Source organism: Adiantum capillus-veneris, chromosome 7 (genome assembly GCF_014529385.1).
Source record: "Adiantum capillus-veneris isolate H3 chromosome 7, ASM1452938v2, whole genome shotgun sequence".
Taxonomy (NCBI): domain Eukaryota; kingdom Viridiplantae; phylum Streptophyta; class Polypodiopsida; order Polypodiales; family Pteridaceae; genus Adiantum; species Adiantum capillus-veneris.
Genome location: NC_140937.1, coordinates 167049346 through 167121434, shown reverse-complemented (window position 1 = coordinate 167121434; position 72089 = coordinate 167049346). Strand labels below are relative to the sequence as shown.

The following is a 72089-nucleotide window of genomic DNA, read 5'->3' as shown; positions in this document are numbered from 1 at the left end:
TTTGACTATAGACGTCTCTCTAGACTACATTTGTGCCAAAAGCATTGCACAATCTTTGCCATAAATCTCTAGTTGTACATGCATCCAAACCAATGTGATAGATAGACTCACAAAGGTGTAACATGATCGTCAAAAGTGCAAGCTCATCCAAGTCCTCCCACTCATCGTTAGTCATAGACTCTGGCCTAGCATCCGTGCCCTATAGTGGCAACACTTGGCCCAACGTCAATGCATCATGCATACCTGCTTTCCAATGCTCAAAGTTTGAACCATCAAACTTTTTATGGAAAAGCACAAACCCTCAAAATGATGTACATGCCAAATCCATAGCAATAACCTGTGACAAGACCAAGCACAAATCAATCAATTGACAATAGCCAAAGCCTGGCTAACTCATACACCAAGTACTGTCAAAATGCAACATAATCTTGCATAAGTTGTCTAAGAGAAGTGTCAACAAATATCGCAATCAATGTAGCAAACAAGTGAGAAAAACTGCTCAAATGATGCCCAAACACAGGCTCTAATCCAAGAGCACTATGTGGTAATCGATAAAACTATCATCGACAATCTCTCTCCTGAAGAGATTACCACATGTATGTTAAATGACATAATTCGGTGAGCAAACACTCTCATAGTGCGATGCCAAAACACTATGGCAAAGCAACCACTGAGTGCCACATGCAATCAAAACACAATTGCAAACCATGCGTATAAAAAAATAAACTCACAAGAAAAATCCGGTAGAGTTTCGGTAGTATTTGGCTATCTAACCATAATAACCATACATGCCATAAACATGCTCAAAACTATGAGAAAATCATTTGCAAAATCCGCACTCAAGTATACATGAGCTGCCCCAAAGTCTCAACTCCCTAAACTTGGAAAAAAATCCTATAATCCGGAACACAAAGTACATCAACCGCACTCTACAAGCGAGGCATATACTAGCATAAACTTGGATGCAAACCAACCACAAATATGGCACAAATTGATGCTCAAAATAGCTGAAAATCAGCCCACATATGCCATTCAGGGCGAAGAATACCATCCATCGAAAAGTGCACATCATGTGCATCCACATGTAATGTAAACGAGCATCAAGCATGTACCAAATGTGTAGCAAATGAGCATCCAAATCAATTGAAAATTCAGCTCACAATCATGCCAGAAATGCTTGCAAAACTCTCTGCAAATCTATACAACACACTTTTCGAACACCACACTTTTCAAAATCTGCTCAATCGCATAAATCAATGCACATAACCTGTGATGAAGCCACTCTCGAAGCTGAGAGTCCACAAGAATGCATACATCCACAAAGTGTTCTCAATGTGTATGCATAAATGTGTTGAAAATATCAACCCACACACTCTTCACTGAGAGCAAAACATCAATGCGCAAAACAAGAGAATGAGAAAGCTCAATCCGAGCTCTCTGAATGTAGCAAATCACCACAATATACATACATAATCTTCAACTTTCTAAATACCTTGCAGCATGTCAGCCCATATCTTTCAAACCGTTTAGAATTTTTATAAACTTCCTTCTGCAAAGTCATTAGGGCCAAAAACGACTCAAAAAGGGTTGTTTGTTAATCTAAGGATTAAAAAATAGTCCAATAGTCATTTGACACGTATACAAAAGTATGGCACTCTTGTCTCATCTATTTTGGGTTTTGGTGGTCCTATTTTGACAGAGAACGGCTAAATGTTTTGATCATAAGGCTGAAACTGCTATATTTAGGTGCTTTCGGCGAGTACGCTCATTAAATTTGCGGCCCAAAGTAATGAAGTCTCATCTTTTATTCTATTTTATATTTCACAAAAGCATTGTCAAAAGATACGAAATCTATGTTAGAAGGCTCTCAAAACAAGGCCATTAATGACAAATCACCTACTGTTTTCAAACGTATACCTTTTTCACTCTCTCTCTATTTTGTGAGAGGTTTAAGTCTTTCCGTCTCTATATTTTCTTTCTTCTTCTCTAATCTCTGAGTTTCCATGGCGTCTTTTGCACGTCGTCTTTCACATAACATAACTTCTTGTGACTTTCATAATGTTAGAGAGGATGGTTATTGGAAGCCCATATCTTTTCGTGTGAATGATTGGGTAACAATCCTTCCTTCATGCAAAGGTGTACACAAAGTGAAAAGAACTAAACGTGATAAAGTAGAAAACCATTGGAAAGGTCGTGTTCTTGCTTTCAAAGTGACCAACAATGGCTAGCTAGCTAAGGTTTAGCATGTGTACATGGCCAAGGATATGGCGTTAGACTGGAAAGAACATCCCACACTGCATTCTTACTGTACGTTTAAAAAAAAACTTATATTTGATACAATGAATTTTTCATTCTCCCATTGTTTTTTCTCATTTTTTGATTCCATTCCAGATATATTTCCTTCAACAGTTGTGGAATGGCAGCCTGTGGAGAGTCTAAGTGGGACGTTCAAAGCAATGCATAAAGGAATTGCAGATGCTATGTATGCTAACAAGCCACCTTCCTTTTACAAAACAATGGATTTCTTTGTCTATTTTGCATAATACAAGGTTCCATCACTAGAAGGTGCATATAGAGAACTACATCAGTTACCCATTCCCATCATAAGTTCACTTGACTGGGAAGCTCCTGATGCATATACTATATCAAGCTTCAAATCCAAGATCAAAGAAGATATCCTTAAAGCTATGTCTCCGGGCAGGATATCAAGAAGGATTAAAGTTCAATTGTTCTTGCCTTTACATGTCTTCGTGGTATGTTTCAAAACAATGGACTTGCAAAGGACAAAGAAGATGTGGCTTAATAGAAGACTTTCTATGATTGAACTGGATAATGTACTTGGAGACGGATGGAGTACCAAAGAAACTTTCCATATTGGAGATAATATTAGTTGTGGAGTAAGCCCAAACTCTATGTCTATCTCATATCAACTATGTCATCAATCATTAGTTCTGGGCTACGACTATAGGAGATGGAGAATAAAATTAGGTAGCTGGGTTCCTCTCGACTGTGAGGAAAATTGTACAGAGTTTGAACTAAAGGTCACAGTCCATCCACACACCGAGTATAGAAGCCTTATAGTAACAACAAATTGGAGACTACATGATGTTAAAGAATCTCTTGAGTTTCTTGATGAAACATCTCCTGAGTATAGATTCAAAGTGGATGAAATTGTGGTGAGCACAAGGATGGAGAATTCAACCTCTTGCATCACATGCCTTCCCCCAAAAAGAATTATATTTGAGCCACTTGCAAGGACTTGAAAAAACAAGTTCAATATTGTAATCATTGCATTTTGCAAATATATTTATCTTTTCTCTACCTTATTGTGATCATTATTTATGTTGTTTTAAACTTACGTAACACCATGATACACATTTAAGAATCGATAGTTGGTATTACGTATTTGAAGTACAAAATTATGAATCACCAAAGGGTATATGTTCATATGGACAAAATGAACAAAAGTGTGCATAGCTTTTGTGGAGTAATCAATCATGAAACTCCACTTTTCTTTTTCCCTGAGAGGATTTTGCATCCTTAGAGACCCTTTTTCTTTTGTGTTCAGAAGGGGGTCAAAGTTCAGGAGTGTGTGGTGGTGCCTTGGGCTCCTCAAGGCTTGGCATGGGGGACTTGGCAAGGGTTGGTGCTTTGGGCTCCTAAGGAGTGGTGGGCTTGGGTGACTTGGGAACCTTCTTTGGCAACATGAATGGTAGCTTGAAAGGTGGTGACGCTTTTGAACCTTGAATTTCAATGGTGAGTGGAATGGATGGCCCTTTGTATCTGCTCTTCTTTTTTTTGCAGGGCTCTTCTTCTTGGTGGGCCTCTTCCCCTTGGCGGGGATCTTCTTCTTGGTGGGACTCTTCCCCTTGGCAAGACTCTTCTTGGCATGGATCTTCTTTGTAGGACTCTTCTTCTTGTGATCCCTTTTCTTTGTATGTATCTTCTTTGCAGGACTCTTCTTCTTGTGATCCATTTTCTTGCATCCAAACCCTTGGTGGCTCTACCTTTCTTTGGTGGCAAAGGAGATTCTGGATCATTTGGGTTTATTGATCTTTCTAAAACCATAAAATAGCCTTCTCTCTCACCCATGTTACCCAAGGCTCTAGATAGTCATGCAACTAAAACAAATAGAAAAAGGAATTAAAGGACTTGAGTACATACATACATAGTTAAGAAATCAAAATAAATCAATGGCACATGAGATACACACTTACAGTGAGTGTAGACTCAAGATATCTCCATGCATTGGCAAGCACCCTCCATCCACAAGATGTTGAGTTTGTTTGTAAAGGCACTTTATGATTGTGGTACTTGAAACCTTCTATATTGTAATCCTTATTTGTGGTACTCAGGTGACCAACAATAAGTTTGGCAGCACTACTTTTGTTTTATTCGTGCTCTTAATCCTATTGAAGTTTTTTTTTAAGTCTGAAGCTGATGATTTTCTTGTTTTAGAGATGTTATTTGCTTTTCAAGTTCTAAACTTCTTGTTGCATTTAAAGACAAAACAGTTTTGAGATATTGAATGTAATGTGTATGATCAATGTGTAAATGAGATAGCCTAGAACTATATCCCAGTAAACCATCATGAGGTGTGTGAAAAGATGGATACCTTTCAGTGCTAGGATCCGGTGGATACAAGCTTCCATCTCTCCATATATCAATGAGTTTCTTTCCCTCGTTGCGAAGTTGTTGTGCTTCATTTGCAGTTGTAACTGGTCTTTGATAAACACTCCGTGTAGTAGCATATTCCTCGCTTAGCTTAATGTTCAAGTGAAACTTGCGGTTATCACTAATGGAAGATGTATTACTCATTGTAAGTAATGAACACACAGAAAGTATTAATGGAAATAACGTAGTAGCATAACAAGGTGCATCAAAGAAGAAGAGATAAAGCTCGCAAAAGGTGAGAGAAAAAAGAGAGATTGAGTGATTCAAAAGTGGAAACAACTATTTGTCGCCAAGTGAAGTAAATGAGAACAAATTCCGAGGTGAGCCGCAAAGGAATATGAAGAAAACGATATCTTTTTGAATATTTAGAGATATGTATCTAGATACGCTTTAGATTACGTAGATATGCTTTAAATGACCAAAATGGACAAATTTGGAGCCGTTTTGACCATAAACGGCTCTGCTAATTAGTAAGTTAGCCAATTCCTTACACAACCCTTTTTGAGTTGTTTTTGGCCCTAATGTTGTAGACCACGCGAAAATGGTTGGGAATCACGAGAATAGACCTGAAATGTGTTGTTTTTACAGGTTAAAACACATCTGTAAAAATCTGTAGCTGTGTACCCTAGACGTGTAGGCAAGCTGAGTAACGTATCTCAAGATTGGTGAAGATTTTGAGAAAACTTTCTTCTGCAAAGAAAGTTGAAGAGGACAAAACATTGGTCAGGAGTCAATGGAATCAGCTTGAATGAAGACGTTTTGGTAGGCCAAAACAAATCTGCAAAAAGTTGCTGCAATTTTTGTTGCTTCTTCGCCTGCCTCCCCGCTGAGCTCTAATGGTGCTCCCAATCCCTGAGCTCTAATACCGGTTCAAGTGCATGAGTGAGAGCATGTGTGAGTGTGTGCAGCAATGGAGAAGAGAGGAGAAGAGGAGACCTTGTGTTTGCAGGGGCTAAAACTCACCCTCTACATGTGAGCCCCCTTATTCTATTATGTACATAATGAATAAGTCTAGTGGGTGGGCACCTGGCCTAACCGGCCACATGGGGCTTTACCCCAACACTTCTCTCAATTTTTCCACCACAATATATGTTGCACAATTTGCAAGGCCCCTTTATGGCCGAGTTCTAGGCGGACTTGTCTACCCAAAAGCGGCTACACATGGGTGCATGGGAGAGTCTTACTTGGACTTAGCTATCTAAGGGTGGCTACACATGGGAGTGTAGAGGCTCTCTTACATCTATATAAGGAGGCCTTCTCCATGAGTATTTTCAAAAATATACACTAGAGGTGTGCACACTTGACACACACACGCACATCCTTGTTGAAGGATTGTTAGCCCCTTGTATTTCGACTTGCTCTAGTTGTCTAAATCACCATCTAAGCTCTACCTTGAGAGTGCATGGGTGGATGATGCCATCACTTTGTAATAGTATTCTAACTCTAAATTTTCTGATTTTCCATTGATCTACTTTGCATCGTATCCCTCTCTCTAATGTCCTTGCTATTAGATCTTTATTGTATTTCACACTTCTTACAACAAGCTTTGTTTATCTTCAAGCAATACATCAAGAGATTTCCTATTAGAGAGATTGTCGGTTAACAATCCCAACAATTAATGTGGTGACCAGAGCATAGGCTCAAGAAGCTACAAAAAGCAAGCCGGTTGAGGACAAGCAAAATCTACCAATTCAGACTGATTTTGAAAGTTTGAAGATAAGGACTCAGAGAAAATCTTGGAAAGAGAAACCAAAAAAATGAAAGCAAAAAGGCTTAAGGAGAAGGCTGCCCTAGAGATAGAGCTACAACAAACAAAGGAGTAGCTCAAACACAAGAAAGACAACAAAGAGCAAGTAGAAGGAGCAATGTCTTCTAAAACATCATCGGGTGGGTCAGTCTTAGTGGACAAAGTGCTAGAACCACTACAAGCTCTATTACAAGTGTATTGGCAATACTGAAGACCAACTAGACATTGGAATAGAAATGTTTGACATATGTGCATCCTAAAGTCAAAACACAGAGATTGGAAATGTGCAAACAACTCATAAAGACTGCTCAACCTCTAATGAAGCTAAAAATACCAAACATTTTGCGAGTTGCAGACAAGGATTTTAAGACTATAATTAGCTTGCCATAAAGCCAAAGGATCAGCATAAGACAATCTTACCAATGAATGGGGAATCTTGGCTTATAGAGTGATGCCATTTGGTTGTACAACATTCCAAAGGTTGATGATTCATGCGTTTATAGAGTATCTAAGATAATTCTTAGAAATCTACATGGATGGCTTATGCGTACATTCTCTCTTGAGGAAAAAACATATAGAACATCTAAATAAGATCTTTGAGAAGTGTAGAACCTATCACATCTGCTTAAATCTAGAGGAATGTGTCGTCGTGGTAAGAGAAGGAAAATTTCTGGTTGTGTCCAAGAACAACATTTCCACTGATCTTGACAAAATTCAAGTGATTGTTTCTCTTCCAAGGCCAACAAAAGTTTGAGAGGTGCAAACCTTCATGGACCATTGTGTTTACTATTGAAGATTCATCTATGGATAAGCAAACATATCCAACCCTCTCTATGCTCTCATCACAAAATTTAAGTGGACCAACAAATGTGAAGAAGTGCTCCGGACATTGAAGCAGACATTAAGTTTTGCTCCAATTCTAAAAGCTCCTACATTAGGAAGAGAACAAGGTCTAGGAGGGCCTCTTTATTTGCAAATTTAAGGAAGTCAAACCTCTAGTATTAAGAAAACAATCAAAGGACAACTTTTGAATTCAAATAGGCAGAACGACTAGTTTATTTGCATTTAAATTTCCCCCCCAAAATGAAATTTAAAATCTAGCGGGCAAAACCATATCATGTAATACATCTACGAAAAGACCTTGCCCTACAGATTAATGTTATAAAAATCTAATATCTAACCAACCCAAATGATTTTCTCAAATTAAACTGATCATTTAATGTGGGAGAATAGACAAGAACGAGGGTTAGAATATAGACATGTGCTTTCGGGTCTATCTCGACACGAGGCCAATGGTAAAGGGGCCCAAATGAGAGATGACCTGTCAAAGATCAAGGCTAGACAATGGAGCTTAAAAGACCTTAGAATTATCTTCATTAAAGACCTCCAAAGGTTAGTGTTAAAAGTCCTTTGACCTTAGGTAAGCTAGGATTGAGCTTGAGGTGGGAACCCGGCCTAAGCTTGAGGTGTTTGTCATGCTTGATGACTAAGGTGCTTGAGGTGCTTGTCATTCTTGATGACTAAGGTGCTTGAGGTGCTTGTCATTCTTGATGACTAAGGTGCTTGAGGTGCTTGTCGTGCTTGCTGACTAAGATGCTTGAGGTACTTGTCGTGCTTGCTGACTAGGGAGCTTGAGGTGCTTGTGGGAACACTACCCAAGCTTTAGGTGCTTTGTCATGCTTGCTGACTAAGGTGCTTGAGGGTAAGGTGTTCAAAAAGTCAAATCCCATCCCTACAAGAGAGAGGCTGGTCCCTAAAGCTAGGGGGATGAGAGAGAACACACACACTCTCACAAGGCAAGATTGATACAAAGAAAACAAATAAGACACTTGTCAACCTCCTCCTCATGTTGCCCTAATGGTGTGACTAAAGCCTATTGGTTGGCCTCCCAAGGAGTCCAATGATAAATTAGTTAATTTAATTAATTCTTTTTTCATTTATCAAGTCCTCTTCCTCAAAGTGGAAAGGGGGACATGCGTCCCAAGACTACCCTTGTTGCTTGTAATGCATCCTGCATGTGATTGGCTAGGCTTTTGCAGGGGTCCAATGAGCTTCAAGCATGTGCTACAAGGGGGGGTCAACCAAAGCAAGAAGGGGGCTCACTTGGGGGGTATACTCTCCCACACACACTCTCATTGTGTGAATCGCCTACTAGTAGAGAAGTTGAGAGCCTACACCAACACTCTTGGCTATGGAATGCAAATCCAACCAAGAGCCATGCTTCAATGCTTAAGCTTTCCATCTTCTCCATCTTCATTACTATGCTATTATGTATGCTAGAAAGAAGAGTGATGATAAGTGAGGAACTACTTCTTTCTCCTATGGAATGTTTCTTATTCCTCTTCCCTACCCTCATTCCCCACTAGCTCTCTCCACCTTCGAAGGTGTTTGAGGCCTTGGGATTGGGGCGCTACCATCAATTAAGTTCACCCTCTATGCTCTCAAAGTAATCTCACAAAAATGTTTTTTCTAAGTTTCCTAATTCCGCTACTCTCAAAGTACATAGGCCATTTCCATTACAATTACAGATCTATAATCTTTGCTCAAATCTGAGATCATATGTAGGAGTTATGGAACATTGAAAATCATAAAGTTGTCCACCTCCTTTTTTGGGGGGGAAAGTACATCCTTTGATAACTCTTACACCTCTCTTACACACCTACTATTCTTGGACACATGGCGTGCATCTATTTGTCAAAATGTTAATCACCTCCGTAATCTCATGGAAATAAAGAGGCCCTCCTAGATCCCATCCTCTTCCTAATAATTGGACAGAGATCTTCCATGTCCATGTAGATGCATCAACATATGCTACCGGATGCATCTTAGCATATCCTGGAGACAACAACATAGATTTTCCCATATGTTACTCTAGTTGATAGCTTAATAGTGCAAAAAATAACTTTACACCCACAAAAGAGAAGTATTGGGAATGGTCTATGCGGTGAAACAGTTTAGACACTACCTTCCCACAAACAAATTTGTGCTCTTTGTGGATCATCAAGCACTATTATATTTGGTGAACAAACCTTGCCATATAAGACGTATTTTTCAATCGTTTATTATATTTCTTACATTTGAATTCATTGTAGTTGTCAAAAAGAAGATAACACACCAGTGGGCTGACCATTTATCTAGACTGACTCATTGAATGGAGTTGATGATGACCTACTTGACTCTTATCTATTTAATATCAAGATAGTACTAAGGTGCATAGAACATGTCAAACCATTGCTCTCCATTGGTTCACTTCACATTGAGAGGTAGCCATCAATCATTGGGTAGACACAAACACTTGAGCTAATATCTCGAACGCTATATAAGCAAGGGAATGATGGATTATTGAGGATATGTATAGATCCAACGGAAAATAATGTGCACTTAAGTCAAGCTCATGTCCAAACCATAGGAATTTACAATGAAAAAGCGCAGATATTTCAAAGATTGATGAGACTTGGTGTATACTAGCCAAAAATGTAGCAAAGTGTTCATGACTATCTTAGTTTATGTGACATTTGTGTTGCAACATTGTTTAGAGTGGGTGTTGCACGTAAGTGGAGTTCATATATTGTGGATTACCTACTAACCAAAGGTGTCTTACTAGAGGGGTCGAGTAAATTACGGATGCAATATATCAAGGCCAAAGTAAAAAATTACGTGTTGATTAAGGACCACCTCTAGAAGTAAGGAAAGCATAACCAGTTAAGAATCTATGCCACAAAAAGTGAATATATACCAATTCTTGAGCAAGCTCATGTTTGATAGGCTGACATGCATTTTTCTGGTGGATAAAACTATGAAATCAATCCTTTTTGTTGAAATTTGGTGGCCGAACTTGTTCATGGATGCCAAAATATTTGTGAGAATTGTGATGAATTGCAACGTACCAAAGAACCTATGCACCAAGATGAAATTCCATAACGACCTATGATGGGAGCAGGAGCTTTTGCCAAATGGGGCATTGACTTTGTGGAACCTATCTTACCTCTTATATATAAAACTCGGGCCCAATATATCATTGTGGCCATAGACTATCTAACCAAATTGACAAAAGCCAAAGAAACACAAAGAAACAATACGAGAATGAGAGTGAAATTCTTGCCATGAGAATGTTTTTACAAGATATGGGCTATCAATCGAAATAGTGAGCGACAAAGGAACTCACTTTATAAACTAAAATGATTGAATCCTTGTTGCAAGAGTTCATCATAATTCATTATAAATGAGCACCATATCACCCTCAATACAATGGACAAGTAGATGAAATGAAATGATTAAATTCTTGCTGGAAGAGTTCATGGTAATTCATCATAAATCAGCACCATATCACCCTCAAGACAATGGACAAGTACAGAGCACAAACAAAATTCTATGCATGGTGCTCACAAAGATTATTAATGAATCAACTAAGAGCATACTATGAATCAAACTTACATTCAACTCTTTGGACATATCTAGTTGCTTACAAAACAGCAATAGGAACAACATCTTTTAATATGGTGTTCGGACTTAATTCCATAGTGCCACTAGAATTCTTGACTCCTACACTTTGCATAGACAAGACTTAGAATGGGTAGGCCATGAACTGTTAGAAAGGATAAACAAGCTAGAAAAGTTAGATGAACAATGCTTGCGATGTGTCACTTCCATTTACACACAAAAACAGCTCATGAAAGAGTTCCATGATTAGCATGTGATCAACAAGAAGTTTACAAAGTATGACTACATCTTAGTTTACACCTTAAAACACCACTCCAAAAAGTTTAAGAAGCAAGGAAATATCTTATTTGACATATCATGCACTGGTGACATGAAACTTGCAACATTAGAGAAAGAAGAGATGCCCGATTGGATAGGTGGATGCACATTAAAGAAATATCATCTACCACTAACCACGAAAATGCTAGAGAAGATCCACCAGGCAGCTGAAAGAAGAAAACAAGATTGGGCTAATTGAGCTCGAGCTCAGGAGGAAGCAAAGTTGCGGATTCTAAAGCACAAGGCACCACAAAAAAACACCCAATTTCCACAACTTGCAACAGAACCTCCTCCTATTGCAGCAATCCAAGCAGCACAGACTTGGGTTGGAGGAATGGATGTATGCATCCAGATTGAGAGAACGAGCACTTGTAGATACAAGAGTTGGGGCCAATGCAATCAAATATTTGACATTACTCAAGCACATGAAATTTCCAATCTCAACAAACCAAATTGAGCTTAAAGCCACCAACCATGGAACCATGATTAGTTTAGGCCAATAAAATCTCTCCATCAACATATTGATGGCCATCATTGCTCACACCAATTTCATGTAATGGCAGACATTGATCTCAATGAAGACATTATATTAGGAGTTCCTTTGGATGTGCACCTATCAGGTATCTCTGGATTGGCAAGAAGATACCCAAAAGTTCAAGCTTAACAATATATCTTATGTCACTCCCCTTGCACATATAGACCAGCCGACGGGTCCATCTTTCAAAAATACCTAGAGCACGTGCATTCAAGAGGTATTTTTAAAACCCCTCTACACACACACACTTCATCATGAATTAAAAGACCCATCTTCCTTCATAAACCTATAAATTTTTTTAGATTTTCCAGTTTTTAACCCCTCTTGTACATGTAATTCTATAACTATTTGGTATATAGAAACCTTGTTTGGGTGAACTCACATGCTACACCCACATATTTTTAGGTGGACCCTCGGGAAGAAGCCACATCTAGGAAGTTTAGCCCTAAAATAATCAACCATAGATCATATATTAGCTATATTGGACGTATGTGTAAATGAGGTAACTCCTACAGGATTTGTGATGAGGATGGAAACGATGATATTTTCTTTCAAATGATTGAAATAATTTGAGAGAAACTGACTGACAACAAAGGAGAGAGTGTAGGGAATAAAATATCATGTAGGTGAGTGAGAGATGAAAGAGATCTCTCTGAGATGAAGCTTTGCAACAAAGAAGGCTACGACATAGTTCCCTACTTTATATTGTGTGTTTTGAAAGAAGCTAATGAGAACTTTGAGTTTGAGAGCAACGGAGAAATTGGGGCAACCAACTATATCAAGAATCATGCTGCAAAAGCACAAACCATGAGAGCAAAGCAGCAACATGAATATTTCATCATCGATGTACTTGAAGAATCATCAACAATTGTTTCAAAGTAACTGACCCCAAATAATGTACAGCTAAACGCACACACAAAAAGCAATGTTTTCACGTTCTACACAAAATGTTTAAGCAAGTTAAGATCTAACGAAGAACAAAGAAAATACAATAGACCAATTATTTCATGCATTGATCAAATTTAGCTTATGCAAGAAAACAAAACTCAAATTCATATTCATCTATAATATTTCCTTGCGCTACAAAGAATTTAATGTTTTATAGCATTTGGATAATGATGAAAATGCCACCAATCAAAGAGTTGAAAGAAAAATTGTCCACAAATGTTAGACCACCAATTCCTAGCTTTGGTGTGCTAGAAGGCATACTCAAGTTGAGTTGTCGTGTGTTTAAGGACACTCTCTACATAGTAGACTCCCATCACATCAAAGAGAGTTTAGTCCTAACAAAAAGCTAAGTGAACATCTTCTTTGGATAACAACAACAAAAACAGTGATAGTTTTGGAAGCATTTCAAGTCCATGTGACAAAGATACAACCAACCATGACTAAAAAATTTAAAGCTAAAAAGAAATTTGAAGAAGACTAACCTTACAAATCACCTTTACCTTTAAAAATTCTCCATCAAACCTCATACAAAGCCTTTACATTAAAAACCAAACCATCAACAATGCAATGGAAACACATGCAAAAGGTTTATCAACCAAAATTTTCATTGAACCAACATAACTACTCATCCCTAAACAAAAATTTCACAAAGAGCAAGTAGAGCTATCAGCACAAAACAAACACCTCCATCAGAAAAAGAACAACCAAAAAATAAAAATAAAATACCTTCAATGAAGCAAGTAATGCGACAAATATAGGTACCACATTCAAAAATCTACCAGACTACCTAGCAAATTTAAGTGAAGGTATGAATGATTCCAATCAATCTACTTGAAGCAAAAAGATTCTTTGAGGGTAACTCTCAAATATTCAAAGTAGTAGTTCAACATGGGACTACAAAGAATTCCGTGTAGCATAAGGCTCCATCCAAAGGCACCCACCAACCAAAACCAAGGGTGACACAACCTCTAGATGTACCTCTCATTCTTTACTACAAGAGCAAGGCGTTTACAACAATAATAGCCGCACATGGATATCAAAGCCTAAGGTCCATCAAGTCAATGGAACAAAAAGGCACTTGCAAAATACATTCACACAAGGATTTAAAAGAAAATGGATTCCCAAATTGTTGTTGGAAACTCAATTATACAAAATCAACCCTGATATATAGCCTCCTTTCAAAAGAGATAAATCAAAGGTGTAGCAAAGATCAAGGAGCTTAACAAGTTTCAAAAGTCTTCATTAACCCCTGCTGCAACCTTGAAACTTGTTTCTCAAAGCATCACCAATGTAGAGCAAAAGAATCAAGAGGAGATGAAATATGCCAACTTATTAAACAAAGCTAGAGACTTGGACATATCTACCCTGTGTCGCTTATGTTGGTATAGGTAAGCATAAGAATCAAAGCCTCTATCTCGACACGGGGCCAATGGTAAAGGGGTCCAAATGAGAGCTGATCTGTCAAAGAGAAAGGCTAGCCAATGGAGCTTAAAGGACCTTAGGGTTAGCTTCATTAAAGACCTCCAAAGGTTAGTGCTATAAGTCCTTTGACCTTAGATAAGCTAGGGCTGATCTTGAGGTGGGAACCCGGCCCCAGATTGAGGTGCTTGTCGTGCTTACTGACTAAGGTGCTTGAGAGCTAGAACCAAGGATCCTACAAGTCGGTGATCATTTTGGAGTGCAAAATACTTTACAAGTTGAGAAAGCGGTTTGAAAGCAAGCCAAAGCAAAGAGAAGCTGCAAGAATACTTCTAAGCTAAGAGATTTTTTTTTATAATTGTTGTGTAAAAAAATTTGATGAATTTGAGATTTGGTAGATGTCTTTAGAGAGACCAAAGAGTGGGAGGAGATCGGGCTAGCTTAGTGTCAACAGAAGAGAGTGTAAACCAAGCAAGGATAGACCCTCTAGCACCAATCATAGAAGAGGGCAGTGATATTGACACCTCTTCTGACGAGTCGTATCATTGAATGGCTAACCAACATCTTGGAGGTTTCCAACAGCAAGGGACTATGGAGGGTAGCACCTCCCAAAAACCCTTAAACATACCAAAATACACGGCAATATTCTTAAAGGGAACAAACACCCATGGAGCCCTAGTGTATGCTGATGTTCAAGGACATCAATGCATCTGTATTGAAGAATGACCATTGAGAGGATTGGCAGTAATCATGGTAAACGATGATAGTGATAGGTTCCGAGATGAGGAGGGAAACCACTACCTCATTGTCAAAGACCCAGAAATTACAATCGATATGGAGACCCAAGAATTCCCTCCTAAACTCACTCTTCCTGGAGCCTTCTACATTCATGACAAGAGAGTAGTGAGAGTGGCTACAATTCACAAAAATATTGGGATTTACAAGCACGAGGAGGGGAGAGTCCCCTCTTATTACCGTTGCATGGAACCCAATGTGAATGAATTAAGCAAAGAAAACGTCATGTACTTATTTTCATATGATTTTGCAACTGGAACTCGCATCATTTTTGTCGATAAGTGCGCACAAGAATACAAGCCAGTTCACCCAGAAGATGTAGGGAGAGTGATGACACCAGAATTATTGGCACATGATTTTGAAGAGAAGCAAAATCCCATAGAAACCCCTAGCAAATCTACAAATCCCTTCTCAAATGATGACAACATCGCATCTCAATCAAATAGATAGCCATTGTCCAACCCTCAGAACTCACAAGACTTGTCGCCATCATTTCAAGCATGGCTTGAGCAGTTTGTAGCACCAAACCTAAACACAAAAGGAGGTGGATATTAGGTCATGTCAGGGTTGGAAGCACCACCAAAAACACCACTCCATCAGCAATACTAAGATGAGATTAGAACAAGAATACCAAATCTGACCAAGACTGAAGCACCACATTGAGAACAAGAACACGAAGAAAGGGTTCGAGTAGAGGAACCTCCACTTGCTAGACTGATCAGGAATTGTGGATTAGGAGCACCCCTAGGTTAGGAACACGTGCCATATCCTAGGCCAGAAAGAGCTCATAGAGGAGGAATGGGAGATCCTATGCTTAGATTGATGGATCATCACAAGATCAAACCATCTCAAGTCCAAAAATGGGTTAACAAAAAATATTCAGGAAGAAGGGATCAAGTGGTATCATTTGTGTGCATCATTAGAGTTGAGGAAGTCCTAGACTTTTCCACACCGTTTGTAGGATCTGGACTAACTTTAGAGGAGGATGCCACCACCTGGTTTGATTCCATGGAACATAGAGACTTTGAGTCAATGGAGGAGGTATTTGATGAGTTTATCGATGAATTCTCCCAAAGAGGGATAGCATACAATACGGTTTTGCAAATCCAAAAGATCAAGCAAAAAGAAGGAGAATTTGTACAAAAAGCAGCTTTAAGGTTGAAACGCTACGTAAAATTTTGCCCTGTGGAAGAGTTACCAACGTAGTCCAGACTCATGTTGATATTTATCCAAGGACTAAGGAATGCAGAGCTTCATAAGGATCTGCATATGAAGAAGAGAACAACTCTAAACGAGTTGACGAAAGAAGCCCTATACCTAGTAGACAATTGTGTGCTCTAAAAGGAAAGTGACTAAAGACTTGGATGATGATTCTTCATCACATCATAGTGGATCAAGGCAACCATAAGTGAGGAGAAACTTATTGAAGAAGTGCTCAAAAGGATAAGCCCATTTACAAAGCCACAGGCTAAGCAACCCAACTGGTGTGCCATCGAGAAAAAATGGACTAATCATGTGACGAAAAATTGTTACTACAACAAGGGATATGTAAGAGAGCAATAGTATGCCCCACCAACCAAGGTTGCACCTCCTCAAGTACCACCAATGCCTAGGTATACAACAGGGAATTTTCCAGGACCAATAGGGGTTGAACGGCCACAATTAGTTTTGGGGCAACAACCACCTCTCCCAAGAGCAAGACCAAAAGGCATTAGATATGCACCCATTGTAGAAGAACTTGAGAAACAAGCCTTAGTGCATGTGCATGCATATTACAAAGATCCAAGTGGATATATAGTTAGTTCAGCATACTATCCACCAAAGAGCTGAAAGCACCAGAACCTTGGAGCATGATTGGGAATGTTGGATGACCAAAAACATCTCATGCTGTAGGAGAAGGTAGATATATCTTAGATGAGAGAGAATTATTGTTCTTAGCCAATGGTGGCATAGTAGGACAAAGGCCTTCCTATCAACAGAGAGCGGCTCCAAGAGCACCTCGACAACCATTAGGACCATGCTACAAGTGTGGTGGTGACCACCTTATGAAATAATGTCCTCATACGCAGATCATAAGATTGAATGTATATTATCCAGATTGTGACATCACTCATTTGATTAGTGAATACCCAAAAAACAGAAACAAAATGGTGAAGACAATGTTGAACATGTTAGATGCAATCCCATCAAGTAGTGGTTTTGAAAATGAAACGGTGATACCTATATAGGTTGTCACAAGAGCACAAGATCAAGAGCACAAGATCAAAAAGTAATAGAGGAACCAATAATTGAGGAACCTAGAACAGATGCACCTAGTCTTGAACAAAAAAATCAATGAACACTATGCAATAATTAATGAAAAAAGGTGGAAAAGAAGTAAAAATATAATAGAGACCACACAAACCTTGATGGAGTGGTCTAAAGCCTTCCATATGACAAAACAAAACAGCAAAGAGTTCCCACAAATAGCCATCAACTCGGAGATTCTACTTGATAATTGAGTGGTCGTATATCATATCCAATGGTATCTATTCTAGAGATTCAGGAACCATATCTAAATGAATTATTGAAAGCTATTAGAAATGCAAAATAAAGGAGCTTAACCAACCAATCCTCCCCAATTCCCATTATAAAGATGGAGTACAAGCATCCAAACCTTGATATCCAGTCTCTTTGTGGAGACATCAGATTTGTCGCTTTAAGAGATAACAAACTATGCTCCTTAAACCCTTAACCCTCTTACACAGGACAACATGAGGCCAAATTAAAATTAAGAGTTGTATGATCCCAATGCAAGGAGATCCATAAAATGATTGATTCAAAGGGTCTACAAAAATCGATGTCTACAATCATTTAGTGTATGATAATGTTAGTAAAATTGCTCAAGATTAGGCCACATGTGTTGATCAAAGTGGAACTGAACTTGAAAAAATGAGAATGAATTTTTCATTCAATACCTTGGAAAAATCAGAGCTGAAGGAAACAAAACACATAAGACAAAAGAACGCAAAACCAATGCCTATAAACAAAGAAGGTCAATATTGTGATGTGAAGAGGGAAACACAACAATGCCTATAAAATGCAAAAACAATTTAAAACAATAGTTATTCTCGGTAGTGGAGTACGTGTAGCCATAGCTACAAAGAAAAATGAAAATACCAGCGTTTAGAAAAATGAACAGTTAACAAATGGTTACCTGGAAAGACAGATAAAAATATTAGAATAACATCATGTGAAATTGAATACGAACATATATTTGTGATAGTAGATTTTGAGTAAGACAACAATTTTGACATCATTTTGAGACATCCATTCAAGAAACATCTTAAAATGGTTCAAAATTGGAGTTACGACCACATCTACCTAAAGCATGAAAAAACAATATTAGAGTGAACGCGAGCAATCATTTGTATAGGGATTTCATGAGGACACCAATCAAAGAATCCAATTCAACTACCAAGGATGAGCAAAAAATTCCCACATGACAATCAAAAAAACTTATTTGAATGTGTTGTGCATCTGAGATTGTTGCTATACATATGTGGTAGTGATGTCTGTGAAACACACTTAGGATCATCGGGACATTTTTTCCTTGCTAGGAGTTTTTGCGCCCGTGCATTGTATATATGACCATTACTCTAGGACTAACTTATCTTTCATTTGTGCACCAAGCAAAATACTCTCTGTTGTGTGCCTTGAGCTTCATCATCTTCTCCAAGCTGTGTGTTTTCCTACAACCCTATTTCCAAAAATTGGTATTAGAGCAAGTTGCATCCTCTCGGGCATAGTCGTCAGCATCGCTACTAACTTTCTTCGATTTGGGTGAGCTTTGGTGAGCCTCAGAAAGTCAAAAAATACTTTGGGTAAGCTCATAGAGCTTGGTCTACTATAATTTTTAGTCGCGCTCATTTCGTTCTCCGTTTTCACTACAAGCAGGACTGCACAGGTAGTTTCGTCCTTTTGTGCAATTTTTTGTCAATGCAATTTCTTGCATAATAGGTCCTTACAGTCTTATTTTGGTTGTGCTCTTTCTTGACAGTTTTCACATCAGGTGTGTAGTCAGTCGCCATGGCTGACAGCAACACATCCATTTTCAAGATGTTTTTTGTTGAGGATAAAGTGGATGGGGACAACTACCCAATGTGGGCTTACATGATGCAACATGTTCTTGGGTCAAAGGGTGCTTCGAATATTGTGCAGGGAATTGATGTACATCCGGATTGTATGGATATAGGCTCTGTTGAGGATGTTGCAGATTTTGGTGGCCGGATTGTTGCTGCTTCAGCTTCTTTTCCTACAACTGAGCAATCTTGTTGGGATGTTAGAGATGCACATGATCATGCATTGTGTGTGTTATCTGTGAAGTGCACTATTAATCCTCACATTTGTTCAGATAAATTTGTAAAGCAGGCTTGGAATATTGTGGCTAGTCTTTATGCAAGTCGCAATGAGGCTAAAAGTGCATTGTTGCATAAAGCACTGGAGTCAAATATTATGCATGAGGAAGATGACATTCATAATTTTCTTGCTGGTATCAAGGATATTAATGAGAAACTCATTTTTGGAGAAAAAATCATTTCTAATAGTCAGGGATTTAATATTTAAGTAATTACCAAAAAAATTGTGTGATCACAAGGTCTTGTTGACATATTTACATAATCACAGTTAACATGATCACAAACAAGCCGGTTCAGAGAAACCTGGAAACCCACAAAAATCCCGCCGGGCTTTTGCGTTTTCCCGACGGGCCCCGCCGGGCTTATGCATTTCTCCTATGGGCCCTCCGGGAAGACCCTAGATCCCGGCGAGCTACAGCTTAATATCATAGAGGGCCCAAATCGGACACGTTCGGTGTTTTTTGTTGACACACACACACACACACACACACACACAGAGAGAGAGAGAGAGAGAGAGAGAGAGAGAGAGAGAGAGAGAGAGAGAGAGAGAGAGAGAGAGAGAGAGAGAGAGAGATGACCATCTTTGTAGGTACATCGAGAGGAGAGAGGGGGTTGTGAGAGAGAGAGAGAGACAGAGAGAGAGAGAGAGATCAATGACTATCTTCGTTGTGGAGCTACGTAGTGCTGCCACAATTATAATGACTACTTGCACGCAAAAAACAAACATCATTTGATACACTTACAACCACAAATAGCTTGTAGATGCGTTAGCACATGTGCTCCAATTTGCAAGAATGCTTGGCATTGTTGTGTAGCTCTGTCCGAGCCAATTGTGATGGTGCAGTTGAATCTCCAATGCAACGAGGAGGCAAGAAGTAGCGTTAGGATGAAGTGCCATTGAACCCTGGCTTCTACAAGTAGAATAACTACTCATTATAAATGATGTTTTTAACCATAATCCGCATCATATCATAACTATCAAAAAATAAGACTTTGATATGCGAAATTGAGTTATGTCGTGTTGTTGACCCATGGGTCAACACTCCCCCCCTCCGAATTCATGTCCTCTCTGACATCACCTCATTGTCAATGTCGGTGCGGTCTTTGTTGTTGTTTTTCTTTCTTGTGATTTATGTCCTTCATATCCATCTATTGTTGTCATTATAGGGCTATTGCTAGATCTAAATTCAAAAAGAAGCCAATCTCGTTCAGCTTGACTCTTATCATCATGGATAGATAAAGCTGCAAATGCATCCATTGGAAGTTGTTTAGTAACTTGATCACAACCTCTTTTTGTTTCCATAAATATGATCACTTTACTTCCATCCATCATTCGCTTTAGAATGAGAAATATGATCACTTTACTTCCATCCATCATTCGCTTTAGAATCTGGCAATTTTGAGTATTTCTCATTCTAAAGCGAATGATGGATGGAAGTAAAGTGATCATATTTATGGAAACAAGAAGAGGTTGTGATCAAGTTACTAAACAACTTCCAATGGATGAAATACAATCGTTTTGATTTGAGATTCAAAACCCATGTTTGCTAGGGGCTTTTTAATTCTTTGCCTTCTTCGTATCACTGGTGCCGACATTTTTCTCCATTGCTTTCAATTTAATACTGCAGACATAAGAACTAGATGTTCAGTTAAGATTTAAAAAAAAACTTTTCAATATATTAGAAAAACAATCACTAAGAAAGAAATCAAATCTACACAATATGAGATTTGTAATGCACTCTAGTCAATTCCACATATCGACCACATATGTTCTGAGAGAACATACACATTGCAATGCACTCTCTACATGACATTATGGAAACAAAAATAATATGAAATTGTCAATGTAATTATAAATATAATTATTAGGTATATATCCTCTGCCATCTGAAAAAAATAAGACACATTACAAAGAATCATCAACATTTACATTGAAATGATGATAATTATTTTCAAAACACACATGAAAGAAATAATGTCGATGATTGACCATCTCATGCACTAACAATCTTTTAAATATAATACATAATTACTCCCTATATAAACCAATGCATAAAACAAGGCAATGAAATATTCAATACAACTACACAATTGAGCAATGAGGACTACTTGTACCCAATCAAGGATTGTAGCCCCCTTATGCATCCAATTCAATATATAAAAGCTACTTTCACCCAATTAAGGATTATAGCTCTCATATTGTGCAGTGGAAATGTTCAAATCTATGATGTGAAAAAATGCAAGACTTCAAGGATCTTTATATACCTAGTACACTAGTACAGGACATCCGACCCTTGACTATCAACTCGTTATTTAAATATGCTCATCTTCTAAAACCAACTACAGCCCTTTTATGGACCAATGACTTCGTCACAATGAGCATGACTCTCCAAATTCTCAATTGTTTTGGTTTAGTACCTTTATGTTCGGTGAAGGATTTAAATATTTTTAGAAGTGGTTACCGAATTAAGAATCACGTTCGGCCCAAGAAAAGGACCTGTGACTCTGTAACCTTAGGTCAATTCACAAGGACATGACTATACCCGGTGCTCGGATATACTCCCCAAGGATTTGCCTAGTTAAAATGCCAAAGTAAGAAGAGGTTTACTATATACAGTCTAGCCCGCCGGGCTATCCCATTTTCCCGGCGGGCCCCGCCTGGAAAATGGGAAAGCCTGACGGGCCTACCGGCTCTATTGGTTTTTGCAGGTCACCATCAAGATCACGTTAACAATTAACGTGATCACGTGATTTTCTTGTGTAAATACTAGAGTTATTAACGTAATCACATGATTGTGATTACGTCAATGAAATCCCTGCTAATAGTTCACTTGCCTCTTGATGCATTTCTAGATTCTTACCAGACTTTTTCCAGTTCTTGGAGACTTATGCTCCAAGGAAATCGTGATGTTGTCAAGTTTGATGCATTATGCACATTGCTACTGCTAGAGTCACTTTCAAGAAATAACATGGGTAAACAATATGCAATTCAGTAGGCTTCTCTTGCTGCTCAAATAAAAGGTAGTAAGAGAAATTTAGCCACTTCTCATGGTTCTCCGGTGAGTAGAAAATCACTTGTTCCTAATGCCTCTAGTGAAAGCACCTCATTTGGGAATTCTTGTGAAAAAGGCAAAAAGAAGATGTGTTGCCATTATTGCAAGGCTAAGGATCACTTGATTGAGCAGTGTCCTAAATTGAAGGCAAAAGAGGCCATTGCGAGAAAAAAGATGATGGTTCCACTACAAGTGCAGCTATTGTAGAATCTTCTATGGAAGGAGATTGTGATGTTGATGTAGATGCAGAGTGGGAATTTATTGTAGAGTGCACTTATGATCCTTCTATTCATGATGCATGTATATCAGATGCTATAGATTCACATGTGTGGTACTTTGATAATGGTGCTACAAAGCACATCACCTCACATCGTGACTTGTTTACCTCTCTCCATTCTATCCCTTACGGGAATATAGTCACTTGTGCCAACAATGCCTTTTATCAGGTCCAAGGAAGAATTGTGCTAACTATTGCAAATGGAAATTCTTTCTCACTTGTTAATGTACCTGGGATAAAAAAGAACCTTTTGCCTGTAATTGCAGTTGCTAGACTTGATCTTGTTGTGAAATTTGTGGATGACAGATGTACAGTTCCATGATTTGGTGATGAAATTTTTGCATCTAGAATTTTGTGTTGTATAAGATCACTTTGTATGACAAGTGTGGGAAAAATTTTGCAAATGCAGTTGTGGATTCAAAGGCTGATTCAAATGCAAAACTATAGCATGCATATTTTGGGCATCTAAATTTTGCCACTTTACTATGTTTGCAAAAATTTGATATGGTTGCTTCTTTGCTGCCAGTTGAAGCACCTTCAAAGCATGTTTGTGAAGGCTTCATTTTGTGTAAGATACAGTGTTCAAAGTTTCCAAAGGATGGTTTGGTAAGGCTTACATGTAGGTTGCAACTTGTGCATTGTGGTGTTTGTGACCCTATGCAAACTCCATATGGCCTTAGGCAATTACCTGTAATTCATGAATTCCATTGATGATTACTCCAAACATGCATGGGTATATTCACCTAAAGCTAAGTCCAAAGTGTTCATGTGCTTCAAGAAATTTCTATGAAAATGTCTCTAAATGTACTATGGGCACCCTTCGTTCAGATCGAGGGTCCTACAAAAGCTTTGCAACCTATGACTCCTTATGAAGTATGGAATGATAAGAATCCATCTATTGATCGCATTTGCATTTTTAGTTGTTTAGCTTATGCTTTGGTGCCACAAACACGGCCAAAAAATTGGATGATAAGGCTATTAAATGCAGTTTTGTTGGTTACAGTACTGAAAGCAAAGGTTGCAGTTTATATCATATGCAAACGAAATGTATCTTGGTGTTACGAGATTTTTTTTTTGGGGAAGATTATGTTCAGCCTTTGTTGTCATGTACTAAAGACAATAATGTAAGTTCATAGGACACTTATGACAGTTTATTGTCTCTTTTTTATTATGGAAACTTAAATGTAAATTCCAATGAGGCAAATGTACAACCTATGGGGGTCTCTAAAAATTCTACAAATCAGCCTATTACTTATGTAGATGTACATGATGTACTTGATGTGGAAAGGGTTGAGAATAAGCAAGCTAGAGTTTGCCAAAATAGTTGGTGCATACTTTGTGTGATAATAAATTGGATGCACCGATGTCTAGTCATACTCGTTCAGGTTCTTGTCATGCATCTTATGCATTAGAGTGTTATGCTTTGTCTATTTCTAGTTTATGTGATGATAAAGCATAGAATTCAAAAAATCGCATGGCTGTCATGCAATCAAAATAGATGCACTTATAGAAAATGACACGTGGACTTTATGTGATTTTCCTTTGGCCAAAAGTCCATTGGTATGAAGTGGGTTTACAGGTTGAAACGTAAGCCAGATAGTGAGATTGATCGCTACAAGGTTCGACTTGTCCAAAGGCTATGCATAGCAAAAAGACATAGATTATGAAGAGACTTTTGCTCCCGCTTGTTGTATGACTAATGTATGTTTTTTGTGTGCATTGGTAGCTCATTTTGGATGGGATGTACATCAATCATACATTGTTTCTACTTTCTTAAACGATGATATATTTGAGGAAATTTATGTAACGCAACCTTGCGGTTTTGTCAAGAAAGGACAAGAAGATAAAGTGTAAAAATGTAAGAAAGCTTTGTATGGGTTAAAGCAATCTCCTCATGCTTGTGCTGTCCAAAAAAAAGCACTTTGTATGTACAGCATGAGGGTGATATATTTCTCATCGTTGTTCTTTATGTTGATGATTTGTTGATCACTGGACCAAATCAGACATATACTGTTGAATTTAAAGCTGATTTGAATGCTCCTTTCAATATGAAATACTTGAGTCTTCTGCATCATTACTTGGGCATACAATTTAAGCAGTGTGATGGTGGTATTGCCTTGTGTCACAAACATGCTACATAGAAACATTGCTATGTAAGTTTGGACTTGAGGACTCCAAACCTATTGCTACTCCCATGGAAACAACTTTAAAATTAAACCTTTACGATGGTAATGATCTTGCCAATGTTACTCTTTACCAAACTTCTATTGGATGCCTTGTTTATGTATGCAACACGAGACTTGATATTCAATTTGCAGTCTCACAGGTCAGCAAAGTTATGCATAGCCTAGGGTCTAAGCATTGGCCGAATGTCAAGAGGATGTTTTGCTACTTAAGTAGCACTTTACATCTTGGGTTGTCATTGTTAAAGTTTAGGCATCTCAAGTGAACTGCCCAATGTGATCCCATTATTTAGTTTGGATTTTAGGTATTTATTATACTTATTTGTCAAATTATTGGCTAGGAAAATTTATAGGTCAATTTACTGGGATTGCTATATAAGGAACCCCTTGCCTCCATTGTATATACATTCAATTATTGATTGCCAAGGTTGATTGGTTCCGGAGACTTCTCTCTCTCTCTCTCTCTCTCTCTCTCTCTCTCTCTCTCTCTCTCTCTCTCTCTCTCTCTCTCTCTCTCTCTCTCTCTCTCGTGCTTACTCCCCTTGCTCTCTACGCTTCTACATCGTCGACTTTGACATGGTATGAGAGCTGTGTGATCCTTGAAGACCTTGGCATGGAGGAGTTGCCTAGAGAATAAGAAGAGACCTCCCTTGTCGCCAGCATCTCCCCCATTTGCATTCTAAAATGCTGGTCTAGTAGGGGCACCAGAAGGTCCCCAATCGGCATTTTGAAATGCTGCCACAGACAACTCTTGGCTCCCTTCTCGCTAAGCATTTTAAAATGCTCGCAGTCAGCAGCTCCAAGTGGCATGTCAACACCTTGTCCCCTCTTGTGTAGATTTTTGAGACGCCCTGTTTTTGACGCCGCCACTCCCTCCCCCCCGGTTTACTGCGTTTTAAAACGTTGCCCCATGGCGGTGCTCCTTGACAATGGCGACAAGCCCCTCCTTCTTTGGTAATGACAAACATCCATCACACTATGACCCGGCATTACATTGTGAGCCAATAGTGTTGGACGGCATTTGTCTGCTAAAAGGATTAAAGTTTGCCACCATAAAGAAATTTGTGCAATGCTTTGGAGGAGTGTCTTGGGAGTTGAAGAAGTGGGAACGGCTCAAGAGAGGGAAAAATTGACTCAATTTGGAAGGAGGGAATCTGGAAAGAGAGGGACAGTGGATTTTGCGGAGCCGTTTGGGAGTAGCAAAGGAGTGGAACAACTTGGAGGTTTTGGCAGCTTGGGGTTTGTGCAACCACCCTTTGGGAGAAGTGAAAGAGGATTGGCTAAGGCCGAAACGGCTTGGGAGTTGTATGTAGCCCTTGGAGTGCAAGAAGCAGTACAAGTTTCCATCTCTTCCAAGTTCAAAATGGACTCCCCTTGGTTGAGTTCCCGCGATGAAAATGACCAAAACCAACAAGTGGCTATGGATAATGGATTGTCAACCATCCATTTAGCGGCCTATGCACCGGCACAGTTCTCAAGTATCTTGACAAATTACTTGGCTCAAGTTTGTGAAGTCAAAAGCAAATGGTGGAGTTCGCTAGAGGACAACAACAAAGGTCAATTGGACAAGGATGGTAGAATCAGTACTCAGTTAGCTGCCTTGTTACCCACGAGGTACGACCACAATAGTCATCGAGGTGATTCAATGCTTTGTTTGACTTGGGAGTTTGAAGCCAAAGGCAAAATCAGGAACTCACAAATAGACAAGGATAAAGGCAAGATGGACAAAGATTACGGTAATAAACATTTGGCAGAGGAGATCAACATGGCACTAATGGCGGTGGCCACAGTGGCCTTGAAGTCAAATTTCTAGTCAAATGACAGGTGTCACCACTAACTTCAGTCAGAGAGAGGCTTGTGAGTGGTAGACAGGGGCAATCATTTCTCCCTATAATTAATTTGGACCCTTGTGTTGGAGTTCAAGTTATTGGTGTTTGGACTCGTAGGTCGGAGGTCAATGCACATGCATCTGGCAGGGAACCAATCAGACATCTAAAACACTATGGATGGGCTAGCCAATTCATTGTTGTTGGTCAAATTATGTACAGAATGTGTTCTAGTAGTTCATAATCTTGGAGTTTTATATTTTGGACATGATGTGTTCACAGTTCACGAATGGGGATTATCGGACGCAGTGTGGTCTACAGTTCAAAGTTTCTACAAAGGCAACCAATGCTCAAGATGGCATTACTTTCAGGTACAAAGTTGAGGAGAGCAACACCGAGGTGTATTTGGTATTCCGACCGGTGCTGGGGTGTCCATGGTAGCTTCTTCATTGACTTGGTCTCACTATTTATGTCCACTATGAGTTGTAGAGAGTGTGTCAAAGTTTAGGCATCTCAAGTTAACTGCCCAATGTGATCCCATTATTTAGTTTGGCTTTTAGGTATTTATTTTACTTATTTGTCAAAGTCTTCAGTAGGGCAATTTACTAGGATTGTTATATAAGCAACCCCTTGCCTCCATTGCACATACATTCAATTATTCATTGCCAATATTGATTGGTTTAGGAGACTCTCTCTCTCTCGTGCTCACTTCCCTTGGTCTCTACGCTTCCACATCGTTGACTTTGAGAGTTTTATCCCAAGGGGTGATCATTGCCACCAGATTTACATGCTTTTTTGGACTCCAATTGGGCTAGTTGTTGTGGCACGCGAGTGTCCATGAGTGGTTTTTGTTTCATGCTTGACAATTCATGCATATCATGTTTGAGCAAGAAGAAACCTATTGTGGCCACTTCCAACTAGAGGCTGAGTACAGGGTAGTCTTCACAGCTATGATTGAGTGTGTATGGATCAGACACACTGATTTGGATGTTGGAGAAGACACTACAACGTTATCTGCACTGACAGTCAAAGCACATTGGCAATGCGAGGAACCCAATTCCTCATGCTCGCACAAAGCACATTGAGGTGCATTACCACTATGTCAGAGAGAGACTGTGAGCAGGAGAGATCTACTTGGCTTATGTACCAACAAAGGATAACCTTGCAGATCTATCCACAAAGGCATTGCCTCGTGAGAAGTTTGAAGCTTTCCACAAATCTTTGGGCTTACTTCCCTTTGTGATACGGTGATCACTCTCAGGGGGGATTTGTTACTATATATATGTGGTAGTGATGTGTGTGGACACAGTTAGGATCCTCGGGGAATTTTTTCCCTCACTAGGAGGTTTTTTTTCTCGTGCATTGTATATATGTCCATCACTCTAGGGCTAACTTATTTTTTCATTTGTGCACTAATCATTATACTCTCTGATGTGCGCCTTGAGCTTCATCATCTTCTCCAAGTTATGTGTGTTTCTTTGCAACCCTATTTCCAACATATATGGGGACCTACTTGAGGAGGGTAGTAATTCAAAGAGGACGGTAAAGGATGAAGCCTATATAACAAAACCCTTCCTCGAACATCTTTTTGAACATTTTGGATGGAATCATATATTAGCACATTGGACATATGTGTAAATGAGGTAACTCCTAGGATTTGCGACGAAAATGGATACGATAATATTTTCTTTTTGATGATTGAAATAATTTGAGAGAGTCTGACTGAAAACAAAGGAGAGAGTGTAGAGAATAAAATATCATGTAGGTGAGTGAGAGATGAAAGAGCTCTCTCTGAATGAAGTTTTGGGACAAAGAAGACTACGACATAGTTCCCTGCGTTATACTAAGCATTTTGAAAGAAGCTAATGAGAGCTTTGAATCTGAGAGCAGCAGAGAAATTGAGACAAACAATTATATCATCAATCATGCTACAAAAGCACAAACCATGAGAGCAAAACAACAACATGAAGATTTCATCATTGAAATACTTGAAGAATCAGCAAGAACAATATTTCCAAAGTAACTGACTCCAAATAATTACAATTGTACGCACATAAAAAAGCGACTGTCACATTCTACACAAAATGTTCAACCAAGTAAGATCAAAAGAAGAACAAAGAAAATACAAATAGATCAATTATCTCATGCATTGATTAAATTTAGCTTATGCAAGAAACTGACTCCAAATATTGTACAGCTAAACGCACATAAAAAAGTGACTTTGTCACATTCTACACGAAATGTTCAACCAAGTAAGATCACAAGAAGAACAAAGAAAATACAATTGATCAATTATCTCATGTATTGATCAAATTTAGCTTATGCAAGAAAACAGAGCTCAAAAACACATGTCCAGCTATAATATGTCCTTGTGGGACAAAGAATTTAATTTTTTATAGCACTTGGATAATGATGGGAATGCCACCAATTAAAGAGTTGAAAGAAACAGTGTACACAAATGCTAAACCACCAATTCTTAGCTTTAGCATGGTATACTCATGTTGAGTTTTGGTGTGTTTATGGACACTTTCTACCTAGTAGACTCCCATCGCATCAAAGAGAGTTTAATCCTAACAAAAATCTGAGTAAACATCTTCTCTGGATAACAAACACAAAAAGAGTCTGATAGTCTCAGAAGCATTTTAAGTCCATGTGGAAAACACACAACCATCCATGGATGAAAAAGTTAAAGCTAAAACAAACATTGAAGAAGATTAACCTTACAAATCACCTTTACCTTCTAAAAGTCTTCATCTGTAATGGAAATGGCCTATGAACTTTGAGAATAGCGAAATTAAGAGAATTAGAGTGAGCATTTTTGTGAGTCTACTTTGAGAACTAGAGGGTGAACTTAATTAGCGGTAGCAACATAGCCATTATACTTAATTAAATTGGCATGAACAATACTTTTGCAAGAGAGAGAATTAGAGAATATGATAATAGTTGAGGACCGGTGTGGAACCGGTTCCCCCTCCAATAGGTTTTTGTATTATAGATTCTCCCATCAAGAGAGACTTGGTACAATACAATCTTTGTGTTCCTTGTGACCTAGGTTATGCAATGAAGATGGAAAGCTTCATGCATCACACGCATAACATAAACTTTGTGAAAGCGTTAACCACCCCCGGCCTCAGTCTCAAGGCCTCAAACACCTTTGAAGGTGGAGAGAGCTACCAGGGAATGAGAGTATACCCCTCAAGCTAGTCCCCTCCTTGCTTGGGTCGACCCCCTCTTCTAGCTCATGCCTGAAGCTCATTGGCCCTCTCAAGCTTAGCCAATCACAAGCCTGGGTCAAAAGCAGTAGTGGTAGTCTTTGAACAAGTGTCCTCCTTTCCCCTTTGAGATAGGGGGCTTGATAAATGCCTAATCAAATAATTTAATTAGATAAATCCTCATTGGACCTCTCTAAGGGTCACCCAACAGGCTTTAGGCACATTATGGGGGCAACCTAGCTAGGGGCTTGACATGTGTCCAATATGCCTCTTTGAGAAAGAGTGAGTGGAAGGTCATCCATGCATATCCCCTCCTTGTAAGGCTCGCCCCCTTCTTTGTAGGAATAGGTATTGACTTTCTAGCCCTAATCACCTTGGCCCCCTAGTTGCTTAATCACCTCAAGCACCTTAGTCAATCATGCATGCAAATAGCAAGAGCATGGCCTCTCTCTCTACCATCCCCCTAGCCTCAAGGGCTCGCCCCCTCCTTGTACGGATTGACTTTGACCTTCAAGAACATGCCTAGCTTAAGTTGCACCTTAGTTGTCAAGCATCTCATGCACTTTAATCATCAAGCACCTCAAGCATAGGCCTAGCTTAACCTAAAATCTAAGTACTTTTACACAAAACCTTGGAGGTCTTTTTAATGAAGCTAACCCTAAGGTCTTTTAAGCCTCATTAACTGGCATTTCTCTTTGATATACCATCTCCCATTTGGACTCATCACCTTTGGTCCCGTGTTGAGATAGATCCATAAGCACATGTCTATATTCTATCCCTTGTTCCCATTTATTCTCGCACATTAAATGATCAGTTTTATATGAGAAAATCATTTGTGTTGGTTAGATATTAGATTTTATGACACCATCAAACCTCATATAAAGCCTTCACATCAAGAACCAAACCATCGGCAATGCAGTGGAAACACAACCAAAAAGTTTACAAGCAAAATTTCCATTAAAACAACATATCTGCAAAAATCCAAAAAGGATCAACTAGGTTTTGGTATCCAAAGAGAACACTAATGTCAAAGATTTTGTTTTCATATAGTCATAAGAATAACTTCATCTATCAAAGGTGATAGGGTGGGTACCAATTAATGAGTCAATCACTGCTCGTCTGCTTTCACAAAAATGCTAATGTTTGGGTCAAAAAACCAAAGGTCACAGCTTGAAAATATTCATCCCTAAACAAAAATTTAACAAAGAGCAAGTAGATCTATCTATGCAAGACAAACACCTCCATGAAAAGAAAATCACAAAAAGCAAAAGAAAAGACCTTCAACAAAGCAAGCAATGCAACAAATATAGGTATCAAAGTCAAAAATCTATGAGATTACCTAACAAAGTTAAGTGAAAGTATGGATGATTCCAATCAAGCTACTAGAAGAAGAAAGATTCTATGAGGGTAACACTCAAATATGGCTATTCAAAGTAGCACCTCAACATGGGACCACTAAGAATAGTTGTGTAGTATATGGCTCTAGCCAAAGGCACCCAACCACAACCAAGGGTGACACAACCTCTAGATGTACCTCTTGTTATTTACTACAAGAGCAAGGATTTTATGATAGTAATAGCAGCACATGGATATCAAATCCTAAGGTTCATCAAGTCAATGGAAGAAAAAGGCACTTGCACATAAGGATCTAATTAAAATGGGTTTCCAAACTGCCATTGGAAACTCAATCACCAAGAACCAACCCTGATCTATAGCCTCTTCTCAAAAGGGATAAAGCAAAGGTGTAACAAAGAGCAATGAGCTTAACAAGTTTCAAATTATTCAGCAACCTCTATTGCAACCTTGAAACTTGTTTCACAAAGCATCACCAAAATACAACAAAAGAATCAAGAGGACGTGAAATATTCCAACATACTTAACATGGTGGCATTTTTAAAGACCTAGACAATGCTAGAGGCATAAATCTCAAGAAAATTTGGCATTGGGTTTTCGACCTTGATCGGATAAGTTCAAGCCGCCATTAAAATACATGGCATAACAGACAGAGTCGAGACAAGGCGATAAATAAGCAAAGCATTGGTTCCAAAGCTTCAAGTAATATTTTTTGCGGTCTAAAAGTCTTAACTATATTAGGTACTACTCAAGGTGGAGAGTTGGACATATCTACCTTGTGTCACTCATGTTGGTATAGGTAAGCATAAGAATCAAAATCTGTATATTGTAAGTTTGGTGAAGTGAAGAAGAAAAGTCCAAAAGATACTCACACACTAAGCACAATGAGATAGGAGTGGAGAAGCTTTTACATTGGAAACCATTTTTTAAAAAGAAAACTATTGAAACATCTTTTGATATCACGAGTGCTACATTTTTTCTTTGAAAGCACCCATCAACTCCATTTTTTGCACTACATACTTTGCTTGACAATTTTCTTATATCCATATAGAGTGAGCTCTAATTGGCACTTGCATACAAAGTACCTCTGATTGGCACTTGCATTACGCACTCTTCCTTTGTGTCTCCCAAACCCTCACCTTGCATAAACAAGGGCTTAAAAGCCAAATGCTTAAGCTAAATAAGAGCATATACCAAAGGCATGTTTTTTCCATCGAATTTTTTATTATTACTATTCAGGTTTTAAACTCATTTAAACAACACTCATCAATATCCTCTTGTACATATTTCTTCTACACAGTACGTTAGCAATAATAGACTTGCTACCATTGCTCAATGGACAAAGAAACCGAGTAGGGACATACAGATCTCATCTATGCTTTGCCAATAGTATGCCTCAGCTTCAAGGTCAGCAATAATGCTCCATCAAAGAGGTCACCAAGACAAGCAAAAAAGCTAGAAAACACTACAAAACCATCAAAACACAAACATTGTTCTAACAAGTAGTTTTGGAGTTGGTGAAAAGTGTGAGCGTAAATCAATAGTTAATGTAGTCAAATTGGACTACTACTTACACCATAGAGTCATCTACCCAAGAAGCCCAAGTGCTTCAAGGATCAAAAGTCAAAGATGGGCCATACTCACTTACAAAAAATGTCAAAAACAAGAGTTGTGGCAAAAAATGCAAAGATATGTTCATACAATAAAAATTAGGGCTCACTTTGTGTTCTTTTGATTAAAAATTGCATTGAACTTGACCATTAAGCTTAAATTTGTCACTAATGATGGATCATAATCCATGTTCCTAAGCCTTTGAAAATTTTGACCACACAATCTTGATTTAAAGTTTCAAAATAAGTCAACCCTATGATCTTTTCATGTTTGGAATCCAAAACCACAACCAGAACCCATTTCTTGACTTAGAGCTATGAAATTGTAAAATCTTACTTAAAATTCATACCACTAATTCAAACTCAAGAAGATCGCGCTCAGTTGATCTACTTATTATCCTAATCAAACTATAATAAAAAAGGATCGCAATCCATGTATTACAAGCCCATTTTCACCCACCATCTATACACTGGTTCTTAAGGTTAATTTAAGTCAATTGATAAAGTTTGGTCGAATTTTGATTGAAATTTCACAAATTATGTTTAATTTTGATTTGTGATCTAGTTATGGTCATCAATGCAAAAAGCTGATTTCAACCACTCGATTTATGGCTAGTTTTACATGTACCTTACAACCTTCTTGATGAAAATCAATGTCTAGACAAACCAAAACACACCAAGGTAGGAAAAAAACTCAAGGAAGAGCAGAGTGTCATCAACTAAAAACGAGTTTCGAAACTATTTTCCAAAAAATGATCAACCTAAAGACCAACCTGCACATAGTTGTGTGAAAGGATGACACAAGCTAGGAGGGGGTCTACTTGGAGATGTGAATGACAGGTACCTTGTTTAACCAATTTTCGTTAATGTCCTCATTTGTAATCTTATTCTCATTCTACAAATAATAAATGTACATAAAACTCACACATTTGATATAAGTGGATTTGTTCCATGTCCTTTTGATGTAAATACACATCAGCCATGGGAATTGAGCTTAAAACTTAAAAATAGTTGTAGATGTAAAAGTCAATCATTAAAAAGATAAAACAAAACTCTTTGTATGGGGAGGCAACAAAGTGAGCAGAACTACTTTATAATCGACATATCTTACCATCAGTAATCCAAATCAAGTTTTGTTATGTGAATTGTGTTTCTCTCCTTTTGCTCTATCTTTTAAGCGTATTCATTGTCAGTTTGGTAAAAGTTCGTATTTACGGTATGTGAGCTTTAATTTGTTGTTTAAGTCATGTATTCAAAGTTAAATGCTAATTTTTTTATAGGATGCTATTCCTAAACCTTAAGAGGTGATGTTATATTGTTTTTTGTGCTTGTTTTGGTGACCTATGAAATGATAGATTCAACTTGTGTACCTCTCAAAATAAGGTTTTCAAGGTCTCGATTTCTTATAACACTCTTTGACTATAATCTCTTAGAGTTTCATAGCTTTTCGATGTTGTTTAGCAGAGAAACCATTGATTAGTTAGTGTGAAGATTGACCCTATGCCTAACGAAATTGATTGTCGATTGTTGGGTTCATGGTTGCTCGTATACTTCCCATTCTCTAAGTATTGGTATATTGTGTGTGTTAGTGTCAGATAGTTATGCTATAAACGGCCATCAAGGCGATCCAATAACAACATGGCAGACGCCTTCAATGCGTGAATTAAAAATTCTTGGTAGCATTGGTTATACTTCAATACCTGAGTATCATTAGTTTTATAATGAGATGTTTAGTTCATCTATTTGTAAGCTTTATAGCCTTTCCATGATCATTTTGTAATCCCTTACGTGGTTGCCTAAAATCTCGTGCGGTCTTTAATCATCTTTGTGAGATTGACCAAGATCGACCGTGAGTATTCATCTCCTCTACAATGCCAGTCAAAGCGCTAATTATGATTCATCCTAAGTTTCCCTTACTTTGTTGATTTTAATAATAGCAAACATAAAGGCAATTGTAGAAGTAAATGCGTTGTATACTATTTTAATCTAAGCTTCTCTCGTATCTTTGTTAGAACAAATTTTCTTCCTAGTTATCCAATTGGTTTCAAAACCTCACCTACTTGATGGTCTAGACTAATAAATTTTTGTAAAGGCTTGACATTTTCCTCGTTAGGTGGCATTATATCATTGTCAGACTTCTTCTTTTTTTTGACACACCAGAAGGCCCACAAGGGGAGGTGCTTATCCCTTCCAAATATTAGCCATGTTACATGGTTGGGCAAGGGCCGCATACCATCGGGTAAGAGCCACACGTAGGCATCACCATGGGAACGACAAAGAGAACTCGTAGCAACCAGCTAGGAGCCTCCTCCTCGTGTGACCCACCCCAGGGGAGGATACACTCGAGTGTCCCAAGGGCAAGAGCCCTAGCAACATGAACACGAGATGAGCACAAGGTGTCCCTCTAGAGTGTGACCCAACAAGGGATTCGAACCCACAACCCATAGGTTGAGAGGCCTAAGCCTTATCATTAGACATTTCAAGGAAAAATGTTTGAGAGCCTTTAGAAGAAACCTTATCCATGTTTTTTCAATTGCAAGATCAAGAGAGCTCTCAATATGATTTGAAGAAAGCCATTCATCTCCAATCTAGACTCAGACTCTGTGATATAGTCGGAATCTTTTGCATGCACAAAACTTTTGTACTTATTTTCCTCGTCATTTTCTCCCTACATTGTGTCCACTAAGAGAGATCCTTTGAATGGGCCAATTTTGTGGTTCGAAGTGTGTACACAATGCATGGTTGTTTCTTTGCCAAATGGAGATATGAATGAACCTTGTTGCTCTTCTTTGTAGCATGCCCACAGCTTGCTTTTGCATTGTTGCTATGGTTCGCTGGTTTCTCCTCCTACCTTGAGCTCTTGTGAGACCTAGGTGATGTGGATCTTTTTCCCTCAGTACCCTCAGTAAACATGAGTAAAGGGATGGTTAGGTGCTAGTCTTTGATGATGGTTCTCCGCAGTTTTTATTCATACCCTGTTATTGCAGGATAAGGAGTAAAGCTAAGAAAAGTAAAGCAAAGAGTAACACGTCTTATCATAATGCAACTAATCTTGCTGAAACTTTACCATCAGCGGCCATTTTTCTGTCAGAAACTTCTTCAAACGAGTGTCTAATAATCCAAGAACACACTGTTCAGTAAACAACAATCGTTCATGCTTTCAGTGAGTGATGAGAATGTCACGGGCCATCCCTGTTGGTCAGTTCGACTAGGAATGATTTCACTGGAAAGAAAAGGGGAAAAGGTTGCTCATAGAATGGAGCTTGTTTGATTACATTCCATCCACATATTGTACAGATAACCTTTACAAAGAAGACATATACCAGCGGACCTGAAGACTGATAAGACGCCATAGCGTCATGCTTCCAACTCCTCAAAATCAGAGAGGCTCCACAAGTAGGCAACCAAGCCAACATACGGTATGAATCTAAGATATCCTATAATCTCAGATTTTCTTTTTTGAACTTTGTCAAGGTTATCTCCAATTAACCATGGCTGAAACAAGCTATACAAGCAGATGTCCCATACGAATGCATATCCTGGACGATCGCTAGCAAGGTACTCAAGAAAGAATGTCCACCGATCAGAGAAGTTTCCAAAACCCTCATCAGCCCTTCCCAGGAAAAACCATAGTACTGAGATGAGACCCACTGCTCCGCATACGACACTCACTACTCTGGCACCGGAGACCATAACTTTCTGAACTCCACTTAATTCAAGCTTCACGGAGCCAGTTTTAGATAGCACATCTTCATTGATCCTGTCTTCATGGTTGAGTCGGATTGCCATATATGGAATCAAGACAGCTGCAGGGCATCAATTAATTCAGTGCGAGGCAGAAACAGAGATCCGAAGGTTTCCGTGTCACAAGAACTGAGACAGATGGTCTTACTGTTAGTCAAAAACATTTGAATGCCCCATAAAGCCACCAAGGATCCACTATATCTTTTCCGCCTTTCATCCGTGAACAGCATTGGTGCAAACATTATTGACCATCCCATGACGAGGTTAAAAAGAGCCTCTGCAGTCTGAAACATGCCAGATGTTCCTAATCAAGGATTCAGCAAGCAACCCAATTTAGATTCGCATCATAAAATTCTGAAACTCACTGGATGGACTGCTGGAGATTCTAGAACATGGATTCCCACTGATCTGACAGGTGCAACAGAATTAAAAATTATTCCAATATAGAAGCGGTCTTGTTTAAAAGGATTCATCAAGCTGAAAACTTACACAAGTTTGTCAGTGGCAAGATGAATAAAAAATTTAAGGAGAGATCAAGTATCATTGTAATGGTATCAAGCTTTATTGCCCATACGGGATCACCCTGCACCATCAAAATACAAATTAGATTCTGCAAATCATTCTGATACCTTATTTATCACACCAATTTTCATTATGGCCAAATCGCAGAGCCCTTCACCAGTTTCCTTAAGCCGATAGGAAGTAAAAGAGGGCATGTTAGTTCCCCCCACGAGCCCAACAAGCTTGATCAATGTTTCCAAACTCTAAAGTGGCTGATAACATCTGCAGCAATGATGTAAATTGTAGGCTTGAATAAATTATTTTAGCTGGTAGGAACGGGCAACCATGTCACAGTTACTTGATACAACATACCTGTTGTCTTTAAACTTCTTAAGAACACTGCCCAAAACCTGAATTTTCATAAACCACAAAGAGATTGTTGGCCGTCATCCACTCCCCAAACTCTGGTGCCATTGCTGGTACAATGCCTTTTTTGTGGGATGTATGGTTCATCATAATATAATATAGGGAAAATTACCAAAATACCCCTCCAATTTGTGGAAATTCCCAAAATACCCCTCAAATTTCAAAAATTCTCAAAATACCCTTGTATCTATTTTAGTTGGATTGTTCACGATTTCCTAATCTTTATTCTTTTTTGACAAGGGAGATCCATTTTTTAGTGCTTAGCATGTAATTTGTCACAAATTACCTCCCAAAAAAAGACAATTATGTCTAAAAATAATGAAGCAATTCATCTCCAAAGCAACCCAAATTCTAGTTTTAGTATCTTGTATTGATAGACAATCAGTCTTCTTATGAAAAGCTACAAAAAAATTTATCTTTGGATAAATTTACTCTCACAACTAGGGGTATTTTGGGAATTTTGGAAAATTTGAAGGGCATTTTGGGAATTTATGACAAACTATGAGGGGTATATTGGAATTTTTGAAATTTGAAGGGTATTTTGGGAATTTCCACAAATTAGAGGGGTATTTTGGTAATTTTCCCTATAATATATTCACATTCGTTTTGTTGTCTGAAATATAATGGGGCTGCCCTACCAAGACGGTCAACATCTTAATAACCATCAAGAGGGGGCTACCTAGGTAAAGCTAAGGTACGCCCCCCCCCCCCCCCCCCCCCCCCCCCCCCCCCTTCCTTGCGATTTAAAAAAAAACCAAACAAAACAAAACAAAACGAGAGAGGGTGTGTCCATACTGTGCATGGCCAGCCATACAACCAAGGGCCACTCATGACCCGCAAGGTCTTCCACGAACCACAACACCACGGGTTTCTCCGCTCCGGCCATGCTGGTGTTCTCTCGCCGCCCCTGCCCCGGTTGTCACCAGCGGAGCTGCCCCTGTGACAAGCTTGCTGATGTGTCCAGCAGGTGCAGCAGCAGCTGGTGCACATTGATCTGGCAAGAGATGTATCAGACAGGGCAGCCAGGAGCCAGGTACAGCCTACAGTACCCGATTCGGCCCGCAGTACCAGATCAGCCCTAGAGTTAGCAGTTTTCAGCCGTAACCTTGCTGTACCGTCACATATCCACAGCAGTCACACCAACGTTTTCAGATTCAGCCCTTAGATCAACTAGTGTTTTTCAGTCTTCAACCCACCCTCGACATCGGCCATAGCAGATCAGCCATAGCATCGTCGACGGTCCACATCCCATCAGTCCCACTAGCGTTTTTGCATTTCAGCCCTTAGCCTCTCAAACACAAGCATCTACCGCAAGATCCCATCATTATCTCATCATCTAGGACCATTGTATCAGCAAGGACGCCTCGGCCTATACTCGGGGATTCCAAAAACAGAATCCGGAATGTTCTTTAGGGCTTCACGCTCTAGGTACAGACATAATCCGAATTGAGAGCTCATCCCTCGGGAATTGAGCTAGGAGGAAGCATGTGGAAATCATAGAGTGACCACTTCTCCAACCTATCTTTTTTAGTAAAACGAAAGGTTTGGCCTTACGATTGGCCATGTGTCCAACCTATATATCATTTTATGATAAAACGCCACTTATCCAAACTAGGATTGAAACATGGAGAGAAGCAAGCTTTACCACTTGTCCAAGCTAATATCTATTGAAATACGGAAATCACATTATGTGTTGTATATAGAGGGTTTTGCTTTGAGGTACACCACTAGTCCACCAAGCTAGGCTCCATCACTTCTCCAAGCTAGGATACATAGATAGTAGGTGGTTCAATCTGAAGGTCCACCAATTGTCCAACCTTTAGAGATGCAAGGTGTACCAGTTGTCTAAGCTAGGCATGGAAAAATGCACGGGAAGGAATCAACCATCGAGTTTGAGATTTAAAATGGAGAGGCTACTCCGGTTCTTGTGCTTGTAAAAAAGATTCTCTCTAATACAGATTCTCTTTTGGGGGGGGAGGGACCAACCCATCTTCTGGTCCCAAATACTCTGTCGATCTTCTCCCTCGTCTCTTTTGGTTGAGAGTTTATTAATATTCAGCTTATTGATTTTCCCAGTTTGTGGCAGCGGTATAAGCGCTCGGATTCCTCTCTTTCTCTGCAAAGGAGAACGATTCCAAGAAGGAACGGGAAGAACCATACGAGCCACGGAAGAACCGCTAAAGACGAACTTCCGCAAGTACGAGTTCAACTCGCCGAATTGCAGCAGCTTATCTCGCTGTCGGCTGTCCAAAAGGTTTTGAAAGGGATCAAGAAGCCTCGTCTCTTTTGGTTGAGAGTTTATTAATAATCAACTTGTTGATTATTCGCGTGCGCTCCCATTTGTGGCAGCGGTATCAACTCTCGGATTCCTCTCTTTCTCTCCAAAGGAGGACAATTCCAAGCAAGAACAGGAAGAACCATGACAAGCCACGGAAGAACTGATGAAGACGAACTTCAGCAAGTACGAGTTCAACTCGCCGAATTGCAGTAGCTTATCTCACTGTCAGCTGTCCGAAAGGTTTTGGAAGGGATCAAGAAGCCACAAGGAATAGATACCGATGGGCATTAAGAAAATATTGTCGGTAGGAGCAACCCGCAGGAGAAAGATGCGGAAAGAGGTGTCGAATCGCAAAAGGGATCTCCGGATCGGGACAAACGGCCTTCCAAGAGCAAGGGCCAAGAAAAAAACTCTCTCTACTGAACAAAAGCAAGGATGTCTCTATCTCTTCTCCATCATACTCTCCAAATTATACTACTACTTCTACTTTTCATACAGGTATCTAAGTCTTCTCCAAAGAAGAAAACTCCTACTACTTCCCTACGGAATATTACAAAGAAGCCCAAGTTCAAGAGAGATAACCGTGTTGGAATTAGGGTTGCAGAGAAACGCACACAGCTTGGAGAAGACGAAAGAAGCTCAAGGCACACAATAGAGAGTATGTTACTTAGTGTGCAATGGAAAGATAGATAGCCCTAGAGTGATGGGCGTATATACAATGCTCGGGGGAAAAAACCTCCTATAGAGGGAAAAAATACCTAGCAGTCTTAGTGTATTCACACACATCACTACCACATGTATATGGTAACAAATCCCCCCTGTAGTGATGCGGTGAACGAGAGCTGGCACATGAGTAAAGGGAAGTGTTGTCACCAGCATGTGACTACTATCTATCCTTTTTGTTGATTTCTTTCTTATTATTTATTTACCTTCACTTTTTGGAAACACCCCTCGGGAAATCTAACTGCCCTACATTGCATAGCTAGTGTGGAACTGTCCAGAGGGAGTCCATGCCTGAGGGCAAGAGAGCACTAAGGTTGGACAAAGACTATGGTTAGCCAAAGTGGAGTCATTGACTAGCCAAAATGGAATCCTTTGCTACAGAGGCTACATTTCAGTTCTGGGTGTGGCTGCAGTGTACAAAGGGGGTCAGATGACCTAGAAAGATACAATGACAGCATCTCCTAAAATTTAGGGAACTGCTATTTTGGGACCTGAAGATGTGTTTGCGTCATTACCTCCGGAATGACAACGAGAATATTTTCTTACTCTACCGTGAAGTCAACTGGGCAACCGGTTGGGAGATTTTTAGGCGGCAACCCCGAAACGGGAAAATGCTTGTAAATGCGCCAAGTGGCACATTCTGGTGCACTTTCCTCATGCATGGAGAAGTGGCGCTGAATTTGAAGGGAAAAGGAGCTCATTTGCAGATTTTGTCACAGGTTAAGAGCTATGGAGTGCTTCCTTTCCCTCCTATGTACAGTGCGGTGCCAGGAGTGATGCCCTGCACGCTACGCACTACCCTCTCTCTCCCCTATGGCAGTATGTTATGCCCCACTAGTGGGCTTTTCAATTGACCAATGTACAGTTGTGTGGGTTCATGCGCGATTGCCGAGGCAAGAGCCTCTTGCACAAGTACTGGATTAGCTAGCGACAGGTACTGGATTAGCTAGCGGCTAATCCCCCGCAGGTACAGGTGAATTCGGAGAGGTTTCACGCCAGAAATCTCGTCCGATTCAAAGGGCAAGTAGCCCTACAGGTGCGGGAGCTCGAGGACTTGCTACGGATGCGACCGCACACGAAACGGAGCCCGAAACAGTAAATTACAGCCTGCTGTGTATTTTTGCAGGTTTAGGGTTTTGGCCCTAAACGGTCCCTAATACCCCCAGGAGGTTCGGGGACGCGAGGGGATCGCTGTACAGGTGATCTGGCACATTTTTGGGGCTGAAAACAGAGAATTCAGCGTGCTGCAGATTCTCGCCAGGTTTTGCAAAGTGCCCGTATGCGTCGGGAAAGTCATTCAATGCGTGGGAATACTGACTGTGAAGGGTCCTAGTATAGTTATGCTGTCGAAATCGGGCCGGAAGAGTTGAAATTCAGCCAAGTTTGTGCGGGGCAGCTTGTAGGGAACCACAGCGTTTATTCCCTCTTTTAAACAATAAAGAAATACCGAAAGGGGCGCCTAAGTTAGGGGCCAATCTGGTGTCCGCCTACCCATACGGGTGCAATCTAGCAGCCTGTATCCCTCTCCCCTTTGTTGTGTCTTGAAAGTACAGGTAAAGTGGGAGACAAATTAAATGGGTGAAAGCAAATAAGGTTTAACTCTAAAGTCTACCACCCTTTTTGAAAGTACAGGCCGATTACATGGTTCCATCGCCCGGATTAAATCACTTTTTCCCATAGAAGTGAGCCTTGGTCAGTTTGGGCTTGAAGACACAAGGGATCATAGACTAGACACAAGAAATTGCAATTATGCCTGACAGACCATATGATGTGACTGAAGAGGTTTCCTCTTCACAGGGTCAACAGACACATGAAGTGGGTGAGTCTTCAAGACCACCACAGACGGATGATGATATATTCAGGACCCAGTTGGCTACTGCTGTGGCTATGTTCACACAAGTAATGCAGAACCCGAGGTTTTTAGCCTTTCTGCAACCTCCTGTTCCGTCTCAGCAAGTTGGGTCACTGGATCATATTCAAAAGCTTGTTAAGGCTCGAGCACAGGTGATTCATACTACACAGTCAATCGAAACACCTGTACACTTGACGGAGAACCTGCAGTCTCCACAACCTGTGCCTAAGGTGCAAGAACAGGTGGCTGAGATGCCAGTTTTTCAAGCTATACCAGCTCAGCCAACCACATTTCAGCAACCTATAGCTGGTTCTAAAGGGCAGGGAAGCAACCTACAGGCTATGCAACAGGTCTTCCCACCACCTTCAGTACACCCTGGCTATTTTGGAGATGGATCGGTATGCCAGAGCATGGCTGGTCATGCACCTGGAAATCAGTTTTACACGCTAGGAACAGTGTTCGGGGGTGCTCAAACGATGATCCCTAACCCCATGTATGGTGTCACGGGCATGCTACCAGGGTTTCAAAGCACTCAGGACCAATTTGGGATGCCACAAGACAATTTTGGTATGGCTGGAATTACAAATCAGCAGCCAAATATGGCATTTCCAGGTCAAGTTAATAGCAGCCAAGGAACACAGATGAACCCTAATAGTGTTCCCATGTTTCAGTCACTTCCATATGACAATTTAACGCCGCTGGAGAGGCCAACTCCGTACAAAGAAGGTGGTAAAGCTGTGACTTTCACGACCTTTACACGGTTTGATGACAGGAAGAAGGCTCTCTCATTCCTCCAGCAGTTTGACAAGGCCTATGCAGGGGGAAACTTTAGAGAGGCTTCAAAGGTCCGCAAGGCAGCCACTTTCTTGACAGGGAATGCAGGACAATGGTGGACAACTTTATTGCTTCAAGGGCAAGCTCCGTCCACATGGATTTACTTCAAGCAGATTTTTGCAGCAGCATGGTTATCTGATGACTTTGAAGCAGATGTCATGACAGAATGGCACCAGCTTAATGCTGCCACTTGCAAGAATCTGGATGACGATAATAGCAAGTTTTCGAAAGCTCTACTTCCAGTAACTTCCTATAGGTTTGTGCCATTGACAGAACAGATTGAAAAATACTGTTGTGGCCTACCCAAAGGATTGAGAAAATACTGCACGAAGACCAAAGTCACTACTTTGATGCAGCTCATCGAGGTAGCAAACACTGGCAATGGTTTGCTCAAAGAAGAAGATTGTGAATTCAATACTGGCCTCAAGGAAGGATCAGCCAAGAAAAATTCAGCGAAGAAGTATGTTCCCAAGGAGGCTCCGAAAGTGACTCAGGAGCCAACCAACGCAGGGAAAGACAAAGCTACGACTGAATCAAAAAAGGGACCAGCGAAGAAATGGAAAAGACGTTTTCCTCGCAAGTCGGAAGAGCAAAAGAAGGTCCTGAGGTCAGAGAACAAATGCTTCATCTGTGAGCAGCCTGGCCACATTGCTTACAATTGTCCTACAAAGAAAAGGCCAGCTGATTCTGAAGACAAGGAGGACAAGAAAGGAAAGAAGCCCATGGCTGGTCTACTACCAGATATGGTGGGCGACAAGCCAAATTCAGATGCAAGTGAGCTTTGCAGAGCATGGGGAAAGGTCAGGGATCAAACAGTGCTTATCTTCTTTGAATTAGGTGCCAAAGCCAACTTCATTTCCCCAGAATTGGCTTCAAAGTTAGGAATCAGAGCTGAAGAGATTGGGTATACAGCAGAGGCAGGTTTGGCATGTCCTGGCCATATAGAGGTTGTGACACCCATCATCGGAAAGTTGCGCCTACATATCCAGTCCTATGTAGATGCTGAAGAATTTTACATCATGCCACCGGGCGGATGTGATGTGTTGTTAGGTATTCCTTGGCTATTTCGTGTACAGGGAATCATGGATGCCTACAACAAAAAGATCACTGTACAGAGCAGGGGAAAGACTCACATTCTGGATGTAAACCTTAAAGGGGAGTCTATTCCCACTGTATCAGCTTCTGCTATTACTTCTGTAATGAAAAAGCATCTTTCTGCGTACTTGGTTTTTGCACGTGAAGTGTCAGATTGTGATGAATCAAATTTATATGTGCTAGATAAAGAAAGGTCAATGTTTTTACAACAGTATAGTGACTGTTTTTCCGATTCATTACCGTCTCAATTACCGCCAGAGAGACCCGAGGACCATGCGATAGATTTGGTGCCAAGCAGTAGCCCACCAAATAAGCCTCCGTACAGGGTTAGTACGGCTCAGCAGAAAGAGATAATGGGCCAAGTACAGGAGTTGTTGGAAAAGGGGCTGATTCAGCCCAGTTCATCTCCATTCTGTTCTCCAGTGTTGTTGGTGCAGAAAAAGGATGGCTCATGGCGTATGTGCATCGACTTCCGTGCACTGAGCAAGAATACCATCAAGAATAGGTTCCCTATACCTAGAATTGATGATATTCTCGACAAATTAGAAGGGGCAGCTATGTTTAGCAGGATAGATCTAAAGAGTGGGTACCATCAGATCCGCATTAGATCAGAGGATGTGCACAAGACTGCTTTTAGAACAACGTTTGGCCTTTACGAATTTTTAGTGATGCCCTTTGGTCTCACAAATGCTCCTGCTACGTTCAATAGGATGATGAACAGAATTTTCCGTCCACACCAGCAATTTGTTTGCACATTCTTTGATGACATGATAGTCTACTCAAAGAATGAAGAGGAGCATAGGCATCACTTGGCCATTGTGTTCAAAGAGCTACGCAGTCATAGGTTGCTCATCAATGCAAAGAAAGTGAATTTTTTCTGGAAGAGATTCATTTTCTCGAACACATTGTCTCAAAGGATGGTGTCAGAATGGATCCTGCAAAAGTTGAAGCGATCAAGTCATGGCCAGATTTGAAGACGGTGCACGATGTCCGAAGTTTCTTGGGACTATGCTCCTAGTACAGAAGGTTTATCCGAAATTTCGCTAACATTGCTTCACCTTTACATGCTCTTCAAAAGAAGGCAGTCACCTTTAGATGGACGCAGAAAGAGATTTCAGCTTTTAATCTCTTAACGGAAAAGATGACTTCAGATCCAGTCATTGTGTTGCCAGATCTTAGGAAGTCAGTTGTGGTCCAGTGTGACGCTTGTGGTAGTAGCATTGGTGCATTGCTAATGCAAGATGGCACGGTAGTAGCCTATGGGAGCAGAATTTTGCAAGGACCAAAGATGACCACGCAGGTCTATGAGAAAGAGTTACTGGCTCTGATTCATGCGCTCTTAAGTTGGAAACACTACCTGCTAGGTGCAGATTTCGTTGTCCAAACGGACCATCAGACCTTGCGATACTTCTTGACACAGACAAAGTTATCTGAGAAGCATATGCGATGGGCAAATATCTTGTCCATGTTCCATTTTCAGATTGTGCATGTGGAAGGCAAGAAGAACGTTGTGGCTCATGCCTTGTCAAGGAAGCCACAAATTTCAGCTGTGTCGATTCCTTATCATCATGCACTTGATGATATGAGGGAACAGTATGAAAATGTGAAGATTTTGCAAGGGTCTTCGAGCAACTAATGCATGGACAACGTCATGAACACTATCTTCTCAAAGACAGGTTCATGATGATGCATGGCAGATTGTGTGTCACAAAGCCATTGCGACGCAAAGTTATGGAAGAGAGTCATGTCCCACCGTATGCAAGGCATCGTGGAATCGATGCTACAGTTAAAGCGGTTGAGACATTCTTCTACTGGCCTACATTGAGAAGCGATGTGGATGCCTTTGTGCGAGAATGCCTAATATGCCAAAAGGTCAAGTTTGACAGGCAAAAGGCACCAGGGTTATTGCAACCACTACCTATTCCAGATAAACCATGGGAAAGTATTGCTATGGATTTTATCTTTGATCTTCCGAGAACGCAGACAGGAAACGATGGTATTTGGACCATTATTTGCAGATTCAGCAAACAGGCTCATTTTATTCCTGGCAGGAAGAAGATAAAGCCAGATCAGATGGCACGCTTGTTTATGAGAAATATTTTCAAGTATCATGGCATGCCACAGTCGATTATTAGCGACCGTGATCCACGCATAACAAGTTTGTTCTGGAGAGGCTTGTTTGAGAATATGGGCACCACACTCAAATTCTCTTCGTCATTTCATCCTCAAACAGATGGGCAGTCAGAAGAGGCAAATTCTACTGTCCTAGATCTGCTGAAGTGCTATGTGTCAGAGCATAAAGGAAAGTGGGAGCAGTATTTGCCATTGGTGGAGTATGCATACAATAATACAGTGCATTCATCAACTGGCAAGGCACCCTTTGAGATAGTTGAAGGTGGCAAGAAAGTTCCTCCCATACTGCATAGAAAGGACAAGATATTTGAAGCAGATAAGTATGTTCAGGACATGGATGAAATGTAGAAGAAGGTCAAAGTGGCCTTAGAAAGGACTCAGGCAAAGCAAAAGAAAGCAGCTGATCGTCACCGTCGTGAAGTGGTATATTCACTTGGTGATTGGGAGCTTTTACGCTTTGAAAAGGCAAGGTTAAAGAAGATGAAGGGCAAGGAAAGACTGTTTCCAAAGCTTTGCATGCGTTACTATGGGCCTTTTCAAGTATGCGACATAATCAGTGATGTTGCATATAGGCTGAAATTGCCTGACAGTTGGAAGATTCACAATGCGTTTCATGTGAGTCTTCTCAGACGCTATGTGGGTGATGTGCCAGAAGATATGCCAGCTGAAGATCAACCGGAAGTCGAGGAACTTGACGAGATCTTGGTCCCCGAACAGATTTTGGCACACAAAGAAAGGAAAGTGAAAGGCAAGGTTGCTAGGCGTTACTTGGTAAAGTTCAGAAACTATCCACCAATGGATGCTAAGTGGATGGAAGAAGGTGAACTTGCAGAGTCACCAACTGTGTTATCACTTTACCTTGAAGCCTTCGGTTTGCAACCTACCTTGACCCCTTGAGTTTCAAAGCTACATGGATTGTCAGTGTGACAATGGCTTCTGAAACAAATGATGTACATGGTATTTAAAGTGAGCTCAAATGAAATACATGTTACATGAATGTTAGAGCTGTACAGATTGTCAGTTTGGCAATTGCTCTTATGGAATGTCCAAAAGTTTGCTTAGTGCTATAGAAGTGAGTATCTCTTGTCAGTTTATCAAGAATACAGTAATTGCTTCTATTAAAGAGTACATGTGTAACTGCATTCTTAAACTGTCGGTTTGGGTATGCTCGAAAGTGTTACGGGATCCAACATGTACTATAAGACAGTGGCAAAATGTGAAGCTACCATTTTGTCATTCAAAAGTTAGTGACTCAAAGCAATGGCAGAGTACGAAGCTACCACTATGTCATTGGGACAGGGTTCACACGCAGGCAATACATGTGTCGACAAGGTGTTAAATACACAAGGGTTGACAATGAGCAATGAGCATGTATGTGTCGTACATGTGTCGACAGGTGTTGAATACATCAGTGTTGACTGTGAGCATGTACGACATAGATGCAAACGAGGACGTTTGAGATTTCAAGAGGAGGGTATGTGACCAGCGTGTGACTACTATCTATCCTTTTTGTTGATTTCTTTCTTATTATCTATTTTTTTACTTTCACTTTTTGGAAACACCCCTCGGGAAATCTAACTGCCTTGCATTGCATAGCTAGTGTAGAACTGTCCAGAGGGAGTCCAGGCCTGAGGGCAAGAGAGCACTAAGGTTGGACAAGGACTATGGTTAGCCAAAGTGGGGTCATTGACTAGCCAAAGTGGAATCCTTTGCTACAGAGGCTACACTTCAGTTCTGGATGTGGCCACAGTGTACAAAGAGGGTTGGATGTCCTAGAAAGATACAATGGCAGCATCTCCTAAAATTTAGGAAACTGCTATTTTGGGACCTGAAAATGTGTTTGCGTCATTACCTCCGGAATGACAAGGGGAACATTTTCTTACTTTGCCGTGAAGTCAACTGGGCAACCGGTTGGGAGATTTTTAGCCGGCAACCCCGAAACGGGAAAATGCTTATAAATGTGCCAAGTGGCACCTTCTGGTGCACTTTCCTCATGCAAGAGAAGGGGGCGCTGAATTTTAAGCTGGGAGAGGCTCATTTTCAGATTTTGTCACAGGTTAAGAGCTATGGAGTGCTTGCTTTCCCTCCTATGTACAGTGCGGTGCCAGGAGTGATGCCCTGCACGCTACGCACTGACCTCTCTCTCCCCTTTGGCAGTATGTTATGCCCCACTAGTGGGCTCTTCATTTGACCAATGTACAGTTGTGTGGGTTCATGCGCGATTGCCGAGTCAAGAGCCTTTTGCACAAGTACTAGATTAGCTAGCAGCTAATCCCCCCGCAAGTACAGGTGAATTCGGAGAGGTTTCACGCCAGAAATCTCGTCCGATTCAAAGGGCAAGTAGCCCTACAGGTGCGGGAGCTCGAGGACTTGCTACGGATGCGACCGGCACGTGAAACGGAGCCCCAAACAGTAAATTACAGCCTGCTGTGTATTTTTGCAGGTTTAGGGTTTTGGCCCTAAACGGACCCTAATACCCCCAGGAGGTTCAGGGACGCAAGGGGACCGCTGTACAGGCGATCTGGCGCATTTTCAGGGCTGAAAACAGAGAATTCAGCGTGCTGCAGATTATCGCCAGGTTTTGCAAAGTGCCCGTATGCGTCGGGAAAGTCATTTAATGCATGGGAATACGGACCGTGAAGGGTTCTAGTACAGTTATGTTGTCGAAATCAGGCCAGAACACTCAAAATTCAGCCAAGGTTGTGCGGGGCAGCTTGGAAAGAACCACAATGTTTATTCCCTATTTTGAACAATAAAGAAATACCGAAAGGGGCGCCTAAGTTAGGGGCCAATCTGGTGTCGGTCTTCTCATACAGGTGCATTCTAGCATCTGTATCCCATTCCCCTCTCTTGTGTCACTATAGCGCAAGTATAATAGACGACTAATAATGGGTGAAAGCTAAATCAAGGTTTAAAGTAAAGTCTACCGCCCTTTTTGGATTGAACAGGCCGGTTTCACTTTGCACTAAAAGCCAATTCTGCATCAACATCAACAACACAGTCTCCTTTCACAGAAGACTCAACAATGGCTGCATTTGTAGTGGAACCACCATCTTTCTTCTTAGCCTCTTTGGCCTTCAACTTAAGACACGACTTGATCAAGTGATCATTAGCTTTACAATAATGGCAACGCATCTTCTTTTTGCCCTTATCACCAGAATTGCCAGACGAAGTGTTGCTAGCAGAAGCATTAGGAACAGAAGTTTTGCCACTCACAGCAGAACCATAAGAAGTGGCTGCATTGCTGCTACCACCCTTTCTTTGAGAAAGCAATAAAAGCCTGTTCAACTGTACACTGTCTAGTCCTGTTTTTTCTGGAAAGTGACTTGCAACAACAGCAATGTGCATAATGCATCAAACTTGACAACTTCTGGATTTCCTTGGGTCATAAGTCTCCAAGTACTAGCAAAAGTCTGGTAAGGCATCAAGAACAGTCTGCACAAGGGAACTGTCTGAAATGACCTCACCTACAGAAATAAGTTGCTCATTGATATCCTTGACACTAGCAAGGAAAGTGTCCATATCATCTTCCTCATGCATAATCTTCGACTCGAGCTCTTTACGTAGCAAAGAAATTTTAGTCTCATTGCGGCTTGCATAAAGAACAGCTAGAATATCCCAAGCCTGTTTTGCAGATTTTGCTGAACGGATGTGAGAAACAATAGTGCGCTTCACAGACAACGCAATCAATGCATGAGCTTGCGCATCCTTTACATCGCAACGAGCTTGTTCTATCGTAGGCAAAACAACTCTAACAGCAGCAATCCTTGCAGCAAGACCTGCAACATCCTCAACATCGCCTACATCCTCACAACCAGGACGTACATCAATGCCCTGCACAATATTCCAAACGCCCTTTGACACAAGAACGTGTTGCATCATATAAGCCCACATAGGGTAATTGTCCCCATCCAACCTGTCCTCAGCAGCAAACATCTTGAAGACATCTGTGTTGTTGTCAGCCATGGTAAATACTGCACCTGACGTGAAAACTGTCGAAAAACAGGAGAAATGGAGCGGGAACAGCACGTGCTATATAGCACAAACCGTAGAAGATTGTAAGGCACCTGTTATGCAAAAATCGGCAGTGACAGAAATTCTGCACAAAATGACGAAATTGCCTGTGCAGACCTGCCTGTAGTGGAAACGGAGGCCGAAATAAGCCCGAATCAGAAATCTGAGCAGACTAAGCTCTGCGAGCTTTCCCAAAATATTTGTCGACTTGCAAACGCTTGCCAAAGCTCATTGAAATCGGAGAAAGTGAGCAGGCGTGTGCTGGAGCAGTTGGCGACTAAGCCCGGGAGGACGCAACCTGCTCTGATACCAATTGTTGGAATTAGGGTTACAGAGAAACGCACACAGCTTGGAGAAGACAAAGGAAGCTCAAGGCACACAATAGAGAGTGTGTTACTTAGTGTGCAATGGAAAGATAGATAGCCCTAGGGTGATGGGCGTATACACAATGCTCGGGGGAAAAAACCTCTTAAAGAGGGAAAAAATGCCCCAGCGGTCCTAGTGTGTTCACACACATCACTACCACATGCATATGGTAACAAACCGCAAGCGTCACTGCAAGACGTCGGTTTTCAAATCCAGTAACAAGGATGTCAAGTTCAACAATTACATAGAACGGAGAGACTATCTTTTTTCAAACAGTTTGAAGTTGCTTTTGCCAACAAGAACTTTACCGAAAAATCCAAGTTGCGTCATGTTGGGATGCATCTCAAGGAGACGGCAAGCAATTGGTGGTTAGCCAAGATTCTGGAAGGTACACAAGCAAGAATGTGGGCTCAATTCAAAACTGAATTTTATAAACAATTTCTTCCGCTTGACTTCGAGAAGGACATTCAGAAGGAATGGGATTGTCTCGCCTAGAAGGAACGTGAGAAAGTCACGGCTTATGTTGTATTGGTCGGCTCTTCTGAAAGTTACACCTTTCATGAAGATTTCCGATGAGGAAAAAATGCGGAAATTCGAAGCAGGCCTTCAACCTCCGCTTCGAAAGAGCATAAAGATGTACCCCCATGACACCCTTCAGCAGATGATGGAGTCGGCAATTATCGCCGAGGATCTACACTCCACTGAACTCCCAGACGGATGGAACATAGCACCTACCGTGCAAGGAAAAGAGCGGTTTACGATGACCATGGGGACCAAGGTAAAAAGTGTCCCCCCGACGACCCGGATCAACCTAAGAAGCCAGAGGGTACCGGAAAACGGCTCAAGTATCTCACGCCAAATCAAGTACAAACCTTCAAAGAGCAAGGAAGGTGATTCTACTATGGTGAGAAAGAACACATGAAGACCGACTGCGCTATTCAGCAGCAATGACAGAAACAAGCATCTTCGAAGAAAGAACAATCGAAGAAGAAATCTGCTCCACGAGCTCAAATTCTAATCCTGATGTGCAAGGGAATACAAAAACAAAAAGCTTTAGCTCCTTAAAGGCTGGGGATCTCTGAATAACCAGCGGGTGTTGATCCTCTATGACGCTGGATCAACGGACAACTTCATCTCACTCGAAATTGTTGAACCCTTGGGCCTCACATCGGCTCATCTTGGAACTCCAATCACTGCTAGATTGGCATTCAAGGGGTTGACCACCAATGCAACTCCCGTGCAAGGACAGCTTAATCTTCAGATTGGCGAGTACAAGGACCGCGAATCAATTTTTATGGCACCCATCGAGGGATGTGATATCATCTTGGGTATGCCATGGCACTACCATATGCAACCAGTCCCAGATTATGTAGAAAAGACCCTCGCCTTTGAGAATGAGGGCAAGAACATTAAATTGTTGATACAAGGGATTGGCTATTTCCTTTTGTAAGCCATATCTCCATTAAAAATAAAATAAAGAAGTGTGTTTCTACTTACTTGATTTTCGCACGAGAAAAAATTAAAACTAATGAGGGTTCGCTCTCTAATTTGGAAATTAAACGTTTTCAATTTCTTGACAAGTATAAGGATTGTTTCACGGACACTACGCCAGATCAGCTACCTCCGAAACGTCCGGAAGATCATTGCATTGATCTCGTACCGGGAAGCTCTTCCCCAAACCAACCCCCTTACAAGGTAATTCTTGCTTAGCAAGAGGAAATTTTGAAGTAAGTCAACGAGCTTCTGGAGAAAGGTTTAATACGACCAAGTACTATGTCCTACTGCTCTCCAGTCTTACTGGTGCAGAAGAAAGATAGCACATTTTGAATGTGCATAGACTACCGATCTTTAAACAAGATCACTATCAAGAATCGCTTTCCGATTCCTGGAATTGATGATATTCTCGATAAGTTGCAGGGTGCAAGCATCTTTAGTCGCATTGACTTAAAGAGCCCCCTGAGGATGTCCATAAAACTGCCTTTTGCATAACCTTTGGACTTTATGAATTCTTGGTAATGCCTTTCGGCTTGACCAATGCTCCTGCCACATTCAATCGAATGATGGATCGAATTTTCAACCCACATCGAGCTTTTACAAGAGTGTTCTTTGATGATATACTCGTCTTTTCGAAGACCGAGGAGGACCATCGGAAGCATTTCGACATAGTGTTTCAGGAATCGCGAAAACATGAGTTGCATGTGAATGCAAAGAAAAGTGAGTTCTTTCTCACCGAGGGACGCTATCTTGGCCATATAGTCTCTCACAACCAAGTGAGTATGGATCCCGCAAAGATCCAGGTGATACAAGATTGGCCAACTCCCACTACAGTACATGATGTACGTAGCTTTTTGGGATTGTGTTCGTATTATCACAAGTTTATCTGAGGCTTTGCTCAAGTAGCAGGACCACTCCATGACCTACTTAGAAAGAAGATCCCTTTCAAATGGGGATCGAGACACCAAGGTGCCTTTGACACGCTAAAAAATCTATTAGGCCATGGACCTATTTTGATAGTGCCAGACTTAAGAAACCATTTGAGGTTCACTGCAATGCTCTAGGTAATTGCATCAAGGCAGTGCTCAACCAAGAAGCCAATGCAGTGGCTTATGAAAGTAGACGGCTTAAGGATGCATAATTGTATGCCTTGATCTACGAGAAGAAACTTATGGCTGTGATTCACGCCTTGTACATAGAAGCACTATCTTCTAGGAGCGGATTTTGCGATCAAAACCGATCATCAGAGTTTGCCGTATTTTCTTACGCATTGGAAACTATCTGAGAAGCAGATGAGATGGGCCATGTGTAAGGTGCAGCGGAATGAATGTTGTTCTTTCTCAAGATGAGTGCTCCATAATGTGCTCAAGGTTCCTTTTTGTTCTCATTAAAGGGAGAGCCTTCCATTCTTAATGAGAGAGTGCAATGATCATAACAAAGTGAATGGACACTGTGCGTACAAGTGTAAGAGACTAAGAGATAAAGAGAGAAGAACCAAGACGTTGTAAAACCCTCCTCCGAAGGCCCCACTCTCGTTGGCGAGAGTGGTCTACGATTGATTGCACAAACTGGTACAAAGTGGATGCATGTGACTGATGCAAGTCTAGGCTAGATCGATGACAATGACAGGGATGGCGAGACCGATCTAAGGGCTGAAAACTGACGCCTTTGTACTGCTGTCCAAAGACGCAAATGGCTGAAATCTTACGCTTCCTATCTGCTGTCCACAAACGCTAATAGGCTGAATTCTGTTGCGGCTGAAAACGCAAAGCACTGGAACTGTAGGGCGATGTTGCCTTGCTGAAAACGCCAATCACTGGAAGGCTATGGCGATGATGACCAAAAACGCTAGGAAGCTTGTTGGAGGAAAATCGCCCAAGGTGGGGAGTCTTGCTGAGAGAGAGGAACCTGTTGCCGAGGCCTGTGTTCTCCTTGCTCATCTGCCAAATAGTGCTAACCTTGGTTTGCTTATATATTATCTTACCCAATTTGCCCTACTCAGTTCCCAACAAAAGTCGCTTAAAATAATAAGTGAAAATAGTCAAAAATAGGGAAAATAGGTAAAATACATTAGAAAATTCCCTTGAAGGATTCTGATGGGAATGCTTATGATCATGCTGTGTGCAACCAGAGGCTATGCATCTACACTAAGTGTCGGGGCATGCACGGTCTGCGAAACAGACTCACAAAAGTCCCAGAACACTTCTAATCTAGACTGACTGGACTGACGGAACCATTGTTAAGAAGTAGCTTGTCCACGGATACATAGGGTTGGATGTGTCACATGACATCTCCTCCTTTTTAAAGTGAGGTACTGGTACCGAACTGTATGGCGTCGAGAGAGATCACCAATAGCATCCGGAATCCTAGAAGGAACTCTTCGCTGGCCCACTCTAATGTGTGGGTCGTGCGATTCTTGAACTTCATAAAAGTCTGCAATGCTTGCTTCTTTGGGCCGCGCCGAAAGCGACACAAAGTCTTATGTGGCTCTTTCAATGCTTCAACTTCGTCGAGAGTCGTGCTTCTTTCTTCTTCAAGAATCTCCATGGCTGAAAATTCCTGAAACCATTTCCAACACAAAACCATGAACATACCTATTCCATGTAAAGTGAGTGGAAAAAATCATGTCGTCCTAATAGACTGTGCATGCAATGTAGATAAACAAAGAGACGGAGTGCCAAACCGTTCATCACACACACGCAAACAATGAGATCGAATCTTTCTCTTCTGATCTAAAACAATCAACTGTGGCAATTCACAAAGGAAATGCCCATGCTTGGTGCTCATACTTCCTTGTGTTCGTTCTACGAATGTGTCATGCCAAGGAAGAGACATGGAATGTGACGTCCTTGAATGCATACTTTTCAGCTTTTCATGAACAATCCGCATACATCCGTGCTCATTCATGAGTGAAACGTGCTCAACGTACAATATGTCATGCATAGTAAAAGGGATCACATAAAGACGCTGACTACAATACAAGAAACAATCACGAATGAAACACTTGAACAATGTGTGTGTATGAATCATGCAAACACATAATACTTCTTGTGAGGGTTCTTTGGACCTAGGCTCCAGAGCCAAGATCGGTTCTTCCTAAAGGGGTTCTTTGGACCTAGGCTCAAGAGCCAAGATCACTAGAGAAAGTATCAACTAATACATCATCCTTGTGAACAATCACATCATCTTCATGCAAATCATCATGCTTGTGAGAAATCACATCTTGATCATGCAAATCATCATGCTTGTCAGTGTCATTGAAATCATCATGCTTATCATTGTCATTCAAATCATCATGCAAATTCTGTGTGTCATGCTTTGGAGAAGAAGAGACTGAGAGAGTCTCCTTCCCCTGAATCCGTTCAATCTTCGCCTGCACATTAGCAATGAGAGAGAGAGAATGAACAACTTCCTCTCCACGAATGACAATGGGAGAGTCACTTTTGGCATTAAAAGTGAACATATTTTCCGCCCAATCAATGAGAGGGTTATGCTCACAAAACCATCGAATGCCCAAAATCATATCACATCCTGAGAGAGGAGAGACAAAATTCTACGAAAAGCAGCTTGTTGAACTGTAAACAACACACCAAGACACTCTTTCGTGATGAGAGAGTCCATACCGAGAGCAAAGCCGGAGACCTAACCTCTAGGCGGGCTCTCTCAACAAGAGAGGGATTGATCACATCATGCATACTACCAGGGTCAAACAATATGACAAAACGCTGCCCCGTCATATGACCATAACATTTAATGAGTGACTCATCAATGGGAGGGTCAGGAGAAACTTGGGACACACTCGTGTTATCATTAATTGCATTGACAGAGGAAGTGGGTTCTGTGGATTCTTTAGATTCATTAGAGTCAAGCTTAGAACATGTTCTTTTTATGTGACCCTTAATGTGACAATGAAAACAACGACCTTCCTTAGAATAAGTGCTTTGCTCTTCCGACGTGATGTATCCTCCTAAAATTCCTTGTGCTACCTTTTCATCTGGAGTAAGCTTAGGTTTAGCAATTGTGTTAGCTTTACCCTTAGGTTCATTGGAAGCATTCTTTTATGAGAGACTATTGGAAGATTGGTTAGAAGAGTTACCGTTCTTACCATTCTTACCATTCTGAGGATTCTGAGAAGTCTGAGAGGTACTTGTGGAAGTCTTGTTCTCCTTAGGCTTTCCCTTGTTGTGCTTCATCTCCTGTGCGAGAGCAATCGCTACCGCCTTGTTGAGATCGATTGGATTGAGCATCTCGACATTGTACTTGATATAGTCGTCCAATCCATAAAGAAATGCCTCCTTGCGCTCATCATCCGACTTGCGTAATTGGGTACCTAGCTGCAAAACACGATTAGAAAAAGACATAACCGACATACCATTTTGTTTGAGAGCGCGCCAATCGTCCTTCAATCGTGCAAGGTACTGAGGTGGCATAAACTGCGCCTTGAGCTTGTCTTGGAAATCGGCCCAATTGAAGGAAAGGAGCGTGAATTTGTCGGCTTCCTCTAGGTGCGCGGCTAACTGTGCCTCTTGCCATGCGTGGTACCAATTGATGGCATCACCGGCAAGGTACATAGCTGCCGTCAAAACCTTGCTATTTCCTGTCTTCTTAGTTGTCACAAAATAAGCATTAAATTGATGCAACCAAGAATGAATAACCGTAGCATCTATCTTACCATCATACTTACTGAAAGTAACTTGTCTGTGACTGGATTGTTGGAGTTTGCATCTCGGCTTGCGCCACTTGAGGAACTACCAACCTCTTTGGCTAGTTCAGACTTCGAGGCAAGAACTTGTCGAACCAATTCGTGAGTGCGGAGGTCTCTTTGAACCTCACGATCGGCCTCAAAGGCCGCTCGTCTTGCTTCGGCTTCCTCCTTTCTTTGTGCTTTTCTTTCTTTTCGTTCGTCGCGCTCGCCTTCCAAGGCAATGCGAGTTGCTTCTTGGTCGACCATCATGTCCATCATCGACTTGACCATCGCCTCCATAGGGTTTGGTACAATTCGTGGCGTAGATGGAGAAGGGGGAGGGTCGGAAAAACCTCCTCGTGGAAAAAATTCTTAGTCGCCTCTATCATGCTCATCACCTGTATGCGAAGTATCCATTCCGCTTCGGGTGATGACCATGCACTATGATCTTTGGTTCTTAAGTTTACGAGGAACTTGGGTTCTTGAGGGTCTTGGGTTCTTGGGTTCTTGCGGGTCTTGAGGTTCTTGAGGGTTTTCTTTCGCTTATAATCTGGGTTTGAGAAGGATCTTCTCTTCACCCGAGTTCTGCTCTTTTCTGCGGGCGCACCCCTTGGCAGCCTTGCGCTCACACCAGGTTGCTTTTTCCCACCTCACATCGATTGGCCGGCCGCTAAGTGCACGGTCCGCTCTCAATGAGTGAAAAGAGGCACAAGGGGAGGCTGGATAAGCCCTTCTTTTTGGGGATTCCTGTCACTCTTCAAAAACACGATTAGGAATCGACATGCCCAAGCGAACTTGGGTTCGTACCACCGCAACAAGCAAAAAAAATCTTGTGATTCTTTCCTTGAGTGATACTCAACACTGCCAAAGCTCTGATACCAACGTAAGGTGCAACGGAATGAATGTTGTTCTTTCTCAAGAAGAGTGCTCCATAATGTGCTCAAGGTTCCTTTTTGTTCTCATTAAAGGGAGAGCCTTCCGTTCTTAATGAGAGAGTGCAATGATCATAACAAAGTGAATGGACACTGTGCGTACAAGTGTAAGAGACTGAGAGATAGAGAGAGAGGAGAAAATACAACACCACGACGTTGTAAAACCCTCCTCCGAAGGCCCCACTCTCGTTGGCGAGAGTGGTCTACGATTGATTGCACAAACTGGTACAAAGTGGATGCATGTGACTGATGCAAGTCTAGGCTAGATCGATGACGACGACAGGGATGGCGAGACCGATCTAAGGGCTGAAATCCGACACCTTTGTACTGCTGTCCAAAGACGCAAATGGCTGAAATCTGACGCTTCCTATCTGCTGTCCAAAAACTCTGATAGGCTGAATTCTGTTGCGGCTGAAAACACAAAGCACTGGAACTGTAGGGCGATGTTGCCTTGCTGAAAACGCCAATCACTGGAAGGCTATGGCGATGATGACCAAAAACGCTAGGGAGCTTGTTGGAGGAAAATCGCCCAAGGCGGGAGAGTCTTGCTGAGAGAGAGGGGAACCTGTTGCCGAGGCCTGTGTTCTCCTTGCTCATCTGCCAAATAGTGCTAAACTTGGTTTGCTTATATATTATCTTACCCAATTTGCCCTACTCAGTTCCCAACAAAAGTCACTTAAAATAATAAGTGAAAATTGTCAAAAATAGGGAAAATAGGTAAAATACATTGGAAAATTCCCCTGAAGGATTCTGATGGATTCTGATGGGAATGCTTATGATCATGCTATGTGCAACCAGAGGATATGCATCTACACTAAGTGCCTGGGCATGCACGGTCTGCGAACAGACTCACAAAAAAGTGCCACAACACTTCTAATCTAGACTGACTAGGCTGACGGAACCCTTGTTATGAAGTAGCTTGTCCACGGACACATAGGGTTGGATGTGTCACGTGACACCATGTTTCACTTCCAAATCCTTCGTACGGCTAGGAGTAAGAATGTGGCTGCAGACGCATTGTCTAGGTGGTCTACAGTGAATGTAGTTACTTCTGTATATCACCAGGAATTGGAATCACTTCCAGATTTGTATCCGAACAAACCAGACTTCTCCTCCATTTCAAGCAAGTTACAGAACGGAGAGAATAAAAATCTCTATTTCATTCGAGATGGTTACCTCTAAGCCTTTGCTTCCACCTATCCTTTTAACTAAGGATAAGATTTTTGCAGCGGACTAAGGATAAGATTTTTGCAGCGGATGAGTTTGTCCGGGATTTGGACACGGCCTACAGGCAAGTTAAGAGAGCAATTTTGCAAAAACATAAAAAAGCTGCAGACAAGCACACAAGGAATATGGACTTAAAAGTCAGTCAATTGGTCTTACTCAAGTTTGAGAAGGTAAGACTAAAAGAACGAGTGACTCATTAAGGAAAAGTGGTAAAGCTTTCCAATCATTATTATAGGCTGTTTGAGATAATTGAGCAAGTGAACGATGTGACGCTCCAATTAGAGCTACCTTTTAATCGGAAAATCCACTTACTCCCAAGTCAGCCTATTGTTGAGGAACCTCCCGAGGTTGAGGAAACAAAAGAAATACTCCAACCGGAGCAGATCATTCATCATCGGGAGCAGCAACTCAAGTCCGGAAAGATTACAAGGAAGTATTTGGTAAAGTTTAAGAATTATTCTACTTTAGACCCTCAGTGGATGACCGAGCAGGAAGTAGCATCTTATCCCAAGATTCTGGAAGGATATGTACAATGTCACGGGAGATGGGCACCATGTGCCAAGAGAGCACTGGCCCCAAACCTTGGAGCCCCTTTCCGTATTTCTTTATATTACTTGAATTCTGTACAACACCAGTACTCCATACTCTGCACCTCACGCAGAGCATGCCAGAGAATGAGCCCTTGGCTCATACTTAAAGACCCTTGGCCATGCAAAGCAATTACATAAAAAGCATAAAACTCAAAAGCATCTGGCCTCAAAAGCTGCTGCCCAAAGCTCCTCAACATAAATCACGGACATCCGTACACTTGCCACGTCATCATGTCAACGCGAATCACGAAAATCCGTACAACTGCCACGTCATCATGTCAATGCGAATTCTGAGAATCCGTACAACTGCCACATCATTAGTTCTCTGCGAGTGTGTGTGTGGGCTTCTTTATTTTAATGCCTTTATGTCACTTGGGCCCCATCGGCGAACAGGGTCCCATAAGTTGGTCGGAACTCTTCTTTAAAAATAGGCCACTCGGCAAGACTTTGTAAGTCGGTAAAACTTCTTCTGCTGCTTTGATTTCTTTTGCTTCTTCTTCTTAGGGTTTAGGCGCCTCGGTCGGGATCTGCAGGTTGGCTCCGTTCTTTAGTGGCTTGACACGTCAGCAATTTGTGACACCCCCCTTCTTGAAAGAAAGTAATCGTTCGCGATTACAGCATATCTGCAAAACTACTCAAGTTAGCTCAAAACATGGAAAACGTTGTACATTGACTTTAAGTTAGGCAACTGCAATTTTATAGACACGTCATTTATCTTTTTAATGACTGGAAATGGACCGTACATCCTCATAGACAACTTTGAACACTTCGTTCCTACTTGCTTAAGACATTGCTTCATGATTCTAAGATACACCCAATCCCCTTCCTTGATAGTAACATCCTAACAATGCTTGTTAGCTTGCCGTGAATAAGATTCCTAAGCCTTGCTTAGCCGAAGCCTTACGATCTGAGTAATCTCGTCCAAGGATTGGCTCTCAACATTGGCATCAGGTCACTAATTGACGGATCTAGTCAACAAAGACTCAAAGAGAGGGCCCAATGTTGCCTCATACGGAGTTCTACCAATGGCACTAGAATAGGAGTCATTCAAAATTGCTTGTACTTATTACAAGCTTGGACACTCAAAACGAGATATCAATAGCAACACACGAACAGAAACTGCAAAATCATTGAACTTGACTACACACACACACAGAGTCGACACGCACAGTAGAGTTTCGCCTCCAAACACACTGATCCCAAAGACTGGCGCCCCTTTCAGAAGTTCTTCATTGTTTGTCTTCACAAAGTACAACTCCCGCCCTCTGGGCTCTTTTAAATTTACAAGGGATGCCCAAAAGCACAGTCCGAAAAGCTTCAGTTCTAAAAACATCAAATCCAAAAGCACTTGATCCCAAAAGCATCTACTCAAAAAACTCCACGTAGAACTGCCAGAAAGCTGCGAGCGTGTTTTCCAAAAATCCATACATCCTGCCACGTAAGCCTTGTCAACGCGAATCACGGAATTTTGTACAGCCTGCCACGGCCCCTTAGCCACACTTTCAGGGTTTAGTTCTTCAGTTTCAGTTTGTAACAAACTGCTGACATGTCAAAGCCTAAAGAATGGAGCCAACTTACAGATATGGCCGAGGGGCCTAAACTGTCACAAAGTGATGACGTGGCTGCCCGAGAGCAAAAACCCTAACCCTAATTTCTGCCAAAAACCCTAACTGCTGAAACCCTAATTCTAGAAACCCTAACCCTAAAACCTACAAACCCTAATTCTGGAAAACCTAACCCTAAAACTGTAGAAATCCTAACCCTAACCCTAAGGGCAGCAGGGAGATTTCCAAAAATTGCGCTGGATGATGACGTGGCAAGTTGTACGTATTTCCGTGATTTACGTTGGCAGCTTTTTGGCTTTGCTTTTGGACCAGATGCTTTTAAGTTTGAAGGCTTTTCACTGTAATTGCTTTTTAGGCCAAGGGCCTTTAAATATGAGGTTAGGGCTCATTCTCTGGCATGCTTCCTAGAGAAGGTGCAGAGTCTGAAGTACCGGCTTGTATTGTGTTGATGATATAAAGAAATACCGAAAGGGGCGCCAAGGTTTGGGGCCAATACTCTCTAGGGTGGAATTCCGCCACTCCGTGTCGCGTGTCGTCTCTCTCTTTCAGGTCAGTTGTTATTGAAGTACTAAAAGTCAGTTCAGTCTGTTCTTTTCTATTGGCACGTGGTGCCCGTCTTGTGACACAGTTACTCTAATCCATCCAGCCATTTCTCTTCCCGTTGGGCACGCCACGTCATCACTTTGTGACATTCCCCGTGCTTAAAAGAATTGTAATCGCCCTCGATTACGCCTACAAAACAAACAAAGGACAGAAACTTTCTACAATAGACACTAACTCTATGTATCCATGCACCAGACTCCACCAATCCGACACTTTTACAAAGACATCAATCATTGATCAATCACATTTCTATCGAGGGTCTCAGATACAAATCATGATATTTGTAACCTATTTAGCAATCACATCCAAACCGCACTAATCTTTTCACGGATGTCTTAATCTACTAAATATTGTTACTATCATATTCATATCCTTTCTTTTCGCATTTCAATCAAGCAAACCATGCCCATGACCATCCCCACAAGACAGTATATCTACATAGCATGCAATTCACAAAATCAAACACTTAGTTCACATTGAACACCGTGTTTCAATCATTCAATCTAGCCATCTCATCCCGTCCAAAAATCTTCATGCACCTAGATCATTGTGCAACCATCTCATCCTTCCGAACTCTTGATGCACTCACACCAATATCCAATCCTCTCATCGAGATAGACATTTTGATGCACTAGAATCTCATTGAATTCTCATTCACTTAGCCATCACATCCAAATCTCGTTGATCTCTACCAGATGTCTAGACTCTAGAGGCACTAAGTTCAAATCATTCATCAGACAAAATGTTGCAGACATTACATGTCTCTAACAATACACACGTAAAACAGCAGATGTCTTCGGTTCAATTAAGGAAATTTCCGATTCAAAGTACATATATTCATAAAGTCATTGTAAGGAGCAGCGGAAGTGAATGTTGATATTGCTCAAGATGAGTGCTCCGAACTGTGCTCAAGGGTTCCTTTTACTTACGGAAGGTAGAGCCTTTCGTTCCTTTAGAGAGAGAGTGCAATGGTCACAAACAAAGTGAATGCTACTGTGAATGAAAGTGTTGAGACTGAGAGAAAGAGAGAGAGAGAAGAATACGACACCAGACGGTTCTCAAACCCTCCTCCAAGGGCCCCCCCTCTCTACTATAGATTGCACAAATCTGGTACAATGGTCTAGATGCAATGGACTTGCCGACGATGTCGACGACAATGATGACGACGACAAGGACGGGCTGAAAACTGGAAACGATAGAGCTGAAATGCTGAAATCTGCAAAACGCTGACTTTTTGCTGATCTCTGACACTGTGTCGGCAAGGATGACGGGACGACAACTCGACGACGACGCGCTGAAAACTGAAAACAGCGGGCTGAAACTGTAAACGCTGGCTGATTCGACGGTATGGCAAGGATCTGTTGCGGGTAGGTGAGATCTGTGAGGCTAGGGGCTGGATTTGTTGTGGCTAAGTGCTGAAAACTGAACACGATGATGTGCTTGGCTATCTGGCGCCGGAATCTGCAAACGCTAGGCTGAACTATAGCAAAAATGCTAGGTGTTGCTGCTGCTGGCTGAAAACGCTAGGCTGTCTTCTGCCGGTCTCGCCGAGGAGAGAACGCTGCAAGTTGCTGGAACTTCTTCTGTCTCTTCTGCCTAAAACTGTTTTAGCGCTAGGTTTTTTTTATATTTCCTTAGCAATTTGCCCTACCTACTTTTCCAACAAAAGTCACTTATTAATAAATAAGTGAAAACTATGTACTTTGACAAAAAAGGTTCTATGCTCTGGAAAATGCTCATGATGGATACCAAATATCATACTAATGATCTTGCTATGTGCAATCAGAGGATATGCAACTCCTCTAAGAGCCTGGACATGCATGGCCTGGGCACAGGCTCATAAAGGTGCCAGAACACTTCTTAAGCTAACATGAACCCTAGACCTAAGATAGCTTGTCCACATGCACATAGGGTTGTACGTGCATGTGAAGTCATTCCGCAAATTACTATCGACCTGTCAATATCCCTAAAATCTCAAAGAGAAATTAGTGATTTCATTCAATCTAGGAAATCAGTGACAAAGGAATGGAGTGGCTCCCCTCTTGTGCAGTCAGCACCGCACCAGATTCAACCTGATACTTTGGCATAGACACTGCTAATAATCCAAAAGCTTCAAGGTACAGATCTCTCTAAAGACAATTTGTGATGTTCTCCTCCTCCATTTTCTTTGCATTGAGGGCCAAAAAGTACCCTTGACCAAATTATCCGGTGGACGCACCTTACCTTTTTGTTCCTTTCTTGTGCCATGTGACCTATTGGTAGCCCTGTTGGCCTCCCCTGTCCACGGGCACCTCAATCTGAATCGTCAGAATTCTTTGATGAACCATCAGTTGATTCCCTTGCTTCGTTGGAAGCCTCGGATGCACTATCATCTCATTCCCTTTCTTCTCCAGAATCTTCTCATGAACTTGCATCTAGTTTCCTTGGTTCGTTGGAATACTAGGATGCACTATCATCTGATTCCCTTACTTGTCCAAAATCCTCTGATGAACTTTCATCCGATTCCTTTGGTTCTTTCTCTTTATTGGAAGACTCTTGCCATGTTCAAATAGACACTAGCTTGTCCGTAGGATAATTCAATGAGCCGCCATGCATTCCAAAACCTTGCTTCGCATGTCCCATAAATCTCTGAATAGAGTCAGACTTCTGTTGCAAACAATACCGTCAAATCTCTTTTGGCAAACCGCAACAAAACCGCTCAATCTGGTCCCTCAAAGTGACCCTCCGAAACGAAGACGCTGGCAAATAGGTATCCCAAAACCACAGGTAGTAGTTATCCAACGTGTCTTAGTCATTCTTAGATGACGCCAAGTCGTAATGACATCTTCTTCATATCTTCTGTTATCCGGGCAAAAGTGAAAATTCTTGCATTCTATCCGCTTCTTAGGTACTTCTCTCCGTAACAACAGAGTAGACCACCATATCTGTGCATTTCCTTTCAAGTAAGATGCCGCCCTTCGCACCTTGGAGCGTTCCAAGAACCGGCCTCCTGAGAAGGCGACATCAAATTGTTGTATGAACTCAAGGGCTCGATGGGTGTCCTCATAGCTGACAAACGTGTCAAACCTGACTGCTTGATCCCCATCCTTGAACTCCTTGGTCTTCTTGTTCATTTGTTCACTGTTAGAAGAGTACGCCTCCTCTGAATTGTTGGACGGCCTCCATGCCATTTGGACTTTTTTTAAACTCTAATTTTCTCGCTTTTTTCCGCTTCTTCCGACTTTTCTCACCCTCTCTGGAACAAAAGGACGACGAACTGTCAGAACTCTTCAAAGATGAAGAAAAATATGGGTCATCCTCGAAACAAATACGCTTCTTGAATCTGTTTACCACCTTGAAAGTCGACTTCCAGCCCAAATAACTAGGGAAATCCGCTAATTTCCTCTTCTTCCGAGAGTACTTTAAGCCTTTCCTTTACTGGTTCATCTTCTTTTCACGAGCTCTGTCCAATTCTTTCTGCGAGTACAGTTTTCACTTTTATACGCTCAACTTTTCCTTGAGCTTTCTTACCGCCTTGAGAGAAGAATCGACCGCCTCTCGCCATCTCGAATGAATCTCATCAATCAAGTAATTCGTCAGATGCTTCACATATTTCAGGTCCTCGGAATACTTCATCAATCTTTTCACACATGTGTCAACCTCCAGTTGATGTTTATACTCATCTCTGACAGGATTTCCTTCTGGAAATTTGCCAAAATCTCCATTGGTTTCTTTAGTTTCCGCGCTAGGTTGCATCTTTTCTTCATCTCCCCTGTGACCCACAATCGTAGGGATGTTGTCTCTATCAGATTCTCCACAAGAACCCATGTGTGTTGCAGAAGGGATCGGATCCTCCGTAAAAGAAGAATCGTTCTGAGCTCTGATACCACTATTACAAGCTTGGACACTCCAAGCGAGAAACCAATAGCAACACACAAACAAAAACTATAAAAACACGAACTTGACTAGAGAGAGAGAGAGAGAGAGAGAAAAGGAGAGTCAACACGGCACAGCGGAGGTCCACCCCCAAACGCATTGGCCCCAAATACTGGCGCCCCTTTCGATATTTCTTTATTATATCTCTTCGCAAAGTACAACTCCCGAGGGTCCAAACTCTACTAACGCACTGGCCCCAAAGACTGGTGTCCCTTTCAGTATTCCTTTATATGTCTCTTAGCAAAGTACAACTCCCGAGCGTCCAACTCCCTTCGAGACTCTGCATCTAGATGCTCTGCAGAAGAGTGGCCCGCTGGGCTCTTTTAAACTTACAAGGAATGCCCAAAAGCATAGCGCCAAAAAGCGTCAATTCTAAAAGCATCAGATCCAAAAGCACTTGATCCCAAAGCATCTGATCCAAAACTCCACGTTAGATTGCCAAAAAGCTACCAGTGCATCGTGTTTCAATTCCTCTTGTCCACCAGGTCATTTCTCTTTCGATTGGGCACGCCGCGTCATCACTTTGTGACAATACTACCAGGAGATAATGCTTCCAATGAGACTCTTGATCATGTACATATGACTTTAAGACATCGAAGGCTAACTGATTATAAATCTCACTTTATTGGACTAGATAAAATACATATGAAAACTTTAACTTAATGCCAAAAGTTTCAAAGCGTCCTTGCCGAAAATGGGACTTAAACTTGACACCCCTATCTAACACTATTCGACTCTGGCAAACCACAAAGGGGATATCAATACTTAATGCACAAACGTGCTACAAGTTGTGTTATGATTGTGGCCTTACAAGGTATTAACATGCAAAACTTGTTGAAACGATCAACGATTGTTAAACATTGTGTATTCCTTCAGTCCATTAGGTGGAAGATTAGTCACAAAATCCATGGAAATGTGTTGAAATGGGCCTTTGAGAATAGCCAACGGCATCAAAAGACCTTATTTCTTACTCCTAGGGGCTTTTACTTTTTGACAAATGAAACACTGTGTAGCATAACGTATCTTTCACATGTTAGGCTAGTAAAAGAATCTTTCTACTTTTTCTGAAGTGGTATTCATGCCTTTGAACCCACCCGTCAGTGCATCATGTGCATCATGCAGTATCATCTCACCAAAACGACCTACCATGAGATAGTTGAAAGTGCCTACGCACTTGTCAATCGAAAAGGCATAACAACATACTCCCATTGCCCTCGCTCAATCAGGGAGGCAATCTTATAAATGTTGCCCTTGAATACCCTTACTTGATGGTATCCACTCTTGAGGTCGACTTTGCTGAAAACCTTAGCCCTATTGAGGATACACTCAATGCAAGACATAGGAAACTTCTTCTTGATTGTAATCTTACTGAGTATCCTGTAATCTACATGCAAACAAGACCACCCGGATGAATCCCCTGGCCACCAGCTCAATTAGCTGCCACTCTTAACTCCTCTTCTTGAGATTTGTTCAAGCGGTAGAGAGTTGTGATAACGGGCTACATTCTTGCGATGATCCTCCCGTTCTGTAGGCTTTGAGGTCCTAAGCCATTGGAGTGAAACAAATGAATGCCGCTTGAGTTGCTCGGTGTAGCTCGCGCTTAGCCTGCACACGAGAGATTAGAAGCAAAGAATGGATGTCTTGCCCTCGAATGACCATGTGAGAGGCACCCGCGAGAGAGAGAGAGAGAGAGAGAGAGAGAGCTTGCTTGTGGACCAAGATCACGAAACCACTTAATGCCTAATATCATATAACATCTAGCTAGAGAAGATACAACAAACTTGCGACAAAAAGATGCTTGTTGGACGGAGACTAGCACACTAGGACACACATGTGGCACCTCTAAAATAACAATGATGATGTATCTGAAATGTGGTCATGTATGTCAACTGTGATTGACGGTGAAGGTGTGGTGATACTTGATGTGCTTGTGTCTTAGTCTTTATACCTGTTGACATTCAATAGGCCTTTTTTTGGGCCTATTGACGGCTCTCTCTCACTTCACTTTGTTGAGCTGATATGCCCATTCCAATGTTCAAAATGAAAAAGAATGATCAATTGAAAAAACGGCACTTGTAATTACCAATGTACTATCTCACTTATAGTGTCCTTGACAACGGCTACTTCCCCGTCCACGATGCAAGATACTCCTTTACCACAAGTAGTGGCGAGGGCGTTTTCTCACTCTCCGGTAATGCTTTCTTTTCCTTCACAAGCTGACTGCTGAACTATATGTATGTATGTATGTATGTATGTATGTATATATATATATATATATATATAGAGAGAGAGAGAGAGAGAGAGAGAGAGAGAGAGAGAGAGAGAGAATTACCGGTGCATAGGGCAAGATGAAAAGCCAGAAGACGTAAACACTCGCGAGCAACCATAAGCACGCCTGCAAAACCGCAGGATTTTGAACTGGCCCTGTGGCTCGATGCTTTCCTTGCCGCTCACAATGCGCTCGCGCAAAGCTGGGGAGAAAGGGGCGAGTGAGAGGGGTATCCCCCCTCCCTCGCCAAAATGCTGCCGCTGAGACGGCAGGCTTGAACAGAGGGGTAGGAAGGGAGCATGGTCGCCACGGTGGCGAGACCTGCGCGGCTGGACGGAACTGCGCTGAGTGCGCTCCCTTCCACGGGACCATAAGGCGAGCCATGTGGCATGGACGTCAAAGCCTGCTCAAGCTCGGCGGTCTCGGAGTTAAGTGAAACCTTCTCAAATTTTTGCCCAAAAGGCTTTAGGCACTTCAATTGGAAAAGGATTATATATCAAGAAAATTCTCTCAAACGAGCTCTCTCCCCTAAAGATCCTTTGGCCCATGAACAAAACGATATGATGCAGGCTTCTGGGGGCCTTGGGGCTCGTTGGGGGTTGGACAATATGGGACTTGAGAGTCAGGACTCGATAGTCTGGAGGGCGCAAGCGGCAACACAAAAGTGCACAGTCATCACTGGTGCATAGAGTCGAAGACGGGAATCGAGATTCTATTTCGGCCTGCAGCAACGGCCAGCCTCATAGAGCGCTCAAGTTTCAAGTTTCGATTTTGATTTCTGATCACATATCGATGGACTCTGGAGGGTTTTCGTTTTTCCCAAGGTTATCTGGATTCTGCGTGCATAATAGACTGCATATATCTATCCAACCTCATGCCATTGTACAATCATCAATGTAAAATTGTGAATGGACATTACTCTACTTTTGCTAAGTCATGCTCATAATCTATATATATGTGTATACACACACACACACACACACATATATAACGTTTTTTTTTCAAATATCAAGATTCAACAGTGAACATTCTTCTGGTCTTGACATTATCACTGATGTTGTCTTGCAGCAAAACAAGAAGCGTAAGGTTTATCCCCACACACATGTTCTTTGGACAGCAAGCTTGACAACGAAATTTTGCCACCAAGAATTCAGGTGCTTTGAGATTTGTACTCTTGGGCAGCAAGATTATTAGTGATTTTGCCATGAAGACTTTAAGTGTACTTAATCTTTCAGTTATTCATGCAAGTTAGTTAATCTTTCAAATAGTTATGCATGCTTTATCTTGGATTCTAATAGTTTTTGGAACTCGTGAATGTTTGTGTGCTTGACAGAGAGATGGTGTTAATCAACTTTACCTAAATTTGTTTTTATGTGGTGATGTATTTATTATTCAAATGATACCAAAAAGCATAAGAAAGATGGTGATAAAGGTAACAAAAAAAAGGCAAGGTACTCTTCTACAATGGGCAGGGCTCAATCCATCAAAGATAAATGCTAAGAAAAAGAAAGGTGATGTTTCCATTTAACTTATCAAAGATAGATTCTACTGATGAGAATTCTTCATTATCTTTAGTAGATAGGCTAGAGCTACAAAGAAAAATTGAGGCATGTTTTGCATTCCAAGAAGATTGGTTACAGAAGTTTGAATGGCTGGTATATAACGAGGAGGAAGCAAAAATGTAATATAAGTTTTGTTTGAAATACCCTCATCACCATAGTGCTTATTCAAAAGAAGGTTCTATTTTCAAGCTTAGCAACTTGAGAGCTCATTGTAGAACCGATTGCCATATCTAAATGCTATGGATGCCTTTCTTTTGAAAGGAGAGGCATGCATCCAGAATAGCATGAAGAAGGTAGAAAGCTTCAAAGCTAAGGCTTTAGCTACACTCTTCAAGATTGCATACACATGGCTAAGAAAATTTATCCCTTTGCTGGTTTTTCTGACTTGATTGGTTTGCTATAAGATTGCAGAGTACCATATTCAACTTTGTTGTATCATGATGACAAGGCTTGTGTTGAAATGATTTTCTACATTGGTAAGTGCCTTATGAGATCCTCTTTGAAAAAGGCAGTGTGTAGTCCTTTCTTTGGTGTCCTTATCGATGAGACGAATGGCATATGCAAGCATGGTCATCTAATCATTTACTTGTCTTATTTTATTGATGACTGCATTCCAACTTATAATTTCTATGGAATCGCACGTGGGAGTGATGGAATAGCAAAAACCATCTTTAACGTTGTTTATGCAGAGTTAAAAAAAGGTAAGCTTGATATTTCTAAGCTTATAGATTTTGGAAGTGACGATTGTTCAACAATGATTGGTAAAGGAAATGGCGTTGCAACATTGTTCAAAAGACATATCAATCCATTTCTAACCTCAATCCATTGTGTAGCACATAGAACTACTTTAGCAATGTCTACTGTTGCCAAAAATATAGAGTTCTCAAAGACTTTAGAGAAGCTTGTTAACTTTATGGCGTCTTTTTTTAATGCAAGCTCTAAGAGCTTAGAGGAATTGGAGACTACCCAAGAGGATCTTGCTTGTCCGATTCTAAAGATGGAGCATACATTTGACATTAGGTGGCTTAGCTGACCGTTTGCTATCAGCAAGGTGTACCCCTCTCTTGATGCTATTTTATTAGAGATAAAAGAAAATGCTCCAAATTTGTTTGCAGAACTTTCAAAACTTGATTGCATTTATTGTCTTCACTTTTTAGCATATATATTAAAACGTACGGCAGTGGTTAGTAAGTTATTTCAAAAAGAGTTTGTAGATCTGACTAATATCCATGACATTATTCAAAAGGAAATAAAGCTCATTAGAGAATATTATATAGATCCTCCGGATGTTGATTGTAATGCTCTCACTTTTGATGGCAGTGGCTATGTATTTTTGCCAGAACATGGACATGACAAAGGTCAATTGTTCACCTTAAGAGGATCTTTGCGTGGCAACAAGTATTTTGATTTTGATATAGATAGAGACATTCTTGGAGTAGATCTAACCAAATCTCTTGAGTTTCAAGTTTCGTTTTCGCAAGAAATTATTGTAGTGCTTGAAACAGGCTTTTCAAACAATTTTGTATTGAGAAAACTATGAATACTAGTCCTGACACAACATCCTATGCTTGAAAAAGCCCTCAAGGATTATCGTAAGTCGGAGGCTAAGAAATTTGCCTCATTCTATGGTAAGGAGAAGTCATTGGCCATAGTGCATCTGGAACCTTTGATCAGTGAGGATGATTTTATTACTGAATTTCGGTCTTTTAAGTAGCAAGCTGCCATTATTTGGGTACGCTTTAGTCTCCTTGATGTTGCATTTGCAATAGCATGCAATGCAACATGAAGAGACTCTTATCTTAACATTTTGACTAAGTATCCACATGTACACATCGGGCTACTTGCAATATGAACTTCATACCTCTCGCCTCAGATTGTGAAGTAGATGTTTTCACCATGCATTTCTCATGCATGTTCGTCTTTAAAACAGTGTCCTCACAATCCGGGCTTCTATGGTCACTGTTGATTCAATTCTCTTGGAGGCTTGAATTGATACTCTTGGCCGATAACGCACATTGTTTGTTTCCTTAACTGCAATCTTCTTTACTGTGTAGCCTCCTGACTCCAAGTCCTACAACTCTAAAGTAGTCATGTTTGTTCGCTTTTCCACTTGCCATATATTGGGAACTCTAGCAGGGCATAGAGTGATTGTGTTATAGATCTGCCATGTGTGATCCACACTATCATTGCAAAACCACATGAATTGCGTCTTAGAACCGCTACCATGAGCACTGTCAGCCCCTATTTCCCAAGTGTGAATACCCCAAAAGGATGGTGCAACTGCATCTGCACCCGTGTTCTTTATATTCTTCTTACATTTATCGACTCTAGATCCCAACCACCCTTGACATTGAACCCTACTTCCCTTTGGTATACGACGCATTGCCCACATTGTCTTATGAATGTTTGTCTCCCCAACCACCAGCCCACCCTCATGTTCATTGCTTACATGACCGGCCACTCTCACAGTTGCTTGGAGACCTCCACGATTTCGC

General features: G+C 41.1%; 2 protein-coding genes across 2 annotated transcripts; one reads left to right on the top strand and one right to left on the bottom strand.

Annotated features, from left to right (window-relative positions):
* Positions 1-35920: 35920 nt before the first annotated feature.
* On the bottom strand, positions 35921-68485 carry LOC147455000 (uncharacterized). The gene is made up of 5 exons (XM_086516857.1): positions 68096-68485; positions 37021-37114; positions 36897-36934; positions 36680-36815; positions 35921-36593 (listed from the first exon to the last, which is right to left on the bottom strand). The coding sequence occupies exons 1-5, from the start codon at positions 68414-68416 to the stop codon at positions 36145-36147; spliced, it is 1038 nt and encodes a 345-aa protein (XP_086372983.1). The 5' UTR covers positions 68417-68485; the 3' UTR covers positions 35921-36144.
* Positions 68486-70081: 1596 nt separating this feature from the next.
* LOC147454999 (uncharacterized) lies at positions 70082-70627 on the top strand. The gene has a single exon (XM_086517465.1). The coding sequence runs from the start codon at positions 70082-70084 to the stop codon at positions 70625-70627; it is 546 nt and encodes a 181-aa protein (XP_086373591.1).
* The last annotated feature ends 1462 nt before the right edge of the window (positions 70628-72089 follow it).

Bases quoted from the DNA above. Each gene is read 5' to 3' on its own strand.
- LOC147455000 (XM_086516857.1), bottom strand. From the start codon at position 68,416: ATGGCTCGCCTTATGGTCCCGTGGAAGGGAGCGCACTCAGCGCAGTTC. The intron at 36,816-36,896 runs GTGAGTTTCAGA...GGCATGTTTCAG, and splicing joins AATCTCCAGCAGTCCATCCA to ACTGCAGAGGCTCTTTTTAA. The intron at 36,594-36,679 runs GTAAGACCATCT...GATGCCCTGCAG, and splicing joins TCAAATGTTTTTGACTAACA to CTGTCTTGATTCCATATATG.
- LOC147454999 (XM_086517465.1), top strand. From the start codon at position 70,082: ATGAGATCCTCTTTGAAAAAGGCAGTGTGTAGTCCTTTCTTTGGTGTC.